General features: G+C 41.6%; 2 protein-coding genes across 5 annotated transcripts; both read left to right on the forward strand.

The window, feature by feature from the left end:
- The first annotated feature begins 12,123 nt into the window (after positions 1 to 12,123).
- Positions 12,124 to 25,540, forward strand: LOC128905769 (transmembrane protein 68-like). 2 transcript variants are annotated; one of them, XM_054192263.1, is made up of 7 exons: positions 12,124 to 12,451; positions 13,989 to 14,153; positions 17,369 to 17,562; positions 22,548 to 22,608; positions 22,683 to 22,736; positions 23,002 to 23,141; positions 25,423 to 25,540. In XM_054192263.1, the coding sequence occupies exons 1-7, from the start codon at positions 12,124 to 12,126 to the stop codon at positions 25,525 to 25,527; spliced, it is 1,047 nt and encodes a 348-aa protein (XP_054048238.1). In that variant the 3' UTR covers positions 25,528 to 25,540. The 2 variants fall into 2 exon arrangements, with proteins under 2 accessions (XP_054048238.1, XP_054048239.1); XM_054192264.1 differs by lacking the exon at positions 22,683 to 22,736.
- Positions 25,541 to 27,926: 2,386 nt separating this feature from the next.
- On the forward strand, positions 27,927 to 49,750 carry LOC128905742 (transmembrane protein 68-like). 3 transcript variants are annotated; one of them, XM_054192218.1, is made up of 7 exons: positions 27,931 to 28,220; positions 32,506 to 32,844; positions 35,237 to 35,401; positions 41,285 to 41,478; positions 43,644 to 43,704; positions 45,501 to 45,640; positions 47,454 to 49,750. In XM_054192218.1, exons 2-7 carry the CDS (start codon positions 32,517 to 32,519, stop codon positions 47,556 to 47,558), a joined length of 993 nt encoding a protein of 330 aa, XP_054048193.1. In that variant the 5' UTR covers positions 27,931 to 28,220; positions 32,506 to 32,516; the 3' UTR covers positions 47,559 to 49,750. The 3 variants fall into 3 exon arrangements, with proteins under 3 accessions (XP_054048194.1, XP_054048195.1, XP_054048193.1); XM_054192219.1 differs by lacking the exon at positions 35,237 to 35,401 and having other exon boundaries at positions 27,927 to 28,220; XM_054192220.1 differs by lacking the exons at positions 43,644 to 43,704; positions 45,501 to 45,640 and having other exon boundaries at positions 27,928 to 28,220.
- The last annotated feature ends 21,872 nt before the right edge of the window (positions 49,751 to 71,622 follow it).

A 71,622-nucleotide genomic window follows, 5' to 3' on the forward strand; every position in this document is an offset into this window, starting at 1 on the left:
GACTCTGACCTCTCTATATACTATAATTTCTCACGATACACAGCATTGATCAAACTTCAACTAAGCAGAACAACTCATTCTATTTCCCCTACCTCTAGGCACAAAAATAGCTCAAGGCTATCAGTGCAGGCAATGAAATTTTATGGCAACAACTGAATTCCAGGAGACTGGAGGGAGAGAGAAGTGCAAGGAAGTGGAGGTTGTGGGAAGGAAGAGTGCTAGTTGTGAAACATCAGTGGGGTTTTACAGATATAAAGGTGAGTAAGAAGGCTGGGGAGCAGTCTTTTTTTAAAAGGAGCCACAGTGTGTAAAAGAGCTGGGAATGGACGGTGGCATTTACAGATAATGATGCTAGGGAGAGTCAATAGGGTTTTGGGTCAATGAAAGAATGCTGGGAAAGGTGCACCTAATCAGAGAGGGAAGCTTTCATTGGTGACATTGTGATAAACTGGGCAAAGAAACTAGGAACCAAGGTGACAGAGACAAGGAAGGAGTTGTTCAAGTGAGATGGATTGATGTTGAGAACAGAAAGAGAGACATGTGGAAAGGAAAGAGAGAATCTCAGCCTAAGAACTAGTTCTGGGAAAAAAGAATAGGGAGTAAGAATCACGCAGACTGAGATGAGATAAGAAAGTTAGGGAGTGAAGGAAAATGATACGAACGTCAGTAGAGTAGAGCTATATTGGAAAAGAATGCAGAGGACACTTGCAAAATATTAAGGTATAGACAAAAGAGAGACAACAATACCTGCTAAAGACCAATTTTCTTTACAAATTGGAAGAGACACAAAAATTCCTGATGATTTGTCACATCTCTGTTACCAAAGAACGATCTGCTGAAAACCATTAATAAAGTATGTATGACAAGAAGGCAGGAGGAAAACCTATCGTATAGTGAAGGGTGACACTTCCGCCAAGTGGCAAACTCCAGCTGCAGTGGTTAGAAGGTCTCCAACCTTGTGGGCTGAGAACCACTGTCCCTGCCAGTAATTAGACCCTGAATCTGGAGCCAGCTGGCCTCCATCAACAGCTATGAAAGGGAAGAGTAACGAGATTGAGGATATGAAAAAGAAATGGGGACGCTTGAGTGGAAATGCAGCCTTGGCTCTCATGATCTTGCATATGTAAGAGGGATGGCTTACACAGAGTACTGCATCTGGACCAAGGAGCTCTCCCTGGAGCTAGGACTAAGTACTCTGTGTCCTTCTGCTTCAGGGCAAATGAACTGAGTTAGCTTTTAGACCAAAAAATATTAATGTCAAGGGATTTTCTGTTTTTCCTCCAGGTCAGCAATGATATTTGCAAGAACAGGCTAAGGCTCAGTTCTGCCCGTTTTACATAGGCAAGAAGTGAATAAGCTTTCACACATAATGTCTGTATTCCCCTGCCTGGGCAATATAGCTCCTCACACCATCTACAGCCAGCAAATTCAATCCATCTAACAGAGTTCCAAGAATGTTATTGGGGATGTTTCCTTCAGGATCTAAGGAAAAAGCAGTATTCTTTATCTGCTCCTTTTTCTTCATCTGCACCAGTGAAACACCTCTCCTAGAAAACAAAAAATAATTACTCTTTGTCTCAGCTCCCACCTCTACTGCTTCCAAGAGTGCTTGCAAACAATCCCACAGCTGTGGTACTATCTTGACTCCCACATTTTATCATCGGTGATTGATACCTCTAGAATATCAATTCTGAAGGAACAAAAAAAACAGGCTTCAAGTTCAGCTTGTTGACTCTTGAGACCTCCAAGACAGCCATCTCTTCCCATCACTCTGCAACATTACTGGCTGAAATAAGATCCAGTGTAAAGACCCACGAAGGCCACCACTTGCTCCAGAATGGGGTCAGTAGCAATTGGTAATCCTGTCTAGGTCCTGGTATTCATGCACAAGCAAGTATTAAGAGACAGGAGGCAAGACTGAGGCACTTTTTTTGAACCAGGACTAAGTAATCAGTTTCTTTTAGGTAAGGAACTTTCCAGCCTCCAAATGCAAAAGGTCACTTTATGTTAAGCACAGAATCATAGACTCATAGAATCATTTAAGTTGGAAAAGACCATTAAGATCGAGTCCAACCATCCACCTAACACTGCCAAGTCCACCACTAAACCACGTCCCTCAGCACGACATCTACCCATCTTTTAAATGCCTCCAGGGATGGGGACTCAACCACTTCCCTGGGCAGCCTCTTCCAATGCTTAATAACCCTTTTTGTGAAGAAATTTTTCCAAATATCCAACCTAAACCTCCCCTGGCGCAACTTGAGGTCATTTCCTCTTGTCTGATCGCCTGTTACCTGGGAGAAGAGGCTGAACCCCACTTCTCTACAACCTCCCTTCAGGTAGTTGAGAGCCATAAGGTCTCCCCTCAGCCTCCTTTTCTCCAGGCTAAACAATCCCAGCTCCCTCAGCCACTCCTCATAAGACTTGTTCTCCAGACCCCTCACCAGCTTCGTTGCCCTTCTCTGGACCTGCTCCAGCACCTCAATGCCTGGGACCACTAACTTTCTGTAACCTATTTATTTCAACTTCCAAATAGCAGTAGAAATTATGTTAATTCTCTCGTAAACAGATTCATAACCTCTTTTTTCTTGCTAGAAATCTTATCTGAATATAAAACATGCTAAAGTTATGGACTGGCCATTAACACTCATTTATTCTATGCTTTGACTGACCTTTAACTGAGTTGGTTTTTTCCCTTCTCACCCTCAAAATTACTTAACAGCAAGAGTTATATATCGTTTGAAATTTCATTTTGCTATGTTAAAAAAAAGCCACATGCCTCTGTCTTATTCTCCTAAAACAAGGTAATGCATGTCTGTCATCCTTTGGACTCTTTTCTGTTCTTTCAATCTAAATTAATCTGTATAAACAAGAAGGAAATATAATTAAATACAATATTTCAAAGAAGATCTCAGTAATGCCTTCTATGCTGGCTGTAACACTTCACTAATCCTACCAGGAATTCTTGTAAGATAAACCCTAAGGTTATACTTACCCCTTCCATAGCTTCATCCCATTGGCAGTATTGCCTGGCAGGATTTACAGTTAGACAATCAAACATGAGTTTACCGTTTCTCCACATCTTGAACTACTATTTTCTTAACATGTATTGGTCTGGAACACACTGTGCAGTGCAGAACACAGAAGACTCCTAATTGTTCTTATTTTCTCAAATACAGATGCTAAATTTGCTATTCTTCAGTTATCTGGTATTCTTAACTTCATGAAGCTACTAAAAACCCCTTAGTACTGGGCCTGCATTTAACATCTGCCAGACATTGTTCTTGTGTAGATTGAGAAAACTAACTAGTTCTATCCTTAAAGTTTCTGAACCTCGATTTTTCATTCCAACTTTGTAATTCCTGCACCTTCATCTTTATTATCAATCTACCAACGCTCCACCTCATTGCCTTTATTCCAAATTAGAGCTAAGTACTTTTTCAGACCTCTTAATTTTTTATTTCTATCTCACCTTCATTGGTTGCTACTTTTGTTTTTATCTGAAGGCAGAAAATCTTGACTGTTATTTTTTTCCCCCTGTTTAATATATGCTTCCAATTCACAAGACACAGTTTATTATACCAAGCAGTTTCTTTTGCTCCACTTTTCATAGAACCTTTATATTCACAATAATACACATTGTACACTAGGTATTCATACAATTATTTTGGAACATTCTTTCTAAAATTTTGGCCCATTGCTTCACCTAAAAAATCCAGACTGTTGAAATTTTGCATCTCTTTAGTCTTTTCAAACTCTCTGAGATTCAAATGCCTAAATTCTGATTTCATGTAATGTTGAATTCCTCAGAGTAGTTTTATCCATCATTAGAAATCTCCCTTCATATCCAAATCTGCTGCTGAAGACCCATACCAGATTCCTAAAAATACTCTGAAAATACTCATACCATTCTTCAAGATGACTCTAAAGAAAAAAAAAATCAGAAGGAAAAGCAAAGATAACAATGCAAATATTTTTTAACATACAATGCTATTCAATACTGTTTACTGCAATGCATTTTTCAATATCCATGTTATCATGATTGTTATTTCATTATAGTTCTGTTCTTCAATTGCAGTTTTAATTCTTTCATTTCCATTCAGATTCTTTGCACAATAATACGTTGTCATGCAAATACAAGGAACAAAACACATGCAAACAGAACAAAACACTCTACTTTGGCTCCATATGGTGTTGGCCAGTAAGCATTATGTACAACCTTTTTTCTGTCTGCACTGATCATCTAAATGTACTTTTACCACTTAAAGACTTTATATCTGCATTCTATTGACCTCTCTACTAGCAAAACCCCTTTTCCAATGATTATGCTGCTTCATGCTAGGCAAGGAATACCAAGTTTTTCCTAAATGTCTCCCCTCACGAGAAAAGCTGTTATTGAACAAGTCTGCCTTGAGCCACAAAAGCCAGAAGCCAGCAGAAAAACATCACTGGTGGATCACTTCCCCTGAAACCCAGCTACGGCACAGCGTATGTACGGGAAGAAATGTACCACAGCCATGCATTTTATTTCATGGGAGACACACAAGGGCTGCAACGGGGATGAATGTGGATACAAGAGGAGACAGTCAGTTTGGAGCACTGCTTGCTATCTTCAGCATCTTCTGAAGAGCAGGTGGCAAGCCAATCTGCTTGTGTCAGCTGAAATCAAAACTCTCAAAAGTTTGGAGGGACTCTTGCTGTTGAAGAATCCTCTTTGGGAATAAATCCTGCCAGACAATTATTGCAAATCTCCTTTACAGTTTCACTGAATATGCTCACTTAGTCCTCTGAGCATTTTCAAGTTTGGGTGAATCTTTCGAAAAGCAGTGTCACACTGTGGACAGCAGCGGGTGGACAATTCCACCTTCCTTCAGGACCTGTTTCAGTCCTGAATCAGTATGCACTATCCTGGAAGAGACCAACTCCAAGTTCTCTCTCAGAAGCCTTTTCATTCTTAAGAAGTTGGCTCTAATAATAAATACATTTTTTCAGTATTCACCTGGGAAACTAGGTTGTGGGTTCCTCTCCTCTTCATTTGCAAATCACTGTTATTCCTCAATTTCTTGTTCCATATCAAATCAAATGATGAAATTCTATCACCTGTCTTAAGTCAGATTCATCCTTTTCTGAACTTAAAAATTGGTACCTATTGGGGTTATCAGTCTAAATATGACCTCTCTCATAGTAGCCATAGGGTGAACAACAGTACAACTGAAGGGTATTACGTTTCAGGTTTCCTCTGCTTAATTTAGCCACAATAGCACGGCCTAGCTGCCTTTTATTTAATTATACCCCAAACCTGTGTGACACCCAGTTCTCCTAAACTTTTTAAAGGGATTCTTTCCTTTGCAAAACCATTGTACGTTCTCAACTCGGGAGTCAGCGCCGCTGCCTGAAAGTTTCCTTAATCAATGCACACAGCAATTGACTGGAGGCACGTCCCGGGGAGGCTTCATTCTTCCGAGCAGAGCGCAGGTATCGGAGCCTTATGAGTGGTGATGGGAATCCGTGTGGGAAGCCGTGCAAACACTGAAATCCACTACCTGCAGCAGTTTTAAATCCCATCTACCTGTGGGATGTACTGCCTGAAGTGCCCGGCATTTCGAAGCGGCTGGAGAGGAAACACTCCAGGCCGAGCCGCAGACTTCCACCCCCGTCTGCAGCCACAGCTGAAGCAGCCAGGACGCCCTTAAACCCGGTGCTCCCGAGACAGAGCCTCCTCGCAGGCTTCTTCGTGGGCAACTCTCCCCCGGTGCCCATGAGGGAGTGGGAAGGGGTGTCCCGGCCTCCGCCGCGGACGGGGAGACCTCGGAGGGGTCCGGGAGCGGCCGCTTCCCCGCGTCCTAGCGAAGGAAAGGGCAGAGGGGGGCTGAGGGTGCGAAGCCACCGACGGCACGAAGCCACCGAAGGCTCCGCGCTTTCCCCGTCCCCTTGCGATGGGAAGCGGCGCCTCCATCCCGCTCCTCCCGGGCTCAGCCCCCGCCGCCGCCGCCTCCCAGTCCCAGAGATTTATTTATTTTTTAATCGGTGAAGAATTAAACATGGAGATTTGGGCGCGGAGCCCACTGGGGATGCCAGGCACGGCCCCGCCTCTCCGGGCCCGGGCGCGGGGGCGGCGGCGCGTTTATCCCGGGCCGGGGCCGCGTGCGCGGGGCGTTTTGTGAGGGCAGCCGCCGCCGCCGCGGGCAGGTGAGCGGGGCCGGCGGCGCGAGGCGGAGGGCGGCCGTGACGTCAGGCCGCGGCGGGCGCGAGGACCCGGTGCGGGGGGGCTGGGGGGGTGGCGGAGGCCCGGCCCCCCGCGGAGAGCCGTCGCCGGGGTGGGGGGTCCGGCGGCGCGGCGGTACCGTGTGCCTGGGCAGCCATCCGTCCTCGGGGGCCCTCAACACCAGGCGTTGGGGAAAAATCCCGAGTTTTCGCAGGTTAATGACGTTTCCAGGCGAAGACAAGGGATAAATGTAGGTGTCGGGCACTTGCTGTATCTCACTTGTGCCTGAGCGTGACCTGTTGGAGTGGGTCCAGAGGAGGCCACAAAGGTGATGAGAGGGTTGGAGCACCTCTGCTGTGAGGACAGGCTGAGAGAGTTGGGGTTGTTCAGCCTGGAGAAGAGAAGGCCCCAGGGAGACCTTATAGCGGCCTTCCAGTACCTAAAGGAGGCCTAAGGGAGAGATGGGGAGGGACTTCTTACAAGGGCATGTAGTGATAGGACGAGGGGTACTTGCTTCCAACAGGAAGAGGGGAAATTTAGATTAGATATTAGGAAGAGATTCTTTTCTCTGAGGGTGGTGAGGCACTGGAACAGGTTGCCCAGGGAAGCTGTGGATGCCCCATCCCTGGAAGTGTTCGAGGCCAGGCTGGATGGGGCTTTGAGCAGCCTGGTCTAGTGAGAGGTGTCCCAGCCCATGGCAGGGGGTTTGGAACTAGATGATCTTTAAGGTCCCTTTCAACCTAAACCATGCTGTGATTCTATGATGGGTACCACGACTGATCCCATGCTTCATACATGCTCTCCCAGCTCCCACCAGCCACATTTGTGGGAACTGAGCTGAGCGCTGATGCCCACCCAGGGATAGCTCCTCCTCATCTCCACGTGGTGGATCAAACCTGAGGGGGAATTCAGTTCATCCGATTTGCTGGGGCTCTAAGAGAATAAATGGGAAACCACAGGTACCCTTGGTGGGTGCAAAAGCAGGAATAGCCACGGAAAGCAGAGGACTGGCCATTGTAATAGCTGATGGTTTCTATTTTGGGAGGGGGATAGATCTTTCAGTTTTGAGGTGGATGTGCTGATAATCCATAGAGGTAGGGAAAGCTGTAGAAACAGCAGCGTACAAGATGGGTGGATTTATGGAGGCAAATGAAATGGGTGGTGTCAGTGTGAGACCAGCAAAAGAACTGTGGAACTGCCACAAAAAAATCTGGGAAATGTATAATTGTAATTTCATTTAGATTGAAAGGCAAAGTGCAGAGTTGTAACTGTTAGATTACTCCTCTTGTGAAACAGAGCAGTTGAGTTTGACAGAAGAGAAAACAGGAGCCTGCTACAAGAAAGCAGATGTCAAAAAATTCTCTGTAGAAGTGTTTCCAGCTACTTTTCACTCATCTTCCCATGAGGCTCTGCTAAACTTACTGCCAAGAACAAACTGGTGAGCAGCAAGACCAAGAGTATCCACTCTTTATACATGGCTGCAAGTCAGCTACAAGGTTTTAATTTTGATGCCATAGTTCTCTTGTGATAGCTTTGTTGTTGCACTTCCATTCTCTGGAATTATAGTGTTGATAAGATTATCCTTATCAACAAAGGATGCTTCAGCAAGAGCTCAGGATCTGAGCGACTTGTACAGGAGATTTTGTTGGAAGGGGAGCTCCCCTTTAAGTAGGGAGACATTAGTTCTGTCTCCTTCTGACATCACCTGTAATTTTACATTGTAGATACAGCTATTACTCTGGAATTCGATATGCTTTATAGGTGGAGCCCAAACAAACATCTCGCATGTCAACACAGATGTTGTTCTCTAGAAGAACAATGGAATTACTCAGAATGGTAACGCTTCAAGTCCATCGCTAGATAAGATGAGATAAATATAGACAATTTAAAAAATGTTCATTCACAAAACCCTATGCCCACTTGTTAACCTTTTATGGGATGTTCAGTATTGAAGAACACGGGAACTGGCTCAGATTTGATAAAAGCAGCAGAGAAATTTCTGTCTTAAATTTTGAGTCTTGGGGCAAACCAGAGCAGTTACGAGTAAACATGGCGGTAACACTCTTGCATTGCCTTCCAGTGCATAATGAAGCAGTTCTTTAGTAATAGCCTTGCAATAGGCATTCAAATAGTTATGTAATAATTTCCTATATGGTGTTTGATAGAAAGGATGCTTCAAAATTGTGTTTGTGATCTCAGCAAGGGGCTGGTGAGAGATAGCCAGTAGAACATGGCAGAAATAGAAGTTCTGTCCTGTTGTAGTCCTCTGATGTTATACTGGCAGTACAGAAGGATACATTTACCATGTTGGACTCACATCATATGGTCCAAAAACCAAGGTCAGGGTTCAGTGATCAGCATTTATTCTTTCTTTATGCAATGTTGGAGGTAGTGTACAACTGAGCTGTGGGAGCAGGAACTGAAACCTGGCTGAACACCCAACTTCCAGAAAAAGCCATGCTGCTTCTAGTTTTTCCTCAGTCGGTCAATCATTTATTCTTTCTCCACTCTGGCTTGGATTCAACTGGAATGATGTTGAATTAACTTGTATCCCACCCACCCAGCTAGCTGGCATCAAATGAACTCACTCTGTGTGTACCTAACTACTTTCAAGTGTTCTCAGCCAAATAAAAAAAATACTTTTGCACATTTTTTGCTTTCTAAAGCTTTTTTTTAGTGTCTATATCGAACTTAATATCAGAAATAACTAAGTTATTATGGTTATTTATACTGTAGTCTGTGAGAAAACAAGGTTAACATAGTGGTCTTCCAGTCAGCATATAATTTTCTGTTACATAAAAATTGGGATGGAGGAAGAAAAATCAGTGGAATGTTAGATTGTTTACATTGATCAATGTAAACATCCTATTAATATTATGAGAAAATTCTGAAAATTCTGAATAATGTCCGTCATAGACTCAGTTCTCATTTGATGGGGATTCTATCGCTAATGGATACTTTTTTGTCATGCCAGTTGATGACATTGTTCATTTCGTATGTGCTCCATTTTAAAAAGCTTTATTTTTTAATGAAAATGTCAAGTGGCATTGGTAATACACTTTCGTAATCCCCATAGGCCAACTTCGGTTCGGGCTGTTCCCAAGAGTGGTTTTTGCTTGTGCCAGCATTTTCACAGTCACCTTGTTAGCAGGGAGCCAGCTGATGCTGCAGGAGACCAGGTTGGTTGTGAGAACATATGGTGAGGGGCTGGTGGAAGGGCGAGTTCCAAGCAGCAGCTCCTGTGTGGCTTAAAGTGACTCTTTGACAAGCCCCTAGCAAAACTGTATGTGCATGACACCTGCACAAGCTATTAAACCTCTAGCTTCCTCCAAGAATGGAGGTCCATTTGTTTACAAGGTCAGTTTCCCACAAAATTATAATGAGTAGCATCAGTTACCTTTGTCACATACCAGCTTTTCAGTCATCTTGCCAGCGAGTTATCTGGCTGCTGAGTCTGCAGTTACTTGTGTTTGGGGACTTCGGAATAATCCACTGGATTTTCCCTAGTCTTTCAAGAGTTACTGAAAATGAGTATCAGGAGGCCAGAGGGAATTTCAGGTGTTTTTTAAAAGAATGTTAGGTACAAGAAGATACCTGGACATGTTAATTTTAGAATGTTGGTAGATTATATGATCTCTTGATCACCAGGTTCCAGTCAGTGATCAACATACCTAAATTAATCCCCATATCATGTAAGGGTTAGTATTGGTACATTTATCATAGAATCATAGAATTGTTAGGGTTGGAAGGGACCTTAAAGATCACCCACTTACAACCCCCCTGCCGTGGGCAGGGACATGTCCCACTAGATCAGGTTGCTCAGAGCCCCATCCAGCCTGGCCTTAAAAAATTCCAGGGATGGGGCTTCCACCACTATCAGTGTGGACATTTTACCTGCAATCTTAAGCCAGTTTTGCTACTGGCTGTAGTAGTCTGTGTTCCCAGTCTGTAACCCCCATAACGATGCAAAATCCATTCCCTCCCATCACCCTCTGTTGCAGGCTGAAGGAGTCCAGGAGAAGGCCGTGTTAAGGGCTTGCCTTAGGCTACTGAATCAGAAATATTGCGTACTTAGAATAACTCGTTCAGCCTTCTCCTGGGCTCTGTCAGCACAGCATGCTTTGCAGGCACTGAGGATTTGTAGACCTTGCTCTTATCATCAACTTTAAACAATTAATAACTTCTTTAGTAGCAACACACCATCAGCTTTATCCTTCTTAAATGCCTTCTAAGCAGAGATTTTAATATCGGAATCATGCAGACTATTCCTTTTATTTCTTTTATGTTATTGATAAAATCTCTTTTCAGTGAGAACTTCGAGCTCTTCCTGTATCTTAGACAGGCAACAGTCTCCAGGATATAAACAATTCCATATTAATTCTTGCCACATTCTTCGCCACATTGGTTTCGTTTGTTTGTGCCATGCTGAGCATCATTTAATACAATGCTTGCTTCCTTTGAGCTCCTGGTTTACTATCCTTCCAGCTTGTGCTTTACTTATTAACCTGTCTTTACCTCAACCCACGAGTTTTTGCACTTTTACGCTTCTGATTCTCTCCCCCATCCCAGTGCGGGGGAGTGAGATGGGGTTAAATCACGACAGTCCTTTCTGGTGCCCAACGTGGAGTTTGAAGGGTTTGAGATAAGGACAGATTTGGTTGGAGTGTGTGAGACCGAGTTTATAGCTGTTTATAGCTGTAGCTGCTCTTTGCTTTTGCCGTTTGCTCTAGTCCTGGTCACCTGTAACTCTGAAGGGAGCTGTGCCTGACGCCAGTCCACCCCTGTATTCTACCCAGGGCTTCAAAGAAGAAAAACAAATGTGGAGTGGGTAGCATATAACAGGTTTGCTCATATAAGTATGCAGCTGAAGACATAAAGCCAGAAAAGTCTGGACTTGCTGTACTTTATGATCTTGGCACCAGCTGTGGCAATTACGATTTGGTTCTTGTAGGTACTTGTTCTGGTGTTAGAGCAGAAAAATTTACTCATTAAACAAGTAGTAACCTGTTTGAGGCGAATAAAAGCCGTATTCAGTTACAGATTACTGAACCTGATTGCAATGTTTAAATCTCTGGCTGATGCTTCAGAATCTTAAAATCAGCCAGCGATGGTGAAACCATCAGAGAAACCACTACCCGCCACCAGGCAGGCAGGGTTGGCTGTAGGAACAGACCAAGTAGGGAGCTGCATGTGGCAAACGTATCACTAGGGCCATGGAGCCCACTTGGCCTTTGCCATGGCTGGAAGATCTGAAAGAAGAGTGCGTTGGCATGGTTGTGTGGATGAAGGGTGAAGAGTTGCTTTTCACAGTGCTACCAGCAGTAACAAATGCTGTCCCAGTCACCTCCAGGCCTCAGGAAGGAGCCACGGCTTCCCAGGTTTTGCTTGCCATCTCTTCAGCTGCTCATTCCACTGTTTTTTCCCCTCGTTGTCGGCTGCTGCCAAAATGAGAGGGACCAGAAGCCCAGCCTGGACTCTCTGCAGAGGAACAGGAGAGCCCAGACCTCTGGTAGCAGTTGTCTTGGCTAACGCTGCTGAAAATACTTATCATTCACCCTCTTTTGAGCTTCTAAAAAGCAAGCCATATTTATACAGAGAAATCATGTGATCAGCCATATTGCATGGATCCCGAGGCTTCCTTGGACTCCAGCCCTTGTCCTTTGAGCCCCTATTATCGGGCTGTATAAAAAAGATCCATAAATAGACAGGATAATCTCATCACCCTTTACAGGCAATTGTGGATGGTGATTGCCAGCAAGTATCTTAGTATGACAGAGAGAGACAAAATGTTTCACTCTGTGCTCTACCAAAATAGGCATCAGGTATATCTACAGTAAAATTTTTTCCTAAATTGAGAAACTACCATGATCAGAGGCCTTTTATTTACTTATTTATTTATTTTCTCCTCCATGCAGGACATGATAGGTGGAAAAGAATCCTGCGCTTCAGGCCAGATACCGATGACTGACCTGAGCTGCCTTGCCTATGTACTGGAAGAATGGACTGTTGTGGAGCTCCTGAAGAAATACCTTTTTCATATAGTCATTGCCTCACTGACAATGAGTGCAATATTATTTGTTTTTATAGTTCCTTTAACAATCCTTTTTTTCATTTACCTTAGTAATATTTTGCTTTTGATATATCAGAGGAACAGTGAGGTAAAAGCAGACCCCTTGAGTGAAGTTTGGGATAGTGCAAGGAAAACTATAGCAAGCTTTTGGGATATATATGCAAGAATATGGCATGGTAAGTATGACATGACTTGTCTGAAGCTTCGAATTACAATAAATAGTAAATACGCATAAGTTTTAATTTATTTTTATTTCTTCCAAATGGATGCAAAGAAATTATATTTATTATACTTTGTATAGCATCTGTATGATTACAATATATAACAGGCAGAATGAAACGGAGAAATTAGTTTATATAGCGTAAATTTCTCTAAGTGGATAGGCAGGTGCACTTCTTCTTATATGGTATGACTGAAGCGCAGTGTTAATGTTAGTTCTAGTAATGTAACTGCAAAGGAGATGTGTGATTTATCTTTTATCTTAGTGTCTGTTTAAAACCCACTTAGTAAATGATCAAAACACAACTAGTTGGAAATGCAATTAGTGTATTTTTAGTTGGTGAAAACTACTTTGGGTTATGGCAATTGAAAATAATTTTAAGAGCTGTATGGACAAAGAAAAAATTAGATACCACATTTAAGTTTGTACCGTGGCAGAATTTAAAAGTAATCTGATTTTTCAGTTTCATTACACTCAGCCTTCAGATACTTTCAGCACACCCTGCTCCCTAGGAAAATCCCCAGCTGCTTGCTAGGCTCTTGTTTTTCTCATGGATGTAGTTTAAGGCTATGAGAAAGACTTAAATTTGCTGCCCTAAGGATGAAGAATAACAGGTTGTTACCTGTGGTGTTATCCTTCGTCACAGCTTTTTCCCTTAATCTTTGAACATCCTGCAGTATAAAATTTTCTCTACCTCTTCCTAGGACTCTGCCTGCTCCGTTCCCATCCTTCTCCCTGAAGGGCTCGTGTCAGGAGCTGTAGCGGGGATGGAGATGAAGGCAGACAAGGTGGAATAGAGCTCTTAGCTGGTAGAAGCTGTGGCTTTCCCAAGCCTTTGTAGACATTCTCCTCCTGCTCTGGCTCCACCTCAAACCTAAATCAAACATAGAAAGAACCAGGAGAGGGATATACAGTATTCTGTGGCTGTGAGGAAATTCCCTTCCACTCTGAAGTGAACACACTTAACTCATGGAGAGAAGCTCTCTTTGGGATTCTGATGGATTCTGGTTTGGACTTAAACATCTCAACCAGAGAAACTTTTTATTATGCAGATTCCAAACCTTTTCATTCTGCCTGACAGAATGGAGAGTCACACTTCCATATTTCATGAAAGCATCCTGACTGGTGGTTTGCCTCTCATTCTGAGGATGAAGCGGTTTCACACCAATATAGTTGTGGGGTTTTTTATTATTGCGCTTTGGACTGGGAAAACTTTCTAATGGGAAATAATTCATTTAGTTCCCTCACTGGGGGAAATGTCAGGTTCTAGCGATTAAACTGATCAACAAGTTAGTCCACCTGTGGTGTTTAAAGGTCCTTCTCTTTGCTGTTGACCAAAAGTTTCATCCAGAATTTAATTAATGTAAAAGCTACTGCAGAGGCTTTCACAACTCTCTGAAAGTCATACAACAAAGGACAGTAAACGGTTTTCTTTAAATTGCCAGATGACTTACAGCTATCATTGTCAGTGCGTTGCTTTCCATTCCAAACAGGTTATGAGCTTCATGGTGTGGAAAACTTACCAGAAGGACCGGGCATTCTTGTGTATTACCATGGAGCTATTCCTATAGACTACCTTTACTTTTTGTCTAGGCTGTTTCTCTGGAAGAAAAGACTTTGTCTGTCAGTCGCTGATCATTTTGTCTTTCGTTTACCAGGTAAGAACATATTCTCTTGTACTTAAGCATGCTGGATTTACCTAGCCTGTTAGTGGTTTTGGTGAAACTTACATTTATTACACTTTCAAGAAAGCTTTTAAACTGAAAGACTGCTTTTAGACTTTTAAACTAAAAGCTGGTAGATGCAGATGGGCAAACAGGGTAGAACATCCTGTCTTTTAGGTGAAAGGTCATAAAAATGCTGGTAGACCCTCCAAAGGGAGCCTCCAAATAGACATTATATAATCCTGTTGGGATGAAACGTCATGCCTCAGTAGAAAGTGTAGGATGGGACTATATTATTGACCTAATGCTGGCTGGTCAGCAATGGGCCGTGAGGGCAGAAGAGCCCAGTAAAGGGGAGGGCCCTCTACACTGAGTAGCTATTGCAGTAGGATATGACATCAAATCTATCTTTTGACCAAAGCCTGGAGTAGGGCACAAAACTTGTTTGTAGATTCTGCTGTTGAAAAGAGCTCTGTAATACTGACCACAGAATATTCAACACATTGTAAACCGAGACAGAAATACGTAATTCCTTGTGAAAAGGAGAAGATACAGAAAAGCCAACCTCATTTGTTTTTAGAAGAACAAGGTATAAAGAAGGAGCATTCAGAAGGAATAGCATGGAGATTATTTAAAGACACCTTTACACCACTTATATTAAAAATTATTATAATACTAAAGAGTGAGTGAGGCTATTTAAAAGTTGAAGGACATGCTTCAGAAAAGGAAGTTGTGTTCAAACACTGAAAACAAAGAGCATAAACTCAAGTAAGTTTGATGCAAGAACATATTGTGGCATCCCTAGAAAGATGGTAAGGAAGAATTTGCTAAAGGCATACTTAGTAAATACTGTGTAGTACTAAACACATCAGAAGCATGAAGTCATCAAGAGATGACTGGCTTTTAAGAGGACCTCTAAAGGAAGGTAAAGCTTAGCAGAATGTTGCAAAGGAGTCTTCTTTTTTAAGGGATAAATGAGAGGGAACTGTTTCAAATTGAAGTGTCCGTAGCACAGATTTTTATTACAAATGTACAGCAAACTATAGTCAAGACAAAGCAACACTCTCATCTGTGCAATTTTTCTGGACTATTGATGCGCATGTAATATATTGCATGAATTATGTTCATGCTAGAGGAACAGAAGGTGGGAAATATATGGTATCAACCTATAAAAAGGCTACCAAAAAGGCATCTGGTAAAAAAGACGACAAATAATGGAGATTAGGCCTCCCCATTTGCTGCATTAGTAGAAAATGTGGTTAAAAGTAATAGAATGAGTGAAACTTCTCCCTAACCTTCTCTTGCTGTACCATACTTACCTGCTTTTTGCAGAGAAATGTTGCATTTCACAGATCATTTTTTTAAAGAACGCTTCTGAGCATATGCTGAACCTCAATCTGTTGGATTAATTACAGTTATAGGAGGAGTCTTCTTGTGAATGAATAACTGTTTAAAAGGTAGGAAATAAAGGGTAGAAATAAATAGCTCATTTTCACGAAGAAACAGAATTCACCAGGTATACCGACAAAAATCAGTGCTGGAACCTATATTGTTCAAAATAATCATAATCTAGACGAGTAGTGAGGTTACAGAGCTTTACACTGGCCATTTTTTTTCAAGGCAGTAAAAGCCCACACAGGGAGCACTGAATCACTGGCTGATTAAATGGCAGATGAAACTCAGCATTAGTTATAATGCAGTGCAGAAGTTAAAAAAAGAAAAAAAGAAACCCAAGTTTAAAGACATAAATTTTAAACACTTTAAAGTTTCTAGATGACATTAGGAATATGTCAGCTTAAGTCTCAGCAATTGCCGAAAGGCAAACAGAATTTTAGGCTTAGCATGAAAAAGAAGAAACAAAATACCATTATGTACTCAAAATGCATGTGGTGCCCACGTCTTCAGTACTGTGTGGAATTCTGGTCTCCCCATCTCAGAAAAGCTGCGAAATAATAAGGATACAAAGAAGGACAAGGATAAGGCATGGCTTCCTTTGAAAAGTCAGTACCTAGGATAGAAGTTTTGCGTGATTGAGGGATATAAAACTCTGTGTGACCTGGCAAAGGGGGATAAGAAGTGATAATACATTAATGCGATACATCATAATTCTTAACAGGCAAAAGTTTGAAAGCCACGCAAAGGAAGAACCTGTTCACTTAATAAGGATATGGCATTCCTGGCTGCAGGATAAAACAGGAATTCATATGAGTTCACAATGTGATTAAACAAAGTCAACATCTGTCTTTGGCAGAAAGATTTATTAAACACGATGCCTTGAATAAGTTTAAATACAATTCAATTTCAAGATGCGGCACTGTGTTTTCCACTGTTTTCCAAAGTTTCTGTTGCAGACCTTTGTCAAAGGTGCAGTGCTAGACCCCAGTTCTGGCGGTCCATAGCTGCTGTTTGCATTTATTGATATAAACAATTTCTTTTCAAACCATGCTGTTGGAACAGTGAATTTGAAGACTTGTGTGCTGAAGCTCTCTATGGGAGTTCCAAACGGATCGATTCAAAATGTGAAGATAATATAAGAAAGCATAGGGTGCTTCTGTGGTTCTCAGTCTTTTGGAGAAATCCCAATTATGGAAAGAAAGGAAGGAGATTCACCAAACTGTTCATGCACTTCTGAAACTGCCTGCTAACTTCTGCCATTCATGTGTCTTAAGAGTCATACAGCAGTCCAATTTAACCCACGTAGTTTGCAATTTAATCACAAAATACTAAATTTAACAACTCAAAACGTCCACGTTTAAAATGTTAAGCATCACATTTTAAAACAACACTAAAAATAGTTGCTTTTCAGGTATGTATTTTTGTAGTAATCCTTATTGTACTAAAATGTTATATTTCTCTATTAAAATATTTAAAAAGGAGGAGGGAGGAATAGATGTTTATTTTCAGATTTCTAGCTATGATGCACAAGTTTCGATTGCATGGATGGTGTTTTGATAATTAAGGAAAATAGCATGTGGAGGCATTAGTTTATTGAGATGCTCCTGATAAGCTGGTTCATCTTCACAACATTTGGGCAAAAAAGCTGTCACGTATTTGTCATTTTGCCAATATTTACTTTGTAGGCGTTTTACTTCCCTCGTACAAATTTGCCTTAAACTAAATATATAGCTATTAGATTTTCATTTAGCTGTAATCTTGTTCGTACATGCAAGCAGTATTTGTGATACGCATTTGCTACTTACTTATTGCAGGACTTAAATTATTATTGGAAGTGACGGGTGTTATGCCAGGTACAAGGGAGGAATGTCTCATTGCACTGAAGAATGGACACTTGGTGTCCATCTCACCAGGTGGAGTTAGAGAAGCATTATTCAGTGACGAAAGTTATCAACTCCTGTGGGGAAACCGAAAAGGCTTTGCTCAGGTCGCTTTAGATGCAAAAGTGGTGAGTACTATGTTACCAATCCCAGTTTATGCTTATTGCATACATGCTTCATTATAAAATACAGCTTAAGAGTGTTTGTTGGAAAACCTTCCAGACAGAAGTAGTAGTTCAGGAGTAAAGATTTCTTTTCCTTTTCCCACCATTTTCCTCAAGCACATTAATCCACAGGGAGCAAGGGTTTTATAGAATTGTATAGCTTTTTCTTGATGGTATCCATCAAGAAAGGCATCCATCTCTACAGCTCCATGTCTACAGTTCCATCATGCAGGCATCCAATTTCTTTTCTTGACTGTTATTTCAGGAATCTTCACTGGGGTCCCTTCTTGATATTGCTGTCTTTTTTCTCATCCTACTAGACTGGACTCATCCTACTAGACTTTTAGCCTAGATCTGTACCTTACATCTACATACACAGTCATTTTCTTATGGCTCTTTAATGTGTTATCCTTATCTTTCTTTCTTCTCATACATTCTGGGAAGGTCCAGGATTTTGTTCTTACCCTTACTTCATGTTTGTGAAAGATTGCATCGACTAACACAAGATGTGTCTGTATCAGTGCCTGAATTTGAGTTATGTGTGCACTTTTGAAACAGTTTTTCCATCTCCCTCCCTTACCATGCTTTCATTCACATCATGGAATGTGTTAGAATACTGGAGCTGCATTCCTTTTGGATGAAACTAAACCAGAAGTGGGACCTAATACTCTCCAGCTGCAAAGAGGCATTCAGTCAGTGGTACCAGACAATAATCAGTTCTACATAAAAACAGTGCACTGAAATATGTTCAGTGCTGATGTCAGATCCTCAGCATCCTCTAGGGATGTGCTTCTGTTGCTTTGCACTCCACTCCTGTACACTTGGCCGCAGTTTCAGTTGTATTTTCTAGATGGATGATGATCTACAAATACAAACTTCTACCATTGGCTCTGGCTTCTTCCATCTAATTCCACATGTGAGACTGTTTCTCTGATACAGTCTCTGGGAGATAATTTTGTTTGGGATGGCATAGAGCTGAAAGAGCAGCAACCCTGTCTTTTTCCTACTTGCCACTTCCCATCATCATCACCACTAGAGATGAGTTTTCTGTCTTAATTTAGACTTAGCATACCTAGCGCTCTTTGAGTCTGACAATACTGGTACACATCCAGGCTTCATCTGTTCTGTCATGGGCTTTCTGCTGCTTTATCATGAATTGCACAACCATCATTTTTCTTTACATTCTTACGAACATCTTCTCAATTGCGGTGCTCTTGTTTGGCCTTCTGCATAAATGTAATCCTTTTCTGTCTATATAGGAGAATCTGAACAGGGAGTTGAGTTCTTCCCATAAAACTTGAATTTCTTACCAGCCCTTTCAGGTTTTTGTGCAGTTATATCTCGTTCTTACCCCATCCAGTTTGTTGCTTCTCAAACTTTGCTTTGGTCTCTTGTGCTAAAGCTCCTACTACGAAGTACCTAAGGCTGCAAAATGAACGCTTTGGGGTGATATTTCTTCACAACTTCACCTGTCTCTGTGGGGACAGATCTTGTGGAGAGTTAATTAAACACTAGAATAAATTTAGGGGCATTGACCCGATGGATAAAGTAATTTTAGGCTGGGAATCTTATTTCTACCTCTTTGTCTTCTTTGTGGCCTTTTAAAAGTCAGGTTTTGTGTGCTCCTGTTCCCCCTCCTGTCACAATACTTCATAAGTTGTATGGGCCTGTATACCGCCACTACTAGGAAAATATCAGAATGTGAATATGATAAACCCATTCAAATTCATATGGGCATGTTGAATTCCTTTGTAGTCTTCCCTCCTATATATTAATTTAATAATATACTCAAACAGTTAGAAAGAGGTGTCACTTTAACAACTTGACCAATTTTCTAATCATTTTGTTTTCGTATCTGTCTTTCAAGCTACTTCAAACATTTGAACAATCTGTTGCCAGATGTTTTCACTTCACTTGGAATGTTAAAGTGTTATTCTACAATGTAATAAGTTTTCTTTTTAAATAAAAATGGAATTTAAAAATCTGAGTGCCCTTAATATAGAGTGCCACCCTGATCAGAACACATCACAAAATTCCTTGCTAGTAATCATCTTAATCTTTCCAGTCTTCCATAATTTTGAAGCACGTGAAAATAGCTGAATAGTAGTACCTAAAATTGTTTGCACCTTCTGTTGACACTGTTTGTGGTTTTTTTTTTTTATTTAATTAATTGGGTATTCATTGAGGATAAGGTTCTAGCAGTGTGAAAGGTTCTTGTGGTCGTTTGGTAAAACAGTTACTACATAGGATTATCTGTTACCTGGAGGGCAGAGGGAATATTTTCTCCTTTGACACCTACTAGCCTGAGCTCCCCTTCATTGTGAGTGCTGCTGGCTCTCCTATCACTTATTATTGCACTCATTGACAGTTGGTTGTTTTAATGATCAGGAGGTCTGCCTGGATCCCAGGACGGTGGGCATCACTTAATTAGCTTGCAGGCTCCACTGAATTTTGGGCAGCCGGTATTTCTCTGGAAATCTGTGATCAGACACACCTTAGATAACTGCACAGGGTGGGCAATATTAACCTCATCTACCATTTCTTATATAAAGTTAGGCCCATAGTAGTAACTGGATTCCATCTTTTGACAAATCTGGAGTTTGATTGTTTGTTCTTGCTGCATCCTTTTCAATACTGGCCAATCCAGTCTTGTAGGTTGACTGAAGACTGGGGATAGACTTATCTAAATATCAGAACTTGCTCTATAATGTAGCGGTTCATGTATGTTTTGCTAATACTTACTTGGATCCTGGATGAGGGCAAGAGAGGACTAGAAGTGCCTTGCTTTGAATTTATTCTGCATACAGTGTAGCCATCAACCAAAGAACCACACACACTTTACAGTATTCATAATGACTACATGGTGGTTCGTAACCCGCCACAAGTGACTCGAATGGGGATTTCCAGACAAAAATGACTTTATATATGAATAGACACTCCCATTCTTATAATGTTATGGAAGTTCAACAGTTCTTCCACTGAAAAAGTTGAATTAAAGCAAACAAGGAATAGTTTCTGCTTCAGTCCTTGCCTGCAGGTGTCCACATTCAGTTTGCACTTCATCTTGTATAACTACTCTGCTTACTTAGGGTCAGAGAAGGAGATTGTTACTATTTAATGTAATGTTCTGACTCAATGAACTTCTGAGACATATGTTTGTCTCAGGTGAATTTATGTAGGCCAGGGGCCTGAGCTTCAGAAATACCCTCTGTTTCTGGCTGGAGTTTGACAGGCTTAATGGGGAGGAGTCATCGTTTCTGAATTCTGCATTTTATCTGTGCCAAAAATTTGGTTAAAATCTAGTTAGGTAAAAGATAAACAGGGACTACAGTTTATAAAATTCTTTAAAAATATAATAACTCCACGCACCAGTACACGCTGGGGGTTGACCAGTATGTGCAGGGTGTTGGGACCAGTCCAGAGGTCCCCTTCAACTTCGTTGTCCTGTGATTCTGTGATTTTCAAGCTGGCCAGGTGTGATCCAGCTCAGTTCCAGCACAGCAAATCTAAATCTGGGGGTTACTTGCAGCTCTCTCTGATCATGTTGCTTTACAGACACAAGATTTTATGTGTGTACCTGTTTTTATCAGCTTAGGGACTGAATGCTGCCACACACTCTGCACTTCATTGCCTGATCATTGTATGCAAGTAACTTTTGTAGCTGCCAGATTTCTTTATAGCCTAAGATAAGTTTCTCTTGCACTGTTCCTAAAATTTTAAGTGTTTTGTCTGTATGATAGGTGGGTTTCAAACATTTTAAATGTTAGATATACAGTATTCAACCAATAGCTGAAGCTGTGTGGTATTTTTAGTGTCCAGTAATTGGATGCTTTTAAAAGATGTTACTGATCATTTTTTAAGAATTTATTTCTAAAAATTTTCCATAATTTCTCATTCTGAAGGGTTTACTATTACAATTTTATGTATGTTTGATATTTTTGTTATCTGTCAGTTTTTTTTCCTTGAAATGGTTTCCATCGCTTTGAGTTCTTTATTAGGCTCTAGTTAGGTCTCTTTTGTGCTTCTTTTCTCCTCGCCCTGTGGTTTCTGTTCTGTGGTAGTGATTATTAACAGCATAAAGGGGTTCTTTCGTTACCTTCTAGACAAGTCATTCCAACAACATGCTCAAAATACGGTTTCAATAAAAACGAAAAGGGACAATAGAGGGGGAAAAAGTCAATGTACGTATGGATAAAATCACTGTTAGTTTGTTTACAAACTATGAAATCTTACCCCAGGCTGTAAGATGTGACTGTTTCAAGTTCAGCTATCTCAAGTGTCTTTCTTTTAAGTCACAATAATGAAGTGAACTTGTTCTGTAGCTGCCTCAGGATCTGCCCTCCAGAAGGTGTGTAGTCCAGGTCAATGAGGACGTACAAATGCCTTATTTGTCCAAGGGATCTGCAGAATTTTTTTTCGCCACTGGGGTGCTATCCAAATATTACTGCTTCAGTGAGACCTTACTTTGGGAAGCGGATGAGATGAGCCAAACGTGAATGTCTGCTTGCTTTCTGCAAGACTTTATGAGCTGAAAACTTTCCTATTCACCACACATGATGTAAGCTTTAGACAGAGAAACTGCAAAACTTTGTGTTTCAGTCAGCAGTACTGCAATAAATATATAACATACAAGTTATTTTTTTAGAATCTCAGTTAACTTTTATAATGGACGTTCAAAATGAAAGGTATAAACCTCTAATATAATGTCAGTCATTTTCCTTACAGATGGTGACTTTAAAACAGTAATGCTTGTGTGAGCTGAGAAACGGAATTTGATTTCTATTCTGGAGTTTATTTTTTATAACAAGATTCCTTGTTTGCTACCTAACTGACTGATAAATATCCTCTGTATTCAAGTGATTTTCTTAGTTGCATTAACAGGCACTAAAACAAAAATTCAAACTTGGTATTACATTTCCACCTTTTTGGTTTTTTTTGTGATTTCTTAGCCCATCATTCCAATGTATACTCAAAATGTCCGGGAAGGATATAGGATGTTTAAAGAAAGAAGTAAGAACTTTAAAATATATTTTAAATATTTGGAATATTTTCTCCACTTCTCTCTCTGATTTCTTTTTCCTTAGATTTTGCTTTTCAGACTTCTGCTTACTTTGGATTCTCTAACACGCTTGCTGTGGGTCAGGAGTATCTCAAATATGGAAATAGCTTGTGTATACCTGGTTTGTGCTGTGTGATTTGGTTCTTTAATGCAGTCTTATTTCAGTGATCTGTTAAGTCTATCGAGCTTTGTTTTGGTGGACAGTTACCTAAATCTTGTCATTTCTTCTTGACTGTCAGACAAAGCATGCATTTTTAAGAAGTCTTACATATTAATCAGTTTCAAGTTTGGATTGTGTTTTCCATGACTATAATCTCACTTTTTCCTCCCTTAAACTATTTCAGGAATTTTTAGACAGTTGTATGAAAGTACTCGATTGCCGTTTACTCCTCCGTATGGAGGACTTCCCGTTAAATTTCGCACGTACATTGGGGAGCCAATCCCTTACGATCCAAATATAACTACAGAGGAATTAGTTGAGAAGGTAAGTTAACTCCTTGCAATATTAAAACACGCACTTTGCCCTCTATTATACATGCATTTAAAACTAGTTTTTTGTGTGCTTGAATAAAGACAAATACGCTTTCACTAGCTTGTTAAAGCAATGGGCAGTTGAGCTCCAGAATTATTTAACGTACAGATACCTACAAGTATGTATTGACATAGTAATAGTTGATTGGGATGCCCTCATCCTTTCAGAATGTGAGCTCTCTCTTCTTGGGATGCTAACTTTGTTTCTCCCATGCCTTTGATAACTGAAATGTAAATTATGTTTTAAGTTCAGTTTTCAGTAACTCGGAAAATAGATTTCATATATAACAAATACCTTTGAGAATCTTCTCTAAGTAACATAAGGCTCTAGAAACAAAGAGCTTTGGTCTCATGGTCAAAAGAAAAGTGTTAAAAAAATAATTTGCATCCAAAATATAAAAATATTTTGAGTACCTACAGCTTGGTGAAATCAGTGGTGCCCAGGAGCATAAAAACACTTATAGAGCCAAGGTTTAAGCATTTTTCAAAATAGTAATATACAGAAAATGCACTTTTAAAAATGTTTCATACAAGATGAAAGGAGGGCTTAATGCAAAAAAAAAAGTATAAAATCTGCTATGGCCTAGGAATACACAGATCAAAACACCTGTTAGGAATCACTGATATAAAGAACACTTTACTGCCCCCCAAAAGTTGCAAGAAGGCTAGCTTTTCTTTCTTTTTTTTTTTTTTTTTCCCTTTTTTTAAGGATCTACTGCAGATTATTCTGGGCTTCACAGCAGTGAAACCAGAAAGACAGGTTTGGTCTGTTAGAAGGGAGCTGCCCCAGCAAGCTATCGAGTTTGGTCTTTGCAGGTTTAGGAGACTGGAAGCAGTATTAGTGCTAAGACTGCCCTTGCGGTTATCCATATTCTTGTATTTTCGGGGAACAGTATTCTGTGTACCTGCAAAACTGAAATTGAAATTTCCCATGATATTGATTTACGTTACTAAGTCAAGCCTTTGAACACCCACTTCAGTGGGAGTATGGTTAGGTCTTCATAGAATGGTTTGGGTTGGAAGGGACCTTAAAGATCACCTACTCCCAACCCCAATGCCAGGGGCAGGGACACCTCCCACTAGACCAGGCTGCTCAAAGCCCCATCCAGCCTGGCCTTGAGCACTTCCAGGGATGGGGCATCCACAACTTCCTTGGGCAACCTGTTCCAGTGTCTCACCACCCCGAGTGAAAAATTTCTTCCTGATACCTAATCTAAATCTACCCTCTTCCTGTTTGAAGCAAGTACCCCTCGTCCTATCACTACATGCCCTCGTAAAAAAGTCCCTCCCCATCTCTCCCTTAGGCCCCCTTTAGGTACTGGAAGGCCGCTATAAGGTCTCCCTGGGGCCTTCTCTTCTGCAGGCTGAACAACCCCAACTCTCAGCGGGTCCCCATAGAAGAGGTGCTCCAGCCCTCTGATCATCTTCTGTGCCTTGTATTAGTTACAAAAATGCAAACTTGAATGAGGTTTGAGATGAGTAGTGGCCTATCTGATCCTGCCCTGAAAAGGAGTCAGGATGTGAATTTGTCAGGAAAGGTTTGGCTACTCTTTTCTTATATTCCCAGTGATATTCTACCATCAATCTGGGGTTGGTCCCTGGAGTATGCATCCACCTGTACTTCAAGCTTAAGTACGTGAGGAAAAACTAAGGGAGATTATTTCTTGTCCCTAGTAGAAATACAGAAAATTTTATGCATTCTCTTCACAATCTTGCATTTGAATCTCACGTAGAGTAAAAATGAGGAGAATTTAGATACGAATTCTCTTATTATGTGCATGCTGAGTATGATACAATTACAGAAGAATTCATGTTGGGAAGGACAGGCGGAGGTCCCTACTCCAAATTCCTGGTCCCAGCAAGGTCAGCTATGAGATCAGATGAGGTTTGTCAGGCTTTATCTAGTGCTTTTCCATCCCAGCGGTCAGGGACAGAGATCGCACAAACTTAATGTTTGCGTGTGTTAAAGGCTACTTGGACTTAGTAATGCCCAGGTTTGATAAATCCCAATAATTTGACTCTATCCAAACTACAGTCAGTGTTTTTAGTCCTTTCCTTTCCAAGGAAAGCATCATGTGGACAACTAGCTAATATAAAAGACAACTTTTTTATTAAAGTAGATCTTATATGTGAATTTCCCAATACCTCTTGAATCTCTGAGTAGTCATCACTGATTATACTGTTCTTCCTTGCATAAGCAGGTGTGCGAAGGCAACTTTCTCTTCTCTTTTCAGACAAAGACTGCCGTCCAGGCTCTCATAAGCAAGCACCAAACAATACCAGGCAGCATATGGAAAGCTTTACTGGAGCGATTTGATAAACGTCATAAAAGTGATTAGAATGCTTATGTTTATTTCCTTGTTTTTACAGCATACAGTAAAAAACAATGTCCTACAGCAATGATTACTAATAATTGGTGTTCAACCAGTTTAATTTAAGAGTTTCTACAAATTCGACAGAATAAAACAATTAACCTCTTGAAGGTTCCCTTGTGTCTTTGAGCGTGTTGTGAAGTCAGACAGGCTGAAGAAGAAAACTTAAATGTAATAGCAATGCAACAGCTAACTTCCCCAAAAGGGAATCGTGTATGCAGTATTAGCCTGGTTGCTAAAACAAGTATGTACATACACCTGAGAGCCTCCGAAGTTTTGTCTAGATCTGTGGTTTTATGTTTTGAGCAGTTCATTCTTGGAGGAGAACCTCAGAGTGGGTGTTGTCCCACGCAAGTCCACACCTCGGTGGGCACCTTCCCTGTCAGACCCCATGCAAGACAGTGTCAGAAGAGAAACTGTCTCGCTTTAGCTAATGAACTACTGCTTAGACCATTTTTCTAGAGAGACTATACAGAGAAATAATCCCATTAAACCAGATACTAGACTCCTACAAACACATCGGCTTTGGGGTTTGGTACTCTGGAAAGTAGGAATGCTGCATCCAAGACTTTGCCCTTTATTTCTCTCTCTCAGAGAAAAAAAGCTTTAGTTAAGTGTAGCACTATGCAAATACATGTAGAAAGTAGTTTCACGCCTGAGCTGGTACACTCATGCGCTATTGCATCATACAATACTAGTTTAGTGGATGAGGCTGCCCCCAGCCTGAGAATCCATGCATCACAGTGCCTTTACAGTACAAATGTGCTGTACTCACCTAGATGTCTCAGGGAGCAGCGTACTTAGGTAATGCAACCCTGAGACTTATCATCACTGGTGGTTTGCCCCAAAATGCAGTAGTGCGACACTGTCATCCCCATATGGACTGAACCTAAATGCCTGTTTGGAAAGGTGGACCTAGGCAGCATTGTCTTCCTAATACAACGTGCAGAATACTGAAAGTCACTACAAAGCAGAATGTGTTTGTACAAGCTGTGGGATGTTACTGGTGGGAGTGGGAGAACTTTGTGTAATCTATGCGCTATGCCATTAAATGCAACCAAGTCTGTTAACTTCAGACACCAAGAAAGGTAAATTTTGTGCGTCACTCTTCCTTCTTGTATTTTTAATACCTATATAATCTTTCCCCTCTACGTCCTAAAACTTCATGTAGCATCTAAGGAAATATATACATTTGCCCATTGTCACTAGAAAACTAAATCTACTCTGTGGATTAAAATAAATCTATTCTCTTCCCATGCTGCTTCTCCACAAATATTTCTTGCATGTCTGAAGAAGGGAGCAGGACACACAGGTGAGTTATTTCCCCAGAACAAAAAGACAAGAATCCTGTCCTGAAAAAAGAACCCTCAAATCCATCTTAGGACATAGGAATGCTTACTTGAACACCTTAACTCTAATTGCTGTATACAAGCAGAAAGATTTTTCTCCCAGCAGAGACTCAACATGCATAGGAGATGATAAACTAAAGCAAATCAAGATGCTGTCTGATACGCCTGGACGTGAACAGGAATTCAAACCATGCAGTCTTACAGGGTGCACTCCGACAATATAAGCTAAAATTCAAAGCCTGAGCTTAAGTCAAGTGAGAAAAGGAACTAAAAGAAAAGGCTATCAAATATTAAAATGGACACAGATGAAAAAGCAAGAGGAACCGAGAGTAATCAGGGCCTGAAAGCATTCAGCATTCCTTGTATTGCAGAAACTGCAGGACTAGACAGCACCCATCTCTGACTATCCTATTTTTCAAGCACATTAGCATCATCAGTCTCTCCTGTAAGCTCCTTTAGGTACTGGAAGGCTGCTGTAAGGTCTCCCTGGGGCCTTCTCTTCTCCAGGCTGAACAACCCCAGCTCTCTCAGCCTGTCCCCACAGCAGAGATGCTCCAGCCCTCTGATCATCTTCATGGCCCTCCTCTGAACCCACTCCAACAGGTCCATGTACTTCCTATGTTGGGGGTCCCAGAGCTGGACGCACTACTCCAGCTGGGGCCTCACCAGAGCAGAGTAGAGGGGCAGAATCCCCTCCCTCGCCCTGCTGGCCATGCTGCTGGGGACGTAGCCCAGGATGCCGCTGGCCTTCTGGGCTTCGAGCGCACATTGGCGGCTCGTGTGCAGCTTCTCATCCACCACCAACACCTCCAAGTCGTTCTTGGGGTGAGTTACACCCAGGCGGGGAGTTAGATGAGAGAGCGACACCGAACACCGGCAGTCTTGACCGTCAGGGCCCGGTGGGTGCCCGGCCCAGCCGAGAAACGCGCGACGCCTCCCGCCGGTCGGCGGATAAAGCGCGCCCCCTGGCGGCGCCCACTCCTCCCCCGCCGGAAGCGCCGGTCGGTGCGTGCCGGACGCGGTCCGGGCGGCTCCCGCGCCCCCGGCGGCGCGGAGTTCCCCTCTCTCCTCCTCTCACACCGCCGACCTCCTTACCTCCGCGCGCCCCCGCTCGCCGCTGCCGCCGCCTCCCCCGCTCCCGCCCGCCGCGGCGGTGCGGTGCCCTCCCGCCTCCGCCCCGCCCTGGAGAGCCGCCCTTAGCCTGGCCGCCCCGCGGGCACCCGGCCTCCGCGGGGGCGGCGGGCGGAGAAGTAAAACCAGGCCCCGGCAGGGACGCGGGGCTGGATCTGGAGCCGCCGCCGCCGGGGGAAGGTGAGCGGGAGCCGCCGGGCGGGCTGGGGGGTTGCCTGCCCCGTCCCGGGCCTGGCCCCGGCCCCGCAGGTCCCCGGACGGGAGGTGGCTTGCCTTGGCCACCACCGAGCTTGGGGCCTTGCTGTGACTGCCGTCGGGACGGGGACTGCGGCCGGAGCGCCGTAGCGGGGAGGCGGGAGGCCGGGGGTCGCTTCACGGGGCAGGCGGGCCGGATTGTCCCCTTCCAGCCGGGCAGTAAAACCTCGGCCCCCGCCAGCCCCCTGCGGGAGGAACCGCTGTCTCCTGTCACGGCAGCAAGAAGCCGGCCGGTTCTTGCGTGAAAACAAGGGCAAAAAGCACCCCCTTGACTGCCAGGACCTGTGCAGTGGCAGAAGCCGTTGGCAGGGTTATCAAGGTCTTCTGGGTTCTTTTTGTGTTTGAGGTGGCATGGCTAGTTCTGGTGGAAATGCTCTCCGTATCCGAGTGATGCCGTGGGGCGCCGTGTGCTTCTGGTGGCAGGGGCACGTCCTAGCTGTTGCTTTTCGGTGCCTGCCTGAGTTTGGGGGTACTGGAATGTTTTCCAGAGGTTCCACTTACACATTTCATATACGTGCTGAAATCAGTCACGCTGCACATGGTTTACAGCAGAATATGGTGCTTTCCATAACTGCTCCTTCTGGCACGATCAGTAGGGGCTCGGTTAACCCAGTGTCTGCCAACTGCAGCTGAAGACCACTCTTGTAGCTGATCAAGGACTTTTCTGGGTCATATGCTAGAAATCAGTGAAAGAAACTGCATGTTAGCCTTGTTTCCACTTCACCGTCAGTGTAAAGCCTTAAGCATAAATATAAGTCAGTGTGCACTATCATTAGTCAAATGAGAAACTGCGTCTTTTTCATCTAGTGAAAATGTATGTAAGCTGCTCTATTAGAAAGTTAGAACTTAAATTAAAAATACTTAGTTTGAACTGCATAACAGGAAATGTGTTAACGATGTTGGTTAAAATAAAGTCCTTTATGGGACTCGTCCTTTGAAGGCACGCTCGTATTACTCTGCCTGTAAGTTGGCTAAGGATGGGACTCAGTAGTACTGCACCCCATTGTAGTTTTTAGATGAGGATGGTGACAGATGTCAGAAAACCTCTGACAAGGAGGGCAGGATAGTCCCTCTTTGCTTGGATGAGGCCCTAATCAGAGTGATGTTGCTGTTAGTAGCGTATATGAACTATGTTGGACCTGTATTCAATGTGGAGCATCCTGTGCTTTTTGTGATCATGGAGACATGGTCTTCCCTTCTTCCCTGCCATTGCCTTTGGCAGGGTGTTCAGTGTGGCGGCAACGTAAATCACTCTTGAGCTTGGATACATAGTATTTTTGTGTCCATACCATTGGTTATCAGAAAAAAATGCTCAACTTGTTATGGGGGAAGCAAAATTACAGGACAGGTGTCCACCACAGGACTGGTAGACGGTAAGTCAAATATGAGTAAGGATGGCTTTTTGGGCTACGTTAGCAAGGCTATAGCCATTACATGAGGAAGTATTTATTACCCTCTTTTCAGCACTTTTGAGACCACAACTTGAGTTTAGAGCCCCACAAATACAAGAAAGATGCTGACGAACTGGAAAGGGTGCAGAGAAGGGCCACCAACATTGTAAGGTGGCTGGAGCACATGGTGTCTGTGGAGAGGTGGAGGGAGCTGTGTGTGTTTAGCCTGAAGGAGAGAGGCCTTAAAGGGGATCTTACCACTGCTCTTAATGAGTGGTTTTAGAGAGGGGGGAGTTAGACTCTTCTCAGCAAAGGGACAGGAGGCAACAGATACAAATTGCAGTAAAGGGAATTCTAACTAGAATAAGAAAAAACATTTTCACCATGAAGGTGGTCAAGCACTGGATCAGGGGGAGTGGGATCTCCATCCATGGAGATATTACAAACCAGACTGGACATGGCCCCGAGCAACCTGATCTAACTCCTTAGTTAGCAAGAGGTCAGACAAGTGCTGTCCAATGAGGCTTTCCAGCATAAGTTATTCTATGATTCCCTTCAAGATGAGGAAACAGCGTTGTTCAGAGTAGAGCTGACTGTCCCTAAGATTAGATGTTACCTCTGTGGTTGGCAGCAAAGATGATGTCGGATTTTAATTTCTATTACAGGTTAGTGCATAGATATGCAAGTAAACTTGTAAAACTGTGATGATTGCATTTGAGATATTGCATCTAACATTACAGGCAAGAGGACAAGCAATATTTTGCAAGGCTGACATGTGTGGACAGGACTTTAAATTTACTTGATGAGAATTTTGTGTTTGGAGAAAGCCATAAACAATTAAAAATGTAATAGGCGGGAGCGTATACCTTTTAAGTAAACTTCAAAGCTATGTAATCACCTCTGAGTTTTGAAAAATGTTTCTGTGCCAATGCTCCATATGGTTCTGTAGCTAGTAGGTGGAACCACTGGAGAAGTCCAGGCATAACAATCTGATAAATACTGTAGTGTTGAATGCTACTCCTAAATCCTGCTTGGTCTCACAAGTTGTGTTTCTTGTACTTGCTGTGGGTGTTTGCTGCCTGACAGGTTCTGGAGTTCGGCTCTGGCAGCTGGAATGAGAAAGAGCTTTCTCTTGCTCTCCCACACGCTCGCTCTCTCCCTCCCTTCCTTTCCCCCTAATTCACACTCCCAAGCACATGTGCATGAAATCAGTGAAGTGCATGTCACTAATGCTACGTGCTTATACATCGCTGAAGATAAATTAGCTGCTCCTCACATTGTCCTCAAGAACATCCGGAGGAGCAAAATGTTGTAAGCTGGAATTAGTGGAACAGGTATGGATCGTGGGAGCAAAGTCCTTGTCACGAGATCAGCTTTCTTCTCATTAATAGGAGTTATCTTGAGCTATGTGGGTAGAGGCCGATTTCAAAACAGAAGGAAAAGGAACATCCTTGCTCTATCAGAATGGGAGGAAAAATTGAGACTGAGTGAGATGAATTATGCTGTAGTACATGTTTCAACATCTCATAGCAAACGTGGAGTAAAATTGATTGCTTTGTAGTTTTTGTTGTCGTTGGGGATTAGCAAAATTATCTCCCTAATTTCAGTCACTTGTTGCTTGCAGAAACAGAGGAAGAGTAAAGGAGTGATAGACATATGTCTTTCTAGGCATAGGAACTGTGTGATCACATATGTTGTAATAAAAAACCAAAACACAGCAACTCCAAGCTTAGGTTCTTGCAGAAATTTTTGTTCTTAATCCGTTTGTCTCTACAAGTCTACGTTATAGTTGCAACATGTTTTTTGTCTTGGTCCTAACAGTTACTGTCTTGACCAAAACTTTATACTAGACTAGGACAATTTTTGTCCCCCAAGGTATTATTTCTGTTGTTCTAGAACTGTAGCTAAGATAGCCAAGCATACAGGTTGTCTCTTGTTTGTAAGATTAAGCGAATAGCAAGTTTTCCCCTAAATTGTACAAAGCTAAGAAAAAAGTATTGCCACAGAATTATAGAAAGCCTGAAATACCAGCCCAGAGAGGTCTAGCCCTGAAATTTCTTAGGAGCTGGCACTGGAGAAGAGAGATTCTTGCACATAGGCACGGTAAAGCCAGAGCAGTTAAAACTTTGGGATGACTTCTTCTGATCTTTTTTCCTTGTCCTTTCGGCTGCCTCTCTGTGTTGTGCTCTGGGACTTGGTGTTTCACTATGTGTAAATTTCCAGGTACAGTTAAAGGTGTCTAAAGGAGTGAGACTTGCTTATTTAAGACCATCTGCTTCTGAGTCATTGTATGCTTGTGGTTAGTGGAAGTGTTTGGTAGGTTTTTTTATAGAGCTGGATTTGAGATTGTGCCGTGTCCTGTTGTAGTGCGTGCTTGGGAGAAGGTTTTGAGTGTACTGTGTAGAACAGTAAATCAGACTAATCAATACGTCTTTCTGAAAATTGATAATACAGTATAAACTGTTATTGGTAACAGTAGAAATGTTCTGGATCGGTGTAAACGGAACAGTTTTTAATGAGATAAAATCTTAGCCTGAGATTACACAATTGCACTATCTTTCTCAATTAGAATGGTCAGTATTTCCACTACACAAAAGAAAAGGACTGAAAAAATCAAGTAAAAATTTTGCTGTATGAACCATTATGTTTCTCCTAGGTGCTGCTGTGATGTGGGATAAACGGTATACGAATAAAATGCATCAGAGAGGTTCTTGTATGATTAAACAGTATAGGCAGGTCTGTCTTTTTTGAGGATTTATTCATCGTTATTCATTCCTTTTTTGTGTTTTTTTTTTTTTGTGTGTGTTTTTTTTTTTTAGTGAAACAGGAGATGATAGGTGGAAATGAATCCTGTACTGCAGGACCGATACCTATGTCCTACCTAACCTGCCTGACTTACATTCTGGGAGAATGGACTGGCGTGGAGCATATTGAAGATTATCTGAGTTATGCAGTCTACCTTCTATGGGTGCTTTTTCCACTCGCAGTGGTTTTGCTACTTCCAGGAGTTCTCGTCATCCTCTTCTACACTTCCATTCTCCTTCTTCATATTTATAAAAGGAAGAATGAACTAAAGGAAGCTTATTCCCATGATGTTTGGGACGGTGCAAGACAAATGTTGGCTACCCTATGGGATGGACATGGAAGAATATGGCATGGTAAGCAAGATCTAACTTCTTATTAAAAACTGCTGAAGCTCTTATTCCTGGTTTACCTTTCAGGATTATCAGTATATATCTGATTGTTGCTGCCGTTGCATGAAATCTAAAATTCAGGCCAATTTTTTGTTTTGTTTTGTTAATGACTGCCAGAGGTGCTTGGGAGCAAAAAAAAAGCCATTGAGACTTTTTTGGATGTAATATTTTTTGTCTTATGCATTTGTTCCTTTGCTGCTACAAAATGAGATCTTTCATCCAATTGAATATATATATATGCAATTTTTTAAATTTTTAAATTTTTTTTTCTTTTTTACTCTTTATAACTACTACCAGATTTCCTCATTCCAGGAGGACCTGAAGTGATCGCTATGTTAAAAATTAGATCAATTATCTATATTATTTCAGAGTCAATGTATGAACACTGAATGTGAAATGCCAGATCCCTGATAGCCAGTATGTCAGCACATGTTAGGATAATTTAATTGCACTTAACCAGTCTTATACATATAATGCCAAATGATGGCTGAAAAGAGCACTTAGTGTCAGTTCACTCACTAGTTGGTACTTCAAATTGACTTTAGAGCCCAAAACTGTTACAGAATCATACTTTTTTATTTTCTTTCTGTCTATGTATTTTTGACAACTACTTTCTCTACTAGAATGTCAAAACTAAGGGCTTGGTTCCTTGTCTTTCTACTATTATTTCTTTTATAAAGACAGACTTAATAAATCATTTGGCTTTTTTTCCCTAAGGAAACCATAAGCCTCTCTCGGAACCATTCAGTCTAGATGCAGCTAAAGGAGAAAGAGATGTTTAAGAGCAATTTACATAAAGAACAAATCCTTCTTGAAAATCATCTCTATTTGTTCTCTAGTCAAAGGGAAGCGGGTTTTTAAGGCATTGATAACCAGATGGTGCAGCGGCTGTATCAGATAGGCTTTGTAAGACTAAGATGTAACTTTCAAATCTAGCAAAGTACACTAGATCAAAATCAACAGCTACATCAAAAAGCTTAAAATGCTCACTTCACAATAAAAAGCTATTTACTTTTTTCATAAGAAAATGATTTTTAAGGCCTTGGCTCTTTTCATCTTTAGTCACTTTCTCTTTTTATAAGGTCTAACTTTTTATTTGCACAGAAAAGATTCTTACCCCGTCCCTCATCGACAGTTGTGACTTTTTTCTGCCCTGCCAGCTGCTTCCATGTTCTCTATACACTTCTCTTGCTAAAGAACAAAATATTTTGTGATTATTTTTCTCCCCACTTGATTAGTCAATATCTCATAGGAAGAACTTTTCATCCTGAAATCTCACATCATTGGACACCCCTCCTCCCTAAAAAAAACCAACCCCACAACCCAAAAGCCCAAAACCAAACTTCAAAACTGGTGTGTGATACTTGTAACTTTACATGTATTATGCAAATGCTAGATGTAGGTATCATTCTGGTTATGAATGGCTGGCATGGAGCACATTTAGTGGTCACTTGGGGTGGTAGAGATGATGTGCTTGCAATATATTGTAGCTCCACAGGTATAGAAATTGAAATAGAGGGAGAAGAGCCAAGAGTACCTTACAATGGAATTGTAATTGTAGACCTGATTAACTTTGGAAGAAGAGACAGGGCTTGGGTTGGGTTTTTTTTGGTTGTGGGTTTTTTTTGTTTATTTAAAAACCCAGAAGATACTGTAACGCTATTGCTCGATATTAGCTGAATATGTTCTATTCTGATGTGTTTTGATAATTTGTGTTAACTGAATATATTCTGCACTGTTAATTAGAAAAGTAAGTTCAGTATGAAACTCATGTGTATTTGGGTATGTTTCAATTAAGCATACAAGGCCCCAAATAGCTTTTAGTACTTGGTGATGGGAAAACGGAGAAAGTATAACTCTGAGGGAATTAAGAAAGATAAGCTTCATATCCTGGAGTAAAAGGAGACATGTAAATGGATTCTGTCATGTCATATCTTTTTAAACAATTACTGGTGGCAATGAACTTCGAAATACTTGTCTTTCACCACTCCTATCCATTCTTTATTCTGATTTCTCTTGAATGATTGTTTCAGGGGGCCCTGCAGCCTTGAAGACAGTGAACTGAAAAAATAAGGAAAAATTATATAGTTCAAGACAGTGAGACTGGGTGTTTCGTTTTCAGTTTTTTTTGTTGTTTTCCTTTCTTTGGATGCGGCTCTTCTGCTTGAAATGAAACTTGTATTTCCAGTGAAAGCAACTCAGTAAATGCTGCAAGTCACCTCTTGACTTTTTAGCAGTCACTTTGCTTTTACATCTTCTCAATGGCTATGGGTTTCACTTTGACGACGCAAGTTGGTTTCTTTGGGATAGAATTGTATCACACTTTGACATCTGTTATGCATTTAAATCCTGACAGGTTATGAGCTTCATGGTACCGAAAATATTCCTGAAGGACCAGGGCTTATTGTGTTTTATCACGGAGCTACTCCTGCTGACTATGTCTATTTCATGGCTAGACTTCTTATACAATGGAAGAGAACGTGCCACGTAGTAGCTGATCATTTTGTCTTTAGATTACCAGGTAACATACTTCATTATAAACAATCAGTTAATCAGTTTGAGAACTCTTTTCTTTTTTTTTTTTTTTTTTTTTACCATGTAATTAATAAAAATTGTGCTACAGGATCACAGCTCTCAGAACAGACATTCAGACAAATTTAGTGAAAGTGCTGAAGTACAGCTGTCTGTAACATGTTCTTTACAAACAAGAATGAGTTTATGAGACTGCCCCATGCAAGGATGGGTCATACTCCTGCCTGGGCAATACCTTCCAACAACTCTACGGTGTTTAGAAACAAAGAGAAGGAGATCATAGGAAAAACAGTTGTCTCTGTATAATCAATAGCAAAGATCATTAATAAGATGCTTCTTTTTTAATTAATATAGGCAGAATGAGTGGTATAACCTGATAAACTGTTAACTTAATTAGAAAAGTAAGTTCAGTAGGAACTGTTTGGAAGCAATGCCCTTAAAGCTGACAGTATTACGCTGGGGAGACAATGTATTTTTGTATCCCACCCAGTTGAGTATGGTGGGTGGTGGAATGTGTCCTCAAGAAGAATCTTTTCAGAAATCTTTTTTGGAGGAAAGCTGTAGAAGTGTCCAACAAGTTTGTGTGAAACAAGAGGTGAAACATGAAGAAAATGAAAAATATGTTTAGGGTAAGATTTTGGCTGGACAACCTAGGGAAAACACTGCTGATTGGTGAAATTAATTATGTGAGGGGTTTGGGGTTTGTGTGTGTGAAATACAGTAGTACCAGTTCTTTTCCCAAGTACCCAGTTCTTTCCCTTTTTAGTTTGTGATTAAAATCTTATAATTATTTTTGTGAATTTACAGGGGTGTGCTGTAGCGTACTGATGCTTTTAGTGGAAACCACTTATATCAGAAAACTGTCTTTTTGCCAGTATAGTTTTATTTCAGCCTTAATTCCTGAAAACTGAACTTTTTCATACTGGTAACAGTATGGCTTTGCCTCTACAACTGCTTTTGCCAACAGACTAGGATTTGTTAGTTGATTATCAAATCTTTTGCATACAGCTGACTAACGTAGCCTGTTTTGTAATTTAGATTTGGCTCCGTATTATATCTGTTAATACTTAGGCACAGTTGCTTATCAAATGGGAGATTATTTTGGTTTTCTCCATTGCTGCTTTGAAATGAGGTTCTTAGTGTGAGTATACTTATGTGTCCTGCAAATACTATTTCGTAGCATTGCAGAGAGATCTGGCTGAATGGTCTTGAAGAATTGGGTTCAGCGGTACAACATCTAGCTAACAGCTGGTTACTACAGGCATTCCTCAGGGACTGATACCGGGACCAGCGCTGCTTTATGTTTTTATTGCACACCTGAATGAGGGGTTGGAGTGTGCTCACAGGAAGTTCACTGATGATACCAAACTGGGGAAGCAGTTGATACACTGGGGGTTAGAGCTGGTATTTGGAGTGCCTTCACTGAAACAACATGAAGTTCAGCAAAAGCAACTGTGAAGCTGTGCATCTGGGATGGAGCAATCCCATGCTACAGTACTCTGGGTGAAAGGTGGCTTTGCAAGAAAAGACTTTGGCATTCTAGTGGACAACAAGTTGAACGTGAGTCAGCAGCGTGCCCTTGCAGCAAAGATGATGAACTGCATGTTGAGCTTTTTCTAGCATGAATGTAGCCAGCAGTTTGAGTGAAGAGGTTTTTTTTTCCCTTGGCTTGGCACCTGTGCAAGCACATCTCGCAATATGGTGTCCAGTACAAGACAGATTTTGACCCACTGGAGTGTGTTCAGTGGATGATGGGGGTCTGGAGCACACAATGTATGAAGAGAGGCTGGGAGAACTTGATTTATTTGAACTGTACCAGATAAAGGTGACAGAAGATATTGCTGTCATCAGTGACCTAACGGAAGGGTGCAGAGAAGAGGGATTCAGACTCTTCTCAAAGGTGCACAGCGATAGGATGAGAAGCAACAGAGACAAGTTGCAACACAGGAAATTTTGATTAGACGTGTAGAAAGGTGTTTTACCATGAAGGGTGATCAGATACATGAATAGATTGCCCGGACAAGTTGGGGAATCTCCATCCCTGGAGACTTTCAAAACTCCACTGGGTGAGGCCCTGAGCAGCCTGATCTAGTTGGACCCGCTTTGGGTGGGAGGCTGGACTAGATGACCTTCAGAGGTCCCTGCCAACCTACATAATTCTCTGGTTATGTGAAGACAAGCCCAAAGACCCCAAAAAACGTTCTGGATTGTGTTTCAAATTCTGCACAGTATTGTGTGACTGGCACTTCTGTTGTAAATCAAACCAGAAAGACTGCCATAATTTTATCCTAGTACCAAGACTTCCTGATCTTGATGAAGTCTTCATATTAAATTGGTTGCCTTTTCAGAAGATGTTTTAGTTAACCAAAAGTTATTATGCTCAATGCAGGAGAAGTGTGGGGCCCGTGGGGTAAGGGGTGGGTTTGGGGAGTCAGTAGGCTGTTAGACACACTTGGATTAGATTCTTTAATGGTCCTTCTGTTTTTATGATTATTAGATCTATGAATAGCTCTGAGGAATGGTTTGTCCCATGAATCTGAATCTCAGGTCCATGCCAGTATGCAATTGCCAGTGCGCAGTCTCTTTGCGTCCTCTGCATTGGGCACTGCTTCCTGAATTAACTGCGGTTAACTGGAGTGCGTTTGTAAAACGTTGCTGTGCCTCCTAAGGGATGCGTGAGCCTGCAAGGGGTCTGCAACATGCCTCTCCCTACTGCTTACTCTTGAAAGATACAGCTTGATAACTTAGGGGAGGGAATCTAACCTAATAGGAGACCTCCTATAGGTAGCTGGAGATTCCTGCTGAACATTGCCTAACGCATCTTTATTTCATGTTGACACAAAAGGAGATTACTTCATTGTCTCAATTTCTGCTGTATCAATACTATGTATGGTTCTGTTGCTTGTGTTTTGCGGCAGGATGTGAAATATGGTGCTGCAGCTTCTTTCTTTCATTTTTCTTTTAAATACTGGAGGTTAGTCACAGAAAAAAAACATATTCCAATTGTTTCTGGTTCTTTTAGATTCTTAGCTGTGTAAACCTCGGGAGTACATTGATTTCTGTGAGGTTTAGTTAAGAGAAATCTTTCCCAAAAAGTGCAGCGAGGACTGAGATTTCACTTGTTTTCTTCTCCATCACCCTTTCCTATAGTATGGGCCATGTCTGCTTCCTAGAGTCATCTGGGAGCCCTCTTTAAAAGGTTGTCTGCTATTTTAGGGATCTAAGACAGTCTGTCTCCTGTAATGTCCCAGAGGAAAGGAGCTGTGGCTTCTTGTCTGTTCCATACACAAAGTGTTGCAAAGTGTCTTGTGGACTACGGGTACCTACAGTTGTGAAAGGTTGGGTTCAAAGGTCTAAATGATTCCTCTCTGTCTATGGTCCTAAAGGTTAACCATAGAAAAACACTGACATCCTTGCCATCTTGTGTCCAGCTAGCTGATAGCTGTGATGTTACGGTCACTGGGACTAAGTTAGACAAATGTATATAGTGCACTTACTGAGATAAGTGTTAAATGCATTACCAGGTACTCTCCAAAGGGTTTTCAAACATTGGTGCAGACACAATATTGTGGAATACAGGAGAAGAGTGTGCTGGGGCAAAGGGCAGAGCCCTGGCTGAACTGTGGAATAAAATTAATTTTTGGACTTCTCGTTATTTGAAAAAAAATCAGCATCCCTTCATGCTGTGGAAGGGTGAAAGAGTGTCTAGATAATTTTGAGAGTTGTTTTGCTGTTTAAAGTGGAAAAACAGATTCTTGGTCACTTTCATGCAACAGCCAGGTGCCACCCAGTGTTTCTTCTGACTCCATGATAACTGTTATTTTGGGCACAGAGTACCCTGGCTGTCCTTTCAGGGCCACTGCACTAGTTCCTGTCTCTCTGCTGCTCTGATGGAGCCAGGTTCTTCCTCTTTGCTGCTGGAGCAGAGATATTGATAGTAATGTATGATGTGCTGGCGAGGCTAGGAGGTACAGCTCAGAATATAAGGTTTAACTAAAAGTCAAGGGGGAAATACAGCCGAGAAATTTTGTGAAGACTTGAAACCCCAACCCGTCACTATTCTGTATTACAAATTTTTGCCTGTATTCTGTTTATATTCTGTTCTTTTTTTTCCTGACCTATGAACTAGACAGACTCATGGTGTTGCTGTATCACACACACACGCACCTGCCCCCCATCCCTTCCATAGCATGGCCGGTGCAGAAAGGAAAACTATCTTCACAGCTTCTGCTTCCTTGGAGTTCCCGTTCCAGCTTAGCTCAACACTTCTCATGACTGTTTTGTCTCTCTCCTGAACTCACTGACAGAAAGGGCTTAGAGACAGGCAGCTTCCTACCGCCAGGTACATTCCAGAGAGCTTTAAATAGTTTGGGAATATAAAACATTGTAAAAACCAGCTAATTAATATTCCACAAACAAAGAACCTGAGCGAAATCAAATTACTTTAGGAAAACTCTACTTCAGCTGTCCTCTGCGCAGATGCTACGAGGTGAAGACTCGTAGTGTCACTTGCAGCGTTCGTGGCAGGCACAACAGAATATGAGACACGTGTAACAGAGCTTGTGTTCTGTTGTTCTGTTTATGCACAGATCCCGATTGTGTATAGATAAAAATCAGAAGTAATTATACTCACGCCAACTACAAAGACTAGTTAGAGATCAGAATTTAGTTGAGAATAAAATAATGACATGCTGCCTCATGCTTTCCTTCCCAAACCCTTAGTTTATGTGAGCTGTAGAGAAGACGAACCTCTGTCTTCTTCACTATATTTGGACTCTTCTTCAGTATGTGTTTGTGTGTTCATAGTAACAACTATTAATTTGTTAACCTGACGTTAAAAAAATGAAGATCTGTTATTGAGGGCCAAACTCGACTAGATCAGTTCTGTGTCCTTATCTATGGCTGATAAGTTTGTTTGCCTCAATGGAAAACTTCCAACAAAGAGAAGTAGTCTTTCCTATGATGCTCAGTCATCTAAAGTTCCCATTTTGGTATGGAGTATTCATAAATACTGTATAAATTTAAAATTTATTGAATCAAGTGAACATGATTAATTTGCTGCAAACAGGTTTTTGCTAGTTACGTTCTTTCATACTAGACTGGTTGTCTAAATTGATCAGGTATGGTCCCATTTGAAGCAAATTTTTGATGTTCTGCTATTTCTTGAAGAGTAGGGTCAGTATGACATTTTAAATTCAAGATGATAAGAGGACTTCATGTAACTTTACAGTTAAAAACTTCAGTAAATGAAAAGGTTAACCTAAGATGATGATTCTATGAAGAGGAATGTACCCAATCCAGGCTTGTCAGATGCCTCTTTATGTGACAGACCATCCGAGTACTCACAGACCGAACCAGGGAGTCAATTCCTGCAGTGATCTGTAACTCAGAGAATGCTGCATTTTCTTCATCATTCTCCTTCTTGTGTGCAGACTGCTCCTGGTTTGCCAAGGTTAACAAAATGAAAAACCACAACAACTTGCTGGTATTTCCTCTTGTTGCATTTTGTTAGGACTGTGCTACATTTGAAAAGTAGAGCTCCGGCAAGGAGCCAGTGCCCTGGATCTGACTTAATAAGCCCTTTGGAGGGACACATGAAAGATAGCACAGAGTGCTTGCCATTTTTTTCCAGTTTAGTCCTGATTGTGAGATAGCACCTATGACAAAAAGCCACTGAAAACCCTAAATCTTCACTTTTTAGACCAAAATTTGTAAGCAGGACTTAATGCTTCAGTCCCTCTAGAAACATCTTTGATTTGGGTTACAGGTTATTAGACAAGTAAGTTTTAGCCATTGTGTTCTGTGTTGGGAATCTGTACTCGATGGTAGTATGAATTTACGCTTTCTGAATTAATATTATCTTACCCTACAGGTTTTAAAATATTACTTGATGTACATGGAGTTATGCATGGACCAAGAGAAGAATGTGTTAATGCTCTGAAGAAGGGCTGTCTGCTAGCCATTGCCCCAGGTGGAGTTCGGGAAGCACTCTTTAGTGATGAAATGTATACTATTATCTGGGGTGATCGGAAGGGCTTTGCTCAGGTGGCCATTGATGCAAAAGTGGTAAGTATGACAGATCACAGAAGAGAAGCAAAGATTTACTACTTATTAGTACTTTCTTGCTCGGAAAGCTGTTTCGATAATCATATATTTGGTGTTACATTGCTGAGTGTCATGAGTATCGTCTACTTGCTCTCGTAACTACATTTCAAGACATTTTGTTGCTTTTGATAAGGCTTTGGAGTCAGCTAAGAATAGTGTGGTCAGGAGATCCAGAGTTTAAAACAATGAGAGATGAAATCCAGGATAGTTTCTATGTTACAGGCTCGTGCTGTTTTACACATACCTGGTCAGAATTGTGGTGGCTCAACCCCTGACCAGAACGGTTGGAAGCCACCATACATCAACATTTCTGTTTCCCCTGTTGCTGAAGTATACTGTGACCCCACACAGCACAGACTCACTGGCACGATGTACTGTACTGGCATTTTATGGTAGTAAGTGATATCTAGGGCACACAGCACCAGTAGGAGATGCTGTTCGCTAGTGTGAACTGTCTCTTTAATTCTAATATATAGCATTGTGCTTGGTCAGCAGGCAGATAATTATTCATATGGGACCAACTGTGAAAGGTACATAAGTGTGTGATATATTTGAATTGTAACTATTTTAATAATCACTTCAGAGTCCCTCTCATTCTATATTTGTATTTGAAAGATGTGTGCATATGTCTGTAGGTCTGCGTATACCTAATTTGAAAGTAAGTCTCACACCAAGAGTTTTATATTTAGGTACGTCAAAGAGAGACTAGTTAAATCTCTGGATTTTATACAGAAATAGAATACTTTTAAGACCCAATTTTAAGTGTGTGTCACTTTTCTCAGGAGGAAAATAAGACTGTTTAGACAGGATACTTTCAACAGATTTAGATTTTACTAACGTATTATAATGGCACACGAAAGGCCATACTTGGGATTCAACTATGGTTGTACTAGTTATATTTATCTTTCTGAATATGCGTTCAGTTCCTTTTATGCACTCATAAAGGTCTTGCAGCTTCATTCCCTCCCTAAAAAAATCCTGAGAGATGTAGTAGAATAGGAATGGTGTCAGAGGCAGGCTGAAAGTGGGGTAAATATCTTTATTTAGATTAAAGATTGAGTTACCTTTAATCATAAGCATAACTCCTCATGGAAAGAAAAATGTGTCTAAAACATCGGAAAAATGTGTCTAAAACTGGGACCTTCAACTTGTTGAAGTTGTCTCATTTCAACAGTTTGTTTGCCAGAATTTTTGTCATATAAACCAACTTGGTACATACAAAAATCTCTACCTCTGTGTCAGAAGTAAGATGTTCCAGATAAGATGGTTCTAGAATAAAGAAGTTTGTTACCATTCAGTTTAGGCAACTGCACTTCCTTTTTATTCTCTATAATTGCATTGGATTATTTACAGACTTCCCCGCCCTCCCCTCCCCTCAAAAAAACCCCAAAACGCCAACTTGATACCTGTTTCATTTACTAGCTCATCTCCATGCTTGTCTAAAAGAGTTTGAAAGAATCTGAATGTTTGAAAATCCCATAAAGAGTTGTGCATTTCTGATGATGCTATGTATAGTGAGTACATACTATAAAATGATATTTAAAAACTTCGTGTAGTAGTCGACCCCCTCCCAGTTCTTGTAAACCTTGACAGCTTTTTGCAAGTTCAAAAACAGCAATAAAACCTTGAAATATTCAACACCATTCCAAATATTCATCAGCGGAAATAAGTCATGGACATGTATTGAATATGGCACATCATTCATGAAGCAATTCAGTCAGCATAGCAGAGATGAATCAGACAAGTTTAGGGTCCCAATCCTGTGAATTCTTCCCTTTGAGCATAACTACAAATTAGGTTAAGAGGTTTAACCACTTAAATCACAACTGTGCAAACACTGCTAGACGAGGGGAGGCCTAAATGCTCCATAGGTTCTGAAATCCTGGACTGCTTTGAAAAATGGACTTGCTGAAACAGTGACTCACTGAAATCTCATGGTATTCTCCAACTTTAGACCTCATGGCAGAAGGTCTCGGAAGAATGTGAGAATACTTGTTTTGCTTTCTGTATGTCCTTGTCTGAGAAACACTTCTGAAATTAATTTGCTTGTTGGGTTTAAGTGAGGTAGAAGTATTTTAGATAGTGCTATCTTCATTAAATTCTTAATTATTTTTTTTCCCTCCTAGCCCATCATTCCTATGTTTACACAAAATGTTCGAGAAGGCGTTAGGACATTAGGAGGAATAAGTAAGATCTTTTCTATTTTTTCGTAGTTTATTTTCCCATATGTGTTTAGCCTATCTCTCTAGAAATAACCCCCCTATAAATTTCAGACTTGTCACAGCCTTGTTTCTGTAGGTTTTCTCTCTGGTAGAGTTCAGAGATGTTATTAAGATTTAATATCAGAATTAGATGTGGTATTGGCTCATCTAAGTTACTCTCCACATAACAGTGTGCCTTCACAGAAGCAGTAGAAGAAAGGAAAAAGGAGCCAGAAAAAGGCAGATGGATTTAGAGCACTCTTTTTCTCGCTTATATCTGCTAGGCCAACTCTAGGTTTTCCGCTGTCTGTTAAGAAGCAAAGCAAACAGGGGTTTGCAGGGGATGTGTAATTTCTTTAAATTTCCTCCTAAAGCTCTGTGCTTACACCTCTACCTGTACTTAAACTTTGAATGGTTTGAGATATATTTAGTCTGCGGTTGGTCTGCTGTTCAGCACTAGACCTGCGGTTCCTCAGAAAACTCTGCATTTGCCTGTTCTCTTTCCTCATCTCTATGGGACTTCCAGCCAGCACACGAGTAGATGGGTATGTGTCTGAAGGGTTCACCTCTGGGATGATTAGATGCCTGCATTTCTGCTGATCTGCTAGTGTTAAACCCTCTTTTTTTGTTTTCTCCAACTTACTATCTAGCAGAAAGGGCCTGAACAGTCTCCTCCATGCCACGTGTTCTGCCTCAAGTATGGCATCATCATCTTCATCAGAGGACTGCAAGGCAAAACAATTCTGTTTCCCCCTCTAATTAAAAGCTATATATTGCATGGAGAAAGCCAAGGCATCAGATGTAGATGTGCAGAATAATTCACACGTTTGTCAGATTCTACAACAATTATTGCTGTGTTCAGGAGACTCTTCCCAAACAAGCAGAAATTGAAGCCAAAATCATTCGTGCTACTTGTATTCTACAGCAGAGGTGCTAGAGAAATTGAATTTTGATCATTGAAAGCATTACTCCGGTTTCGTAGTTTTGGAATATTCTTTGTCCTTGTAAGTTGTGTACAGAAATTTTCACATCTTGCGCAGTAAAGATTTTCTTATGCCAATGCCTCAGTTAAAGGAATTTTTTGTCTAAAGTTAAAGAGAGAATATTAGCACCCATTCTGCAAGGAATCTGGTCTGAGCGCATTTGGGCCAGATGCTTAGAACGTGGCATGTGGGGAAGATGATGTGTCCTCTTAGCACTGATTGAAATACCTGCATTTTCTCTCTTTTTATATTGTTTCACTGCAACCGGTGTGTCATCTGAAAGAGCAATTCAGTGTTTTAGCATGACTTTTTTTGGCAGATAAGACTCTTTCTGATCTTCTAGACCTTGGCAGGACTGAACAGAACAGTCTTCCAATACTAGTTTCTTACGATAACCTGTAAAATTAGCTGAACTGTAGCCTGTATTGTGTAGCGTTCCCTTCTTCTCCAGAGCGGCAGCTACTGGATTTTTCTCCTCGTCTTCCTTCTCTTTGCAGCTATTCTTTGGAGGAGAGATTTCATGCCAAGTTAGGGTGGAAACAAGTCTGATGTTAGCATTAACGCAGCAAATGAAAGTCAAGGGTAGAATAGAACTTGAGATGACACGTTGTTTGAGAATCTGGGTCAGGGGCTGGATTACTTGACAAGCCAGTTTCAGTTTTAAAGAAATACTGGGAAAAAAACCCTACATAATAATCTCAGTCTCTCTCTCTCTCTCTCTCTTTCTTTCTCTGTCCTTTCCACCCTCCCTTTTCCTTCTCCTACTTTCCCTCTTCCCCCCTAAATTTTTTCACATTAGAAATACTTAGGTCACTATATGAACGTATTAGATTGCCAATAGTTCCTGTGTACGGTGGGTTTCCAGTCAAGCTTCGTACTTTTATTGGAGAACCCATTCCATATGATCCAAATATAACCGCTGAGGAACTAACTGCAAAGGTAAGATAGATATGCATATATATATTTAAAATATTGACTGTTCTGATAGAAAACACTGGAATATTCTTGTCAAGTGATTTCTACCTTGAATCTGGTTATAGAAGTTGGTGGAATCATGGTAAACTTTGGACTTGCTTAACACTGATTGCCCTTCCTTAATGCTATCAGTTTATTACTACACCTTGCACATGTTCTAGGCCTTTTAAAGTCAATACTGCACTATATATTTGCTTCGAGAAACAACTTGCTTTAGGGACTGAAGAAGTTCAGTCGCATAAGACTTCTCTGGGTTGATAAAGACGTAAGCACCTCACCCAGAGAAAGTGTTCTGGTTCTTGGTCTTTTCAGAAAGATACTAATGAAGCCTTTCAAATATAGCAAATCTGTGTTCGCAAACTGTTGAAATTCCATACAATAAAAAATTAAAGGTAAATCATTTCATTGCTTTGTCCAGTGTGTTTCCATTTCTATTTCCTCCAATTTCTCAGCCAACAAATTAACTTTTGAATGATCCCCTAGTTCAGGTTTATAGAAAGGATTGTCAGGTCCTCGTGTTCATTCAGTTTATTAATAGATTTCACAGTGCAGAGATGTAAAACAGTTAAGTGATGGAGCAGTCAGATGGAGGGGGCTGAAATAGCTGTTTTTGAAAGCTCCACAGATGGTCACTTTTAGCATTCTGAAAACTTCCCTTGAGAGAAAGAGATTTTTCTTTTTGACCATGCAGGTGCCAGTTCAGTTGTCTCTCCTCATCTGTTTACCCCCTGATTAGATCTCTGCAAAGTGACATCTTAAAATGTTTATCTGCATTATCTTATGCCCTGGTTGTGGAAAACTGATTGTTTCTTTTGGGGGTTCAGTCTGACAGGACTTTAGAACTGTTCGCTCTCAGGACAGAACGTGAGTTTAAATGACTTTCAGACATGCTTTGGCATCTTGCATTTGTGCCAACCCTCACTTGTTTCTGACTTAAGTGCAAATTCTGCTAGATAAGGCCCCTAGAGTGTGAATCCCCTAGAATCCTAGTCAGAGTGATTTTAAAGTTGTATTTCATGTTTCAGGGTATGGCACAGCATGTGTTTTCCAATTATATATAGAAAAATTAAGCTCAAATTTTTTACCTAATAGAAATTTTAGATCTGTAGAGACACTTAGGACCAGATCTATAAAGAGATGTGGGCTGGAACCTTCTCCCAGGACTTAACAGTTGATCACATACTTCACGTAAACAGCGGGAGCTTGTACCAAGTATCAGTTCTCCCCTTGCTGACCGCTGGTTTATAAAGGCAAATAGTTCTCTGTTCTGTCTCTGGCCTTAAGAATTCGGTAGTCTGGGCTTCTCCAGGCGGAATAGGAAGGTTGCACAAGCCAAATGTGCGGAGACACAATTGTGTTTCCAGTGCTGCTTCTGAGCACGTGTCGAAGCAAAGTTCTTGCACAGTGCAAAGTGTTACTGATGCAAACCTGGGCATAGGCAGAAGCTTCTGAGTTGCGGTACAGCACACAGGCACTGACATGCTTATAGATCTAGGTCTCTTCATTAATTTACTTCATCGTCATTTTGCTATTGCGTATCACTAATAGAGCTTGTGAACACAGCTACCAGAGATAAACGATACTAGTTCGTTTGGCTGTTTCTTGGCAGTGATTCCACAAATGCATCCTGTGGGTTTAAATATGGAAAAATAGTATTTTGAACTTGCAGTGATTCTGCGACATTTGCAAGGATGAAAAAGAGCCTAGAAATTGTGTTAATGTAGGAACAATATAAAGATGACTTAATCTGACCAAAAACTTTTCTCTTCCCTTACAGACAAAAGCCGCAGTCCAAGCTCTAATAGAAAAACATCAGAAAATACCAGGAAATATATTTAGGGCTTTAATGGAACGATTTCAAACACAAAAGAAAGAAGATTAAGGTCTTCTCAGCAAACTACTATTTAGTTATAATATTCTTAAAGTCGTATTTGTAACTTATTCATTCTTCTAATAATAGGTTTTAATACTGTCCTAATGATACTGCTGTATAATTTAAGATATAAGACAATTTCCCTTGCCCTTCCCCCTGTCCAGTATCAAGCTCAGGAACCCAAACTTCAAATCATTCATAATGTGGCAAAGTTTAGTTTTTGATAAATGCATTCCTAACTTGAAAGTGGTTTTGGTTTTGTTTTGGTTTGGTTTTTTTTTGGGGGGGGTTCCCCACTTCCCCCCCACCCCCCCCCCCCACCCCCGGCTTCTCTTTAACCTGAATGTTAGACCTGTTGTAGAGCTACAAGTCTTACTGTCTTGATCGTCATCGCTGTAACTAGGTTTTGCAGGCCAGGTTAATGCCGTAGAGCATTTATGAAAACTTTCTTTAGGTTGTTACTCTTGTGCTGCTGGAAAACAGTCAACCTTCTGTGGCCTGCAGAACCTTGAGCTATGTCTGCAAAACCTACGGTGGAAAGTATCTGGTTTTACTGCCGTAAGCTCAGAAAGAGTTTGCGGGAGTGAAAATTGATTAGAGAACTGAAGTGAACCAAGGAAGCTGGTTACAGAAACCGCTCCAGTGCGGTGAATGGGAACCCTACGGCACAGCTGCTATGCCAAGCAGAGCCATATTAGCTGCCTGCCCGTGAGCAGAGAGTTGTCCCGTACACTTCTCGGTGAATCTGCAAATTCTGCTTTGAAAGAATGAGCCAAGCATTTAAACTTTAAGAAGTGGAAATGAGAGTACTGTTTAGTAACATGAGCTCATAAAGCTTTATTTTGCAGGAAAGAAAAAAATTAGTGTGACATTCCTTTTAGAAGACAAAGTTCTTTTGAAAAACGGGATAAACATTCCTAAATACCCTTTGAATCTAGTATGTGTGTAAACTGTTAAACCTCCATATTCTTCAAACACACTTACTTACGTAAGTTACTAAATCAGGGTTGAGAGGGAAATCCTATGTACTTTCCTTAAGTGAAAACAATTGAATGAACAGGAAAGAGTTGCAGGATTGGGCTTTTGTGCACTTACAGTAAATTATATTATTCTATTTTTTCTGAACTAAAGCCTACACTTTTATTGTCCAAATAGGAAATATCTGAAATATTTCTTCTGTTTGCCAGCAAGTTTAATCTGCGGTTCTTAAATTAACATCTGGGAACTCTTTAGTTTTGGGATGAGGACAAGATCCTTAAGGAAAGACAAAAGAGGTTTTTGCTGGATTACGTGGTCTTCTTTCAATAGTGATGGAGTTTGACCCTTTCTTAAAAAAAAAAAAACACACACCAAAACCCAACAACAAAAACCCCCCCGAGTTTTGAAAAAGTAGTTGTATTCAATTTAGTATCCATTCCTCCCACCATTTAAGCACATACTTTGCGTTATACTCTTTAAAATGTATAAATTAGTGAGATAATATAAGTGCATGTGGATGATGCCCTATGTTAGAAAAATACCACGTTATGGGAAAGAGTCTATAAATTATGGTTTATGAAAAGCAAAAAGCTTACGTATTTTATGATGTTATTTTATATCAAAAGCATTTTATGTGGTGCTGAATTAAATTTTTTAAAGCCTGGGGAAGAATCATGTTATATAAAAGCAAATGCCCATTCGGAAGTTTTATAAATGACTTGGGTTTTATTTGAAGGCAAGATGGCGTTCTTTTTGATTTATCAGAATGCTTTAAAAAATATTATGTTAACACAGTATGTCATTAAAAGTGAGAATGCCAAATTCCTATGTTGGAGTATATTTTAAGTATGACTTCGTTTTTACTATCCATCTTGAGGAAAATGCACATCAGTCTATATTGGGGAATTCTCAAAGGCAGCTGAACGTATTTCGTGTTGAGGTTGCGTATATGTAAAAGAAAACTCAGTCTAAAAGGTTCTGTTAGCCATGAACAGACATTTGCAATCTGAGATTTTGTAAAACTTATTTTACTAAATATGTGGGCTGTTTGATGCAATTTTGTCCCTTTAAGTATTGAAAGATGAGTATAAAAAATGAAGGGCAGTATTGGTACTCTTTAAGTGTTCATATTTGTATAGGCCTTTCATATTTATTTCTCTGTATAAAAAAATGTATAGAAGACACCTTTCAAATAAAATTGACAACTGGAACAGGCTTCTGAAGTTTTGTGTTGCGTTTGAACTAAATGAAATTATACGCGCTAAACCTTCAGTGGTTTTGAGCAGCACGTGATACCCTTCAGAATCTCCTCTTTCCTACTGTCTGAATAGGAGTGGGAGCATCAAAGCCCCAGAAGGAGTGAATTAAAGGAAAAATAATTCAGACAACAGTGGAATAAAGGACAAAAGTCACATAAACAATAAGGTCTGAGTTTTAATAGTTGTGATCAGTGCTGCGGGAGGCTTTACGAGGCATTGCAATACCACTTTAGTTACATTTAAGATTCCACAATGGAAAATACGTCATAAATACTGACTAGCAAGGTTTATTTAGACATACTTGATGTGTGAATGACTATCTACTTTATTTCATTGAAAAATGAAATAAAATTTCATTTTTCCTCCCTTCCTCCCTGGAGGGAGACTCTTGCAAGTAAAGTTATAGGCCAGGCTTCCATTCAGCTGATTTTGTTTACTGTGCGTCAGGCAGAAGGAAAAATTTAAAGGAAATTTTAGCATTAGACTAGAACGCTGATCGCCTGGTTAGCCTTTGGATACGCTGAAGACATTCCAGGTTTCTCCATGCAACAACATAACCGGGATATGTGTTTTTAGGTTGTTTGGAAGTAGAAATAGCCTGACTGCTGTACTGGCAGGTATCTGTCATTATCTCTCAGCAAGACCCAAATCTCCTGTTGTGTAATAGCAGAGCATGGTCTGAACATCTATTAGGATGCTTTCATATGAAATTAATCACTGCAAATGCAAGGTAGAGCAGTTAATCAGCACTGTCAACACAATTGTGTGGTTCACCCGGTATTGGGTTTGCTGTACAAGTAATACCATCATGTTGCTTCATCCTATTAGTCTGTAGAGAAAGATACAGCTCTGGTGACACTTAAGGTGTCACCTCTACAGTGCAAAATCCCTGTTAAGCCTGTCGTAGATGGTAGACTGCTTTTTTTTGGTGTTATTTTTGCACCAAAAAATTACGGTACCAAAAGTAAATGTGGAAGTGCATGAAATTGCTACATGCGTGTAGTAGCACAGAAAATACGTGTTAAGTATGATCAGCCTTCAAAACACATCTGCTGAAACTTCATGGGACAATCTGATGTCACTTACTTTCTTAGTTCTGTTCCCTTTATGTCTGTGAAGGTGCTTGCCAGCAACAAAGATGTGTTTCTACAATACAGATCAGTGATGCTAAGGCCTTTTTTGTATATTTTTTTTTTTCATTCAGAACTAGCCAAAACGAATGGTAGTCTCAACGCAAGTTACTTTTCCCATTATGGGTTATTTCCAGTATTTGCTTGCCTGCTTTTTTTGAGTAATTCTGTTTTGCACAGACGGTTGCAAATTTACCGCTTACTACCTTGAATTGTGCCACAGCATACACTGAGTGCACACCATATGTCGCTTTCTGAAACATTTTAAAATTGTTATAATGATCTCTTCATGTCAGAAAATTGGCCACAAAAGTGTCACGAACTTATGGACTGCAGGGAGAATGTTTTTAAAAACAAAAGTGTTTGCTTATGCTTCTCGCTTTTTTTTTTTGTGTGTGTGTGCGTGTGTGTGAAACATTGCAAGAAGGTAGGATGCCATTTGTAATTAACATCAGGCCGCGTATCTAAGGCAGACCCAATATTTTTTTTCCCCACCGTGGAGCTGAGTTGGCTGTTGTGGAGCAGAGCTTACACCACCAGGCCCTGTGCTGCAGCCATCGCGTGAGCGAGAGCCCCGCCGCTCCCTGCCGTCCGCGCTGGTTACTGTAATGAGAGAGCGCAGCATCGTTCTTCAAATCACCTTTGGCTCCTGTTTTCTAGCTAAAACCACCGCATGCTCGGGAAACATGAGATGCCGAAGTTCGAACAAAATACAGAGGGAAGTATTGTATTATTCAGAGAAGATCTTAAAAGTTGGAAAAAAAAATAAAAGGCAAGAAATTGAACCAGTTTTACCTAATCCCTTTTAACGGGAAACAGAATGTGCCAAACATCAGGGACGGTAGGAATTTACAATTTTGTGTCATCTTTACAGGGAATTTGTGACAGATGAATTGGGGTGGATCCTGTTGCAGATGTGGCCGATCTTCACATATTCCAGACTGGGGTTTGCTTTTCTTTTTATTCCTACAGCGTTCTCTTATGGTCAGGTCTGTGCTGAGCTCAGAGCAGCTCCAGTCTTCCTTCAGTTACTTCTTAAGTGGGAATAGAAATGGAGACCCCAGAGAACACTTGTTGGTTCTCGTTTTGATCTATTTGAAGGCTACCAAAGGTACCTAGAAACATTTCTGAGCTCCTATTTCACCTGCTGTGATGGAGCTGCCAGCTCTCCAGACACTTCTTTAATGATTAGGTTTCTCCTTACTATATAACACTCTCCTGTCAGACCCACCAAAGCTTTTGAAGTGTTCTGTCCATTCAGAAATGGATTAATTTTCTTTTGCCCATCATGCAGTGGATTAAATTTCTTACCTAGCAGGCACAACGGTTGCAGGCTTTCTTGGTTAATTTTTTTTGCCATGGATTTACACTTTCGAGACAGACTTTCTGGTGTCTTGATCATGCTTTGTGACAACAGGCTTGAGGGAAAAGGCTGACTGCAACTTGGCTCAGTCCCTGAAGGTATTAATATAAACCAAGCCCCACAACTGCAATAAGCACACACAACCCCCAAACTAGTTTTGGTAATCCTAATTCTGGGAAATCTTGAGTCACATTTACAGAAACAAAACTTTTTATAGAAACAAACTCCTTTTTCTCTTTGCAAAACCTGGCATCGGCACCTCTGATGGTGTTTTCAGGACTGAAGTTGCCATCGGAGTTGATCTGTGACACTCGTTTGGGAGGAGCAGCCTCAGGAGAAGACCTCAGCAGCCCTCGGGGCCTGGCTGGAGCAAGCTATAAGCCAGTAGACTCTAGCGGAAGGTATGTAGTAGTCAACACTGTATTAGGCTTATTCATCAAGTAGCAGCATGTCAAGGGTTGCTATTTCCCCTCGAAACCAAGCTAGCAGCCATGCTTGGTACCCATTTCTTCTCTCCATCACTAGTCTTGGTCTATATTCTGTCCTGCAGACTTCCCGGCTCCCCACGATGATACCCAGGATCATTCAGGACAAGGCTTGAACCACACAAAAGCTTTGCCTTTGCAGAGCGGGCAGGGGAAGGGGCAGCAGCCACCCTGTTTTGAATGCCTCAAGTGCCCTGAAAGATGATGTTCAGCCCAGGGCTGGCTCAGGTGTGGCCAAAGAGATGCAAGAAGTTAGAGCTGAGGAGCTAAAGTAAGTTCTGGTCTTCGTGCTCATCGTGGTGCCACCTTTAAGATCCCCACAGAGAGGAAAGGTAAGGGAAGACGGCTGTTCTAACAGAAGGGAAAGCTTTATATAGAGAGCCTCTGGTATTTTTCTGTCATACGTACAGTATCCACAAATACCATTTCTGGGAGGCAATAAGCTTTCTGCGTAGCAGCTGTAATAAATGAACCAACAGACGCTCTCATACTATGCAGTTTACTGCACCCTTCTGGTGCAGCGGCCAGGTCGTATGTAGATCTGAAGTTGTGCTGAACGTCCAAGTTGCTTTGGTCACTCCATGCCCAGCGCCTCATTTGCAAAGCTCTCCTCAGGAGCCAGCGGATGTACGGTTTGACAAGCAGTTAAAATTGGAGGATGGCTTTTGCTGCTGTCTGCAGCGAGGTGAGTCAGGAGAACTCGGCACATGGGCGGCTAAGCACCCACGAACGCCCAAAAACACACTGCAAGGCGCAACGGGAGTTGAGAGCTGACCTAAAAAGGCAGCCAGAAAATCTCAGCCGTTGGAATGCATTCATCTGTCTTTCTTGAGTTTCTTAACTCTTAATGTCTTCTGACCATTAATGGCTACAGGACCAGATACTGTCTGACTTTATTCTTGACACAGGAGCACAGGTATGTGTACGTGTATGTGTGCGATGCCCTGATTCCTCAGTATAAACGGGAGCATGGAACCTATTTTAGCTGCTGTTGCAAGGCGAATAGCAGACCATTATTATTCAATCCACCTGAGCTTTGTAAATGTCAAGATGATATCATTCACGCTTGCTTTGTCATTATTATGCTTAATCATTTTTTATTAGCTGGTGAACCAAGTGGTTTCTGTAGATGTGCTGATTTCTAACAGGTCGACTCTTCAAACCATGCAGCAAAACATGGATAGCAAACAAATAAAGGTTTCTGGAGCATAAGCTCCTAGTTTTAATGCACATTTCTATAAGCGTAGGAACTAAGTCTATAAGAACATTTTCATCAATGAGGAGTTTGCCCACCTCTGAGGATTTGGGCCCCATTTCCAACGTCTAAAATAGGACAGCCATTTGTGTTAGCAGTATGCTCACATCAGGGCACATAAAACCAGAAACGCTCAGCGTCCAGCCTATTTGCAATACCAACATTCCTGAGCTCCAGGGTAAAACACAGAGGACTGGCAGGTTTGAAAACGAGGGAAACTGATACACTCAAATATAAAGGTGCAGTTTCACCTGTAGAGGGGAGACCTCCTGAAGAAGACTGGAATTTTTATATCGTGCCTTTCCTTCAGAAGCAGCTTCATTTCTTTGGCAAGCTATCCTGTTTCGATGGTCCCTCCACCTCTCCAGGCAGCGCGCCAGGCAAGAGACGGAGACGGGCCGTCGAAGGGAGACACGTGAGCCTGTAGTATTGGCTCTTTTGGGACAGAATGAGGACCTGCTTCCATCAAATTTAATCAGATTTAATACTCATCTGCTGGAAACAGCTACTCTTTTGCAACTGGGGAGAGGAGAAGGGGTTTGGCTGAGCACAGGCAGGCTGCACAGGGAGAAGGTGGTGGTGAATCATCCCAATATAAATGTGCGGCTGCTGGGGTGGGGCGAAGTCAATTTTGAGAGGTGCAGCAAGTGTTGGCAGCTGTGTGAAATACATGAATAAATCAAATGAAGAAAACATGACTGGCTCCAGGTAATTCGTATGCGCGTGATCCACATTTCCCGTCCCAGTGTCCCATATTGTTCTGTGACCGTGCCGGGTTTACCTTATATTGCAGCAGAAAAAAGATGAAGGTTTATTTCTCCCAGGAATCCACTTGTGTCACAACAGCCCATCTGTAATGGAAATGTTTGATCCTGCACAGGATGCTGGGCTGTTTTTTTTTTTCTTTCCTTTCCTTTCCATGACATACATTTTGCCCCTTCGTTAAGTGAGCAGTGCTGCCCCATTACAACCATCCTACTAAAAATCACCAATTTCAACTCCTGCCATCACAGACATGGGTTAATATTGAGCAAGGTGGGTTATCTTAAGTTAGAAGGTCTGTCAAAGTGCAAGATGGCTCAGCATGGCTTAGATAGTTATGCCCCTTTTTAAGATGAAAGGAAAACTCTTTTTATATGCCCAATCCCCAAAGGCATTTGCCTTGGTGAGTCTGAAAGGAGCCCTGTCTGCCCACCTCTTGAAGTTAGGTCTGCGGTTTCACACTTACAATACAGAAGCCATAACGCATAGCATGGAATAACCCCAAAATTGCATCACCTCTGGAGGCATCTGAGGGCAACTGAAGGAAGGATCTTTGCACAGGGAAGTTTACAGTGAAAAGGGAAAGGTTTTGCTAACATTTTGGCCCACTTTTTTTTCATTTTTTCCCCCCAGGCATCTTGTCTGGAGGTTTGCAGCCGGTGTTTCTGATGTCAGAAACAATAATGGCATGGGGGAATTTAAAAGCGTTGCTGCCTTGGCACAAGCAGAGAATCACATTGCTGAAGCAGAGGTTGTTCCCCTGAACACTTCACCTGAGCATCCCTGAGCATTCACCCCAAATCCTGCCTCCGCGTCCCTACAAGCTGCAGGACGAGCCCGGCGCCCGCCGCGTGCCGGCTGAGATGGCAGCATGGCGAGCTGGCACGGGGGCAGCCACTTACTCCTGCAGCCTGACGTGGTCTGAAAAAGCCCTCTTTGCGGCCCCTGCTTAAACAAAAAAACCAAACAGATGCCTGGGACCTGGAAAGTGCCGGGACATGGGGCGCTGCCCTGCCGTGGGTAGAAGCTCAGCGCTGGCAAGGCAGAAGGTGACGGTGCCCGGCTCCATGACTCACCTCCCCACCACGTCTGACGGCCCCTATCTCCTCGCTGGCTCTGCCTTCTCCTGCTGCGCGATCTGATCTGTACGCTTACACCTGGACCCCGGGGTACAGCATCTTTGTGTATTTGTCCCAGGCAGCTGTAAGATAAGTAGCAGAGAGATCCTGAGCCCAGAAGCTTCTCTGCTTTCTTCCCCTTACACCAGCTGCCTTCACAAGACGCGAAGCATCTCCCTTGAGATCTGCCTTCCTGGATGGATTCGAATGGCATCTCTCTAGTACTTCTTTTAAATCGAGGTAGTAGATAATGCAGAGCAAATTACTGCTTCTGATAACTCAGGTTTCAGAGAAATGTCAGATGTCTTCAAGGCAAACTGTAACGAACACAAGACTTCCATGTTCTTCCAAGATTTTTTTGTGGTTTTTTTTTTTTTTCTCTATGGCTGCCCTGTTTTTCTTCCTCTTCCTTTAGGAAATATGAGAAGTATGATCTCAAAAGATGTTGCAAGTGTGCATGCAAGAAAAAGTACTCCAAAGGATAAAAGTGCAACCAAACACTTCCCTTCCGATTTTAATTGTGCTTCAGGCAGGAGCAGAAAGAGAGTATATTATCCCTGTGCACAGTCAGAAGCATCCTGCAGCACAGACTGCTGGCAAAAAAGAATTATCTATGCAAGAAAAGTTAATTAAAGAAAAGGTTTCATGAGATCTGCGTTCAAAACAATGTTGAAAGAAGTTACATTTAAAATTGAGGCTTCTCATGTCCTACTTGCGTGCACTATCAGGGGAATGGCATATCTGATTGGAAATACAGAGCAGTGACTTCCCAGCCAGCGCTCAGGGAGGGGACGCGCTGTGCTGGACCAGATCATTAGCCCGCGTTGCCATCTAAACCAAGGCACACACTGCAAATTCCTGCCAGGCAGCTTGCTCTTGTGCAGCTCCGTCGGGCTGCGCAGCGGGTGAGACGAATCCAGACCAAGCAGCAACGCCCCTGTGCTGAGCTGGAGGCACAAGACCCTTTTAAAAGGGCAGAAGCCACAGGTGACATTGTGTAGGTGGCTGGGTAATGGGATCGGGCAGGAGCAGAAATGGTCTTTTTGGTTCCTTGCGCCCTCATGAAGTCCCACCATCATGAGGAAAAGCAAACGGTGTGCCAGAAATCCAGCTGAGCGCTGAGACCCAAGGACCACACTCTTTGGATCCTCGAATTTCCGATAACGTTTCTTGTTCAATTGTGTATTTTCTGAAGACGTCTGATTCTAGCAATCCATACAGGGAAATGAACACCAAAACTTTTACTCTGTAATTCTGTCGGTAACGAAGCCTCACAGAGGTGCTCTACAGGCAAGGTAAATTAATTTTATATGCTAGAAAATATGCCGCTTTAATGAAATCCTGTCCCATTAGGGTGTTGAAGAAGCCATTATCACTGAAATCTCATGTCTTACAAGCACGGAATAACAGTTTGGAATAAGGTGATGTGCCCAAATGTGAAAAACTGCTAACTACATAAATAGAATAGAGTGGGATAGTTGTAAGATCAGATGGATCAGATGGAGTCCCTGGGGAGGGACTCCTTATCAGGGAGTGGAGCGATAGGACGAGGGGTAACAGTTTTAAACTGAAAGAGGGGAGATTTAGATTAGGTATTAGGAAGAGATCCTTTACTGTGAGGGTGGTGAGGCATGGGAACAGGTTGCCCAGGGAGGCTGTGGATGCCCCATCCCTGGAAGTGTTCAAGGCCAGGCTGGATGGGGCTTTGAGCAGCCTGGTCTAGTGGGAGGTGTCCCTGCCCATGGCAGGGGGTTGGAACTAGATGGTCTTTAAGGTCCCTTCCAACCTAAACCATTCTGTGATTCTGTGATTCTGTGATCAGATATAGAGGCAAAAGGTGATCTAAAGGCTAAACTTGATTCATTATTAGCTACAAGTCACATGTAGGAGTTCATACTGTTTTAAACAAAGATAATACCATGAGGTATGTTTACTCTTAATTGCCAATAATGTCCTGCCTGCTGGCACTTGAGGCAAAGAGGGGGGTGCTGTAGCCCCTGTGTGACCACCACTGCTTCTCACAAGAGGCAAACCAGCCCATTTCCACCTTTATACCATAACACAGGACTTAAGCTTCAACCTCATTTTTCCTTTACAGATAGAATACACAGCACTGTGTATTCTGCTCACATGGGTTTGATATTTGGAGATGCTCATTAAAGGATATCATTAAGGCACGCTATATGCTTTATGCTATAGCAGAGTTTAAGCGCATGGCAATTATTTGCATTCCTTGGAGGTGGTGAGTGCTCTAGGACATCACGGCCCAGCTAAGGCAGGGTCTCCTTATTTTTTGTGGTCTCATTATTGTGGGGTGGTTTTTTAGATTTTAAAATATGGGCTAGGTGGAGTCACACACAAAAGTCAAAGAAATTCCAAGTCAGCACAATAGATCCTGCAGTGAAACAGTTGCCAAAAGATGGCACAGGGTACCTAACATAATACTGACCAGTCAGAGAAGCTGAGAGATGGGTTAATTTTTCTGCTTTTATCAGGACATTGTTAGGACATTCCTCGGGACATCAGATGTCTGACGAAATGCCACACAGCTGTAACGTAACCACACAGCCCCTGTCCCGCTGCTGCACCAACACGGTCGGGCGGAACCAAAAATTGGCACGAAAAGGTGACAGCATTTGAAATGTAGACTCAAACATAACAGATGGCAAGCACAGCCCAAAGCGAAAACAGATCCCCAAAGGAAAACATAAAACCAAATATCAGCAACAAACGGGCATTTAAAATAAACAAACAAACAAACAAACAAACACAGAAAGAAAATGCCTTAAAGGGAGAACCTTGGAAGAGTTACAGAATCATCAGACAAGGAAAAAAAAAAAAAAGATCATTAGGGGAAACGTGCACTAAGGAGGGGCTGAGTTGCACAATGCTGCTCCCTCAGTCTGAAGGAGCCTCCAGATGCTCCCTCTTACTCTCACGTAACTACAGGTTGTGAAATAGCTGGTTTGCAGAGGGTGGCTAAGCTGAGGCCGATTGTGGTGCCTCTTGTCTCACACCGGCCCAGGGAAGAGAAACTACATTCGTTTTACTCTAATGGTGGATCCACTGGCATGGCAGAAGGGTGCACTAAGCTAACAGATGGAATAAAGTAGGGCCATTCCAATGAAGATATAGAGGAACTACTAACAGGGACTACTGCCAGAGCCCCACTAGTCATAGATGTTAAAAATGAAGTTAGGTCAGTGTCTAAATGACCTTTGGATTTTCATGGATTGTTCAAATTCCAAATCTGGATTGCTATAGTCTTTACAGACACAGGAAATTTAAAATTAATATAAGATTAACTTGCTTAAAACTATGACATAGTTTGGAGATGAACTGCAGCAGCCCACAATACCAGTAACAATCCATTAGCTCAATTCCAATATTTATAATAGTAGTGTATTTAAGCTTATCCTTCCATGTTTTGGGACATGGTCAATGATCACCTTCCATAAACTGGTCCACTTGGTTAATAATGTAAGTCCCGTGAGTGTAAATCGCAGTCACACAGCAGCGGGAAGCACCACGTATTTCTTGGGTGCGATCATGGCGTTACAGTTTATGCTCAGAGCAGTTAACAAGAGCCCGATTAAAAACAAACGACTTGGTTACTGGAAGACACAGTAAATATGAACATCATTTTTTCCTCATTTGTTTTTTGGGTGTAGCCTCCTGCGAATGAGAAATCTTTCCATCTTGGAAAGATGCTTCAGAACAGCCGTGAAGCCGACGATGTGCATGGCCGGGTGTGCTAGGTGGCAGCAAACGCAGCGAAAGCCACCCCTTCAGCCAGCCTGGCTCTACATCCTCTGGAGCTACGCTTCTGACAGCAAATCGAGCTCCCTTCCCCTTGCCCAGTGAAAAGAAGAGCAGACGGGCACACAAGAATAACGTTGATGTAAACTGGTTCAAATATGCATTATTCTGTGGACAAAATACTTTGGAGCCTAGTGTGCTTTAGAACTCACTCAGCCCAAAAACATGCCGGAGAGCAGGTTTCCAACCCATCTTCACATCAAATTCACCTGTGGTTCTGTGCTTGGCCATGGGTCTGAAATGCTCCTGCAGCAAAAATACTACACAATATCAGTACTTACTTCCCTGCTTTCCAGCCTCCTTGATGAAGTCACTGAACGAGTGCATTTTATACCTGTGCATCATTCAGGAGAATAACTTCTCATCCCTAATCTCCCTTTCCGAGTTTCCCATTGCTGTGGTAGGCAAGCATGGCTCCTTCCCATGCACACGGGTCTCTAGGTGCATTATTAGCAGTATTAAGTCAAGCATCACACTAGATCCCAAGCTAAGTAATACAGGACAAAAACCCTGCTTGGATAATTTTACCGAGGCATTTGGGGATTTTATTACCAAGTCCCTATACTTAGTTTTTAAGCATGGATTTGTTTTTTTTCTGGAACTATAGATACTTCTGTCTTAAGACAGGAAAGACAAGAACTGCTCTGAATAAGCACTTTTCAAGCCTCTTGCAAAATTCTTCTGTTTCTTTCCTATGTTAAGAATGTAATTAAACTCTCTGCTATCTTTGTGCAGCCTAAAAAGAAACTGCTTTGCTTCTTTCATGCAGAAACTTGACATTAAAAGCACCCTGAAGAAATTTTTTGCCCTGGAGGTTAATAATTTGCCTAAGTCCATGAAAAGTAAATCCCTTTCACCCTAAGCTAGCTAGTCCCACGCCATGGCAACTACCCACCCAGTTAATGTGTCCCACACAGCCCCGCATTTGTGGAGAGGAGTAGGAAGCCACATTAGAGGTCTCCAGCTCCTTTCAGAGACACCTAAATGCAAGGACAAGATCTTCAGGTGGAGACTCCTGGCCTCAGAAAGGGTGGTCAGCCCAGTCACCCCACTTGCTCAAGGCAAGTGTCCCTCTGGGGGTGTGGGACAGCAGAGAAGACCAAAAATTCTCCTTGTGCTATCTTTCTTGGGGCTGCCGTTTCACCTCACCAATTATCTGCTTATGGGGTGTCATCAAATGACTTCCCAGTGCTCAAGACTGTGGCTTTGATGTCTTCTGCCCCCTGGTTCACACGTTCAGGTAAGAAAATTATTTAAGACTGTGTTTTTATTACTTGCCTTTTGGTTTCTGAGCCTTTGGTGGGGAGTCACAGGGTTACAGAGATGGGATTTAGGACTCGTTTGAAATAAGACAGCTATGAGTAGTGTTGCTGGGCTGCTGCTCCCTCCATTATGCTTTGCCAAGCTACAATAACAAACTACTCCTTTCATACCCTCAGCCAAACAACAAGATACCTGTGAAAAACAAAACCTTGAAGAATCTGTCTGTCACATATCATCCTTACTTGCAGTCAAATTCATTTACCCAATATAGATAGAGAGATATATATATAAATTTTTTTTCCTTTCCTTTCCTCTCTTTGAACTTATACTAATTATTTAGTTTTTTGGTGGATTGTTTCCCCCTGGTCTTCCTTTCTTGGTCACCTGAGGGAGGCCAAGAAGCAGGACAGAAACGCTGAGAGGTCTGGGCGCTGGCCTTCATTGCACAAACTTTGGGTGCTACTTGGGGTGACATTGCACATACAAATGTGGCAATGAAGTCCAAGAAGGCTATTAAGGCCATTGAAGATGCTGCCAAAGACAGCAACAACTTGTGTAATAGTTTAATGATTAAAGCACTTGCCCAGGAGGCAGAAGCAGAAGAAACTAAACCCTTCTTAACCGGAGAGGGTTTGAACACAGTAAGATCAAGGAAGCGGCTGCATCTTCCCCAGAGTTTTTCGTAATTATTGGGCTTGGGACAAGACTGGGGTGAGGCTCAGCTCGCCCTCCCCCACTACTCGATGCTGCTCACTGAATGGCAATGCTTTCAGGAGTCTGATGGGGGAATAAAAGCAGCAAAGCACCTTCTTCTGTCCTGTGTTTCTACACTCCTCGACAGCCCTGAGAGCAGAGCCCAGAAATCCCCATTGCTGGCGGCAGGGTCGGGCTCCTCTTGCTTCTCCCCTCCTTGGTGCCACAGGCTTGCCAGGGGAACGGCTTGGGAGTGTGGCACCATATCAGAGAGCACTTTGGCTCCGAGGGGCCAAAAAGCGAGGAGGACCTGCTGGCCCGTTCCCTGGGCAAAGGCAGCTTTTTTGGAGGTCTCCCTTCAAGACAGCCCTGAGGACCTCACCCACGGTGGCCAGAGCACCCTGTTCTGCTGCTCTGGGCAAGGTGCCTGTCGGGCTATCTGGTGGCTTCCTGGGGGTCCCTGCTGGGACAATAACTGTAAAATTGTCCAAGTCCCGGGTTGGACTCCCAGCCTGGGAGGCATTTGCGTCACTCCTGCACTCAGGGATGGGGGCTCCTGTGATAATACTGCCTAGAATCACAGAATAATTAACAGTGGAAAGGATCTCTGGAGATCATCTGTCCCAAACCGTTGTGCAAGCTGGGTCAACTTTTGTCTTGTTTGGTAATAATTTCAGAAACTCAACAGTTAGCATCCTTTAGCCGATCCACCAGGATAAAAGAGTTTTAAAAAGACTCTAGAGTCATGGTAAAATGACCACAGTGTACTTTATTTAATGATTTTGGTACCTTGTGTTGCAATAAAATAAAAAAAATCTACAAAATCCAAATATATAAAATTTTCAAGTTTTCCTTTTCAGTTTTACAAGAAAAATCAAGTTGTAACCAAGGAAATTTGTTAGTATGAAGCACTACTTTCAACTTCATTTCATCACAAATTGCAACTTACTTAACAGACCAAAAGAACTATGGTACTGCAGTACATCAAATACTTCACACACTGTGTTCTTTACTATAGCACATGTAACCTCTGCCGCGGGAGGCAGCGGTCTCTAGCCAATAAAGACACTCTTCACAATCTGAACTCTAAAGGAATGTTTGTATACATGGATTCAGAATATATATATTTACAGGAAGATTTTTTTTAATAACTATTTTGATTCTTCATTTCAAATAAAATACCAAATACATTTTTACAATGTTTACAAGTCAAAGCACAAGTTCTGCAATGATTATCATTCACCTCAAGTCACTGTGCTTGTACTGAGGGGGGTATCTACACTGTTCCATAAACACAAATGTGATCTTCCATCACTTTATTTCCGCAACGGTGACTAGGGAGTATAAGCACAGTAACAATTATTTTAGCACAATCAGTGTATAATGCAACAGTTTACAACAGAGAACTGAGAAACTATTGGTCCGTTCTGTTCAATTTGCTGTTTATCTGCCAACTGTTACGTTAGTCTTTGTCACATAAATTGTGTACAAGAGAAGAGTTAAATAACACAACTTGAATAGGAAAGAGCACACATTTTTTAAGGCAAATTAATAAGCAGCTTATGGTTTTTTTTGTTAAACTATACCCCAACAGAACCTAAAAAAAAAAATGTATGTTCTGCAACTGTCAATAATTATGTCTTGTTAAATTGATCTCCTCTAGAAATTGATCAACATGGCTTTGAACCTGGTTATTCAAAATGGAAATAACTCCTCCCCCCAAATCCCCAAATATAGAAAGTGCATGACTTTACATGTGCCAAAAACAAAACAAAAGGCAGCTGAGGTAGTTAGATGTAAAATGTATTTACGAAAAGTAACTTAAAAACCAAACCCAGAACATATATAGTAAAAATCCACTCATTTGGAATTTATTTCATATCATGCAACAACGGAAAGCAGGAAACTTCATGATTTCTGAAAAAAAAAAATTAGTAATAATAATATAGGAATGAACATAGAATATACTATTGGAATTTTAATTTCAAGTATTTGTATGTGCATTTTTTTTACAGGCTTTTTATAGTATTAGGAAGTCATTTACTTTTTCTCAGGCATCACATGAGATCTGGTCTACCACTGGGACTGCAGCTCCTGGAAGGCAGAAATACACTGCGAGTGCCTGAAGATGCACCACCACATGTCCCTGGAGGCACCACCATCTCAGCTTGGGTCAAGACCCATCTTCCACCCGGGCCACTTGAGAATCACAGGGCCAGGGGTCCTGTTCCTACGTCTCTCGGGACTGATGGGACAGATGTCCTAGGAGCCTGCCTAGGATGTAGCCACACACCTGGACCTATGTGGGACGTGGCCACATGGTGGGGATCCCCCAGGTGATGTTCCTGCAGAGCCTGTGTTACACACCCAGCCCAGGCAGAGGCCCTGCGCACCACGCACTCCCCAAAGAGAGGATCAGCCTCCATCTTGGACCACAGAGTCCCCTTGGGCCTTCCTGCCCGCACCCAGCACCACTGCATTTCAACCCTCACGGCTGGCGAGAGGGATGGTGGTCCCCCTCCTGCAGACACGACAGTCTCCAAGAAAGTGTTGGCTTGAGCCCACTCAGGATGAGCAGGGACTTGGGCTCGCATCACGGTCCCAGAGCTCCAGCTAACAGCCCCTGGCACAGAGGCAGCCCTGGCTTTCCCCTCCATTCCTGTCTAGGAAGAGGAGCGGGCGGTTTTTCTCTACCGAAATGTGCAACTCCAGTGTGCAGGTGCAAGAAGAGACTTCAGGCTCTGGGAATGAATTTCACAAAAAAAAGCCTGCTTCTAGGAGACACGCAAATTTGGAGATGTGTTTCTGCCTTCAGTAGCAACTACCTAATACACGCCATTACTGAACGCTCAATGTGCTGCTGGCTCTTCTGAGTCCTGCTGTCAGATCCCCCTGCTGGTGGTCACAACTTGGGTACATGCAATTCGGTATCATCAATTCTGCGCTAGGCACCTCACCTGAAGAAACCACAGCAGGGAGCAACACAAACTCAAATGGTTTTGGTGTTTTGTTTTTTTTTTAATTGGCCTGTGAAAACGTAAGGTTTCTACTTCTGAAGTGTGCGCATATGGTTTACATAAAACCTATGAAAGTGAAAAAATTATTTGTGCCTTCTTTCATTTTTGTTTTCTATTAAACAAGGAAAACCTGAAACTCCTATTTATTTTTTTTTGTCTTAATTTTACCTTTCTATGCTCCCTGTATTTTATTTTCAAAAGTGACATGTGGTTTTGACCAGCTTTATCTCTGGCAGCCCAAAATGTGGAGTCACTGATGTTCACAGTGTGCTGAACCTATATACAAAGTTGGCAGAGCCACTGGTAATTGCCAATTACACTTGCACATCCTGCACATCGTTTTTAATTTTCCCTGCACTTGCCACAGAACTAAGTGGAAAATTAGAAAATGGAGCGTGAGATTTCTTGGCATGGTACGGTACTGCAGCTTTCCCCAAAATGTTTGTCAGGAGTTCCTGCTAAGTTGTTTGGATTTTTTGGGGGGCGGGAGGGAGTGGGCCTGTAAGAATGTCAGGTTCTAAGAGAAGTCAAGGCTTTATAGTTTTATGTAAATCTAAACAGAAAAAGATATTCTGATTTTAAAGGGGAGAAAAGTATTTTTTCAGGCCTAATTTCATAAAACACAAAGATGCTAAAAGGCACATCTTTGAATTGGATGTAAATATCTTTTATCTTCACGTGAAGCAACAGCAAAGGCAATCTTTTGTTCTTTTCCTATGCATATCAGTTTGCAAAGGACAGAAAACCGCAAACCGCATCTTTGAGTGGCACCAGCTGATGAACTTTGTGTTCTTCTCACTGACCTCTACAGACTAGGCATGATGTTTCAGTGTTTTGGCACGGTGGTATCTGACATACGTAGGCACCCTCTTCACTGCGTCATAACTTCTGTTCACCACCTTTCCTTTTCACAGAGGCATGCTACAAATAACGTCCCCAAGTCTCAGGGCTCTCACAGGCAGCCTCTGCCCCAAGAAGAAGCAGTCCCTCTCCCCATCACCAGTTCAGCTGTGTCAGTGGCAGCCACTGGAGAAACTGGAAGAAAAGAGGATCGACCTGCACCTGCCTGATCCTACCCTTGCGCCATTGATTGAGGTGCCTCTGTCCCCTTTCTGTGTGACCCAGCACTAAAGACTGAGATGAGACTTGTCAGGATCCAAATCCTAGATCCATTTTCTGGGGTTTCAGTGGTAAAAGCATGACAGGCAAGTATCATGGAGGGCTGGGGTGGCAGGCTGGTGGGGAGAGCAGGGGGGCTCTTGCTTGAGCTTAGGATAAAATTTCACCTCCCCAACTTGTCCACTTTTTCCTCTGCTGCCCTAAAGCCCCGTGACTTAGGCTGTACAGAGAGATGGGGATTTTTCTTGAAATCAAAATGTATAGCTTAAAGGATATTTTTTTTTCCACAGAAAATATTAAAATATAATTGATATATTAATAAGCCATCTGAAAATTTAAACAGCTATTTTATTTTTTTTCCTGGAATCCAGCCAGGTATTGTGGCCTCATCCAGTGACTAGAAGAATTGGAAGAACTAGAAATGCTTCAGTATTCTTTCCATGGACTGTTTCTTAATACAAAGCCTGATATTCCTTCCTCAGACATTTTCATTGACTTAGCCTAATCAGTGTTGGGTGCACAATGACTAACAGTTTCACTTGATAGTAAAGTTAAAGTGAGCTGTAAAATAATTATTGGAGATGCCTTAAAAATGAATTTCACTTGGAGAGGCATTGTGAAATTTAAAAGCAAAATGCCCGAATGCTTACTCCTGGGGCTTATTGGACTCCATTAAAGTAAAAAGGAAGTTATCCATTTGCTATGGTGGACCTTCAGGGAAGCCTTTATGATTATAAACTGCCTGTAATCAAAGCAAATCCCGGTATAATAAATGCTCCTGTCCAGAGTGCTGGTGTAAATATGAGTTATTAACGTGTTCACCAGGCAAAATTTCTCTATCAATCCTTTAAAAGTGTCTTTTGGTTTTTTTTTTGTTTGCTTTTTATTCTTTTTTTTGCTTAGCTGTAGATTATTCAAGACGGTTTTGTAAGCACAACTGCTATCAAGTTTGTCCTTTAGGATCATTTGCCTCACATGAAATTGCTTTGGAAGGCTCACCTGTATTACTAATAACCTAGAAACACCTTTGCACACATTTCCCCAAAACAAATCAAATTCACCAGGCAGTCTGAAAACAAACTTTGATTCTGTGTCTTAAGATATGAAGGGTGGAAGCATGCACAAATTAATTAGCCTAATCTGAGTATACATTTTGCTGTAATGACTAGAGAATATGCTCTTTTTAATTACTATTGCATTTATTAATATTTTTTGTAGGAAACTATTTGGAATGTCCAATGCGAATTAACTGACATGCTCCTTGCACATCACAAATTTCAAGAGAACAAGGTACAGTGTACAATGTAGAGTGAGGAAGAACAATTAAAGTTAGGTTTTATTTTTTTTTCTTTGCCCCCCCCCTTTTTTTTTTTTAAATACAAGAAGATTACAGGGAGCTGCACAAAGTTTTAAAGCATAGCTGTACTCCGGAAAATTACTACAAAACCAGCATGGTAAGGAACTGTGTTTATTGCATCCCAGTGGTACCATTTCCAATGCACTTGGCTTACAGTAAGAAGATGACTCTCCCATTTGCTAATGCCATGGGTCAAATCCAGAAGTCAAACTGAGTTTTGCACGGCTCTGCAGCGTAAGAAGTAACAATTGTTGTGTTAGCATTCGATTAAAGAGGCAAGTAAGCAAGCATGGGAAGAAGAACAGAGCCAGCTTCCGCTGTTGAAACAGCCTTATACATGGAATGGCACCTGCAGGAAAATACAGTGATGCTCATTTGTTAGAATAAACATTAGCTTGTTAATAATACACAACTCAAAGAATAGACAGGAAAACATCCATCCCCTCAAGCTGAACAAATTACGCAGGGGACAGCTTCTGCCCTTGAGAATCAATGGGAACTGACTTAAAGGAACTGCAGTCCTGTTAAAGAAGAACTGCAGTGGGACGGCAGATCTTTGTTTGTTAATCCAACACGATCCTCAGTTAGTGGCTGTTCTGTGAGTCAGAAATGACCTCAGAAACAAAAGATATTTACTTCTAGGTTGCTATGGGCATATACCAAGGCTTTGGAATGACGAAATAAAATCAGTTGAGCTAAAAAATATGACAGCTATCTTTGAAAATGTTCCTGCTTCGCACTTGATAAAATTGCTTCAGTATTTACATCTTTAACTTGCTTTTCCTTCTCTAACTATAGAGGTTATCTCAATAGTCAGGTGTTACGCAAAGGAATTTTTGAGTTTTTTACTATGACATGAGAAAAGAAAGTCTGTTAAATAACCTGAGCGTTTTCTTCTCTGATCAGTGGGGGTTGCATTTGAGACTCAGAAGCACAGGAGGAAAACGGAAGCAAGGAAAAAATATCAGAACAGTAGTTAGTAAATTTTGCGAACTTGTTTGAGTAGATCTTTGAAGAAAACAGACCTGTTATGACGTGCTACGCTTACAGATCATGCATGAGGCTATGGATGCCTCCATAATGATTTCTGCTGAAATCAGCGTGATACTGCTCCTGCTTCTAAACAAGCAAAAATTGATAATTTAAAAGATGGTTGAAAGTCCTTCAGCAGTGATTTCCATGATGAGCTGGGTGACAGAATACCTGAGCATGAACAAATACTATGACGACACACCTACTCTAAGGATTCACAGCTGTTCCCTTATTATAATAAGGCTTTTACCACACCTTCTATTGATCTTCCCTATTTTTTTCCTGCTGTACACCTTTAAAAATGTACCCACTCCCCACCACCCCCCCGTGTATGTGCTCCTCAGCTGTGCAGGAACAAGTTGCTGTGAGGACTATCAGCCCTAAAGGAACGTGGACTTGCAAATCCAGTATTTGCTTACGGATGTACTGCATGAGAAGCTGAGAGCATGAGAAAATGCACAAGCACTTGAACAACACCAAGCCTATAATATTCCATACACAGAAAAGCCCATTTTCTGAGCCTATTTTAAACCCTTGTGGAAGCCATCTGAGATTTATCCTCTGTAAAGAAAATAATTTAAAAAAAAGGTTTTTGACCTATAATCTATTATAAAGATCTATGCTTTCTAAATTTAACAATCACTGGCATAACAGCCATACAAAATCCTTGTCTCCCAGGCCTTAGTTTGAGACACCTTTATATCTTATTGCTAATAAACAACTCCTGTCAATAGCAATGACATTATATCTAAAAAGTATCTTTCACTGTCTCCCTGCATGTTCCAGTGAGTTTGTATTGTATCTAGAACTTTCTCAGTCAACATCTTTCGAGAGGAGAGAGTAATTGCACCATAAATAGTTATTTTGGCATTAAGGTTTGTTGGTCGGGGTTTTTTTTTGCTGTTAAAAGACTCTGCTCCTCCCTTTATCCACTGAAACAGCAGGGGCAGTTTTTCCACAGTGTTTCACTAAAATCTCTTAATCCTGACCAGAGGAATCACTTCTTTGCTTTCGTGTTTTTTTGATCTCTGGCCTCCCTGCTAAGGTTACCAGTGGAGATGCTTCCACGATAAAAAGTATGTACAGATCACTCATTGACGTACATACACGTGCATCCCGTGCAGACGGACTGCGGGGGGGGGGGGGGGGGGGGGAGCTGTGGCAGCACCCTGATTGAAAACTCCGTACCAGGAAGGGATACAGACAAGCCATGAGCTGTTGCCGAGTCCCCTGTTGCTGTAACTGTGTTCCTCTAAGTACCAGAGTTACGTTAAATATTAAACCACCCATGTGTTCCGACTGATTTTTATAAACTGCAAGTGTACTAACCTACATCCTTCCCGCTTATGAAAGGACTTAAAACGCCTTGCCATTCTTTATTCAGAGATCAGGTTCCGTATAGGCAACATTGGATTGTTTTTCCCTTCTGCGTCACGTCAAAGTATCTAAAATCCACCTGTATGTTAAAAGCAACAAATAAAATATTTTCGCCGCTCATTCACCCAGTTCTTAGTGCTGTTGCTAAATGTGGTGTGGTTTTTGTTACAGTCATTTCTCCAGGATAAGCTGTTCCACAACCAGCACAGTCATCTCAGAAATGAAATTGTACTGCTGCTGGGTAGAATGACTTTTTGGTTGATATGGAAATAGATGACCAGAAAGAAATTTGGCCAGTTCCCCATCGATGGCAACTAGAGCTGTCTCAATCCCAGCAATCCTCTTTTAAATACAGCTCCTTGCATGCATAAAACAAATCAAATGGATGAATTATTCATAAGATGAATGACGAAAGCTTAGCTAGGATGATTTTACTAATGTTGCATTTCTTCTAGATGTCTCTTTCCAGTGTGGGCACCCGGCTGAACACAGCTAACAACGGCTTTCTTTCCCCCCCCTCAACTGATTAATGTTTGCTCACGGGAGCTTGATTACTGTATTACAAGTCACAAATTTGCAAGATTAAAAATGTCTGTTGAATTAATTAGCTGCAAATCAACCTAAGCAAAGCTTGACAAGTTCCAAGCTGTTCCAATAAAATAAAAAAGGAGGAATCAATAGCAGCCACAAATACATGACAATATGCTGGCACTTTGCGACTATAAATAGTGGCAGCTGCCTTCTCTGCTGACAAAGGAAGATTTTTCATTGTCCACACAGTGCTGTCTAAAGGCTAAATCCTGCCCAGATCGGTGCGGCAGTCCCACTGATGGCTGAAGTGCTCTCAGTGAAATATCTCCCGTGGGCCAGCCCGATAACCCAGGGGGAGCTGGAGACGAGCTGCCTACTTTGTCTTCCCTTTCAGCAAGAACAAACCTCCACGGTGCCAGCGCCGCGACCGATCACAGCACATGTGGACGCTGGCCGACAAGAAGGCTCTGTGTGTCCCAAAATGGGAACGCAGGGAATGATGTTGGGAGTCATTGGTAACTACATTTGAACTTTCCCTCTGTAGCTACTGCTGTTGTCTGACCCAGTCACTGCGACAATTTTAGATCTATCTGTCCATAACTCAGATCCTGTTGGAAAGCGACTATATTTTTCAAACGCTGTCCTTAATGTGGAATGGTGACACAGGTCAGGAACTCAAGACGTATACTTGAGCTTCAATGCAGGAAGTGCCTTCACTGGCTAGTAAACTTTTCCTCAGCTTCATAAGATTTAGTATTCATTTTTATCAAATGTTGTCTAAGAAGCGATCTGGGATACACAGACAATAATGCAGAACACACATTAAAAAAAGCATCAGTAATTAAAATTTCAGAAATAGCTACTGTGTGTTCATGGTACATTTAAATTCACTGGGGCGTTGTTTTCAAATACATGCATTTGAAATTTATCTTCAGTACGTAATCCAGGAACTAACAAATCTTTCCTTCTGACAGCACGTATCAGGCAACTGCATATGTGTTGGATAACAAACACTCTTTAGTGTTCTTCAGTCAAAATTCAAGTAAACCATCCTAATTATTGCAGGTTATTTCCTTCATGAACTACTGACATTGATAACTGATACTCAGTGAAACAAATGCAATCAACATTAAATGAAGCAAAGGTTTAATTGATCCCTTTGCATTTGCCCGTATGTTTTCCCCCTTGATTAACTAAATGCAATAAATCCTTATTTATTTTGTACAATTTTTTTCCCCCCACCCTGTTCTTTTACCAAAATATTTAAGATGATGACATATAGCATTAGACATATTTCCTCCACAACTTTTCATTAAAGTACTGGCATAATACATTGCAAATCTGTCTCCAATAATGACTGGAATGTGTTTTCCAATAATGTTCTTTTCTTTTTGCAGTTATCAGTTGATTACACTTGACGACAATGCTCCTGATGCTTTTTTTTTAGGCTTAGAATTTAAATGAACTATAAGATTAAATCCTAATAGAATCTCAGGACTCATTTTCATGTGTATA

Source organism: Rissa tridactyla, chromosome 2 (assembly GCF_028500815.1).
Source record: "Rissa tridactyla isolate bRisTri1 chromosome 2, bRisTri1.patW.cur.20221130, whole genome shotgun sequence".
In the NCBI taxonomy this organism is placed as follows: Eukaryota; Metazoa; Chordata; class Aves; order Charadriiformes; family Laridae; genus Rissa; species Rissa tridactyla.

What these genes read in the sequence shown, in the direction of transcription:
- LOC128905769 (XM_054192263.1), top strand. Translation starts at nt 12,124, where the DNA reads ATGATAGGTGGAAAAGAATCCTGCGCTTCAGGCCAGATACCGATGACT. An exon ending in CTCTAACACGCTTGCTGTGG is followed by an intron (nt 22,737 to 23,001) that starts GTCAGGAGTATC and finishes AAACTATTTCAG; the next exon opens with GAATTTTTAGACAGTTGTAT. An exon ending in CAGAGGAATTAGTTGAGAAG is followed by an intron (nt 23,142 to 25,422) that starts GTAAGTTAACTC and finishes TTCTCTTTTCAG; the next exon opens with ACAAAGACTGCCGTCCAGGC.
- LOC128905742 (XM_054192218.1), top strand. Translation starts at nt 32,517, where the DNA reads ATGATAGGTGGAAATGAATCCTGTACTGCAGGACCGATACCTATGTCC. An exon ending in TTTTGTCTTTAGATTACCAG is followed by an intron (nt 35,402 to 41,284) that starts GTAACATACTTC and finishes CTTACCCTACAG; the next exon opens with GTTTTAAAATATTACTTGAT. An exon ending in CTGAGGAACTAACTGCAAAG is followed by an intron (nt 45,641 to 47,453) that starts GTAAGATAGATA and finishes CTTCCCTTACAG; the next exon opens with ACAAAAGCCGCAGTCCAAGC.